Raw genomic sequence first — 72,089 nt, 5'->3', positions numbered from 1 at the left:
TTAGTATAAAATTTTCAACTACTACATGTTTGGCCCTTATGTTTCCATGCAGGATTTACTCCTTGTGAGGTACAGGACAATGCAAAGAACAATGCAAGAGACCGGACCTTGGGAGATCTGAGCTGGATCCACATTTTCTTACTACATCCCTAGGCCTACTGTGGGACAAAGGGTATATTGTTGGTGCTTTCTGTGCCTTGGAACTCTAAATTGAGAACGGTTAAGGATTTAGCTGAGGTGCTTAACATTTATTCTAAGTTACTGCCACCTGTCCAACCCAAACATAAAACAGTCAGCAGCAGTAGTCAGATGGAGATGATGTGCTGTAGCTCAAGGTCTTTATCTTAGCACAGACCATGGTGTGTACGAGAGGGGGCAAGGAGAGAGAGAAGCTAAACACACTAAGTAGTTCCCTGCAGCAAAAACTGGCCCCATGTCATGTTTTGCTGCTAAGCTCACTACAGAAACAATAACCTCTGGCAAGAGCAGAGAGCCAGGAACTGCTTTCCACAGCCCCAAGCACATTTGCTTGAACCTGCGAGTCAGGCAGAAATGGCTGAAGAAAAAAGGATGCTACTGGCTAGAGCTGACCCTAATAGCTAATTTAGGGGTGCATAGCCCTCCCAAAAGATCTCCTTTGGTGAAGGCCTTTACTCTTCACTGCAAGATTTTTTTTCTCTTTCAGCTTTATCCATGAATAAGATGTCCAGTTGCTATTCAATTCACTTCCTCAAGCAAACCCGCATAGTACGGGTTATAGTACGTAAGGGGAGAACCTCAAAGATGATAATGTGTGAGGCAAATTTTGCTGCCCTTCAAAAAGGGCTGTCGGACTGCATTTTAATATACTCTCTTTAGAATTTAAAGCAATGGATGTATTTTCTGGGGACTTGACGATTGCTCTTTTATTGTTAACACGTGTTGATCTCAGTGTATTTGCAAAAAGAATAGGACAGATTCACGGATAGTCTTAAATTCTGGAGTACATTTTTCCAAAGAAGAAACTGTGGGCAGTTGCTTCTTTATTTTTCTGGACTGTTAAGCAGAGCACACAAACTACCAAGCAGCTAGGTGTTCATAGGTGCAAATGCTTAATGCATGCAATTTCTTGTCCTATAAAAGGTCCTCTGCAAGCAGCTAAAATGACAGCTTTCAGGAGAAACCTTTCTTCCTGAAACATCTTTGCATTACAGGAAAAATAGCATACAGAGACCAATCCTTGATCATAAACCACAATAAACTTCTTAAGACAGACCTGTTTACTGAAATACAGTTTCAGGACTTCAACATTTAATAGAAGAAGGCTAGTGAGAGCACATAACACTAATGAATGATTGTTTCAAGTATTAGCAATGTGCACCTTGTGTCAAAAACCTCATCTAAGGCTGGGGAAAGAATTTTGAGGCAGAGTTGCCCAGCTATTTAGTAAGCCACTTTCTCTCCCACCATCATCATCTCACCTCCAGATATCTTATTTAAACAAATATGTTAAAAATAAAATCAAACATATGTATTTTTAAACAGATTCTAGGGAGCCAAAAAGTTCCAATAGGACAGTGTGCATGACAAGGTTAATGAAAGGCTCTGGGTCAGCCAAGAGAAACACTACATGGCTGAAGATGTCGATGCTGCATTTTCATTAAAGGACTAATTACGTGCACATCACGACTTATTTGCCATTTAGTGGTACACAGTGGGAATTCATTATGTAATACAGGCAGCACATCTGCTCAGTTTTATCTCATCTTCCTGGATATACAAGTGACTTGACAGTCTAAAAGGCAAATGTTACTTACCCTGTTTGTAAGCAAAATACTATAATACTAGGGGATGCAGTAATTAGCTAAAAGCTATCAATACCTTACACGTATATCGAGTGGCATGCTGCAAAACCAGGATCTTTCAAAAAGAGAGAAAATTAACTGCAACAGCTGAAGTCCATTGAAAACAGATCTTAAGTCTATTAAAAGCTTCTTTCTAACCCAACAGAAGAAGATGGAGGGAGAGAAAGGGAGATATCAGACCAGGACACGAATTCCAGAACCTTTGCCACCAGCATGAAGCCAAGAGGATACACTGCCACATATAACTCTCCACACAGAGCACCTTTCGCCCTCTGTCCCAAATAGCATCACCAGTAAGGCCCCCAAAGGCTCTCTGGAGTCACTATCCAGCTGAGTTTTTACCATAGCACATCAGTGATTCCCTCCTGTAAATACAATTCAAGCCACCTGCATTTATGTAACGGTTTTAAGCAAAACAGTTCCGCAGTCCTTCCTGGTAATAATCCCGTTGCGGGACATTGCCACCTTGTGGGTCCTGCGGGTATGAAACAAGAAGCAGAAGAATCAAGACAGTCTAGCAATGGTTCAGGTAAAATGGCAAACCTCGGCTCAGAAATATTGTTGTTCCTACATTTATCAAATCAAAGAGCATTTCTCTGAAAGCTAAGCCACAGGCAAGATTAAAGTAAAATCAGACAAAATGAACCCTTTTAGCTGGAACACCCACAAGTTCTGACAAAAATTGATCCTAGACCGGCTTTCTACACAAAACACAGCAATGTGTACCATGCTGGCCAAGTGAAAAGCTATTCTAATGCTCTGCAAGGTTTTTTTCCCCCCCTCCGTGACTGTGTTTGTGACCAAGTACCTGCAAATGTGCGGTTAACTGGGAGCAAAGGAATCTCGAATGCTTGAGATTCCTGCCCTGCTGTGAGAAAGATCAAAGCACAGTGGAAAACTGCTGCCTGCAAGAAACCCATAATATACAGGCGAAAGCAGCACGTTCAAAATCTGTTGCTCTAGCAAGGACCGAGATCTGTGGTGCCTGCATCCTTGCTTGCTGCCTTTGCCCGGCATGCTGCTTTGGAGATCCCCCAGTTTGCAAGGTAATGGGAATAAATTTGCTCTTTGCAATTTATCCGTCGTTTTATGGTTATTCCTGTGTCCTGCCTTTCTTGGCTCACACAGTTGCCTTGCAACTGACTTTACCACAGTCAGAGAAATTCTGCTGCTGTTTACCAAAGCTTGCACCAGTGGTTCCTGTATCACAAAACTAGTGGCAGTACAAGCTGCTCTTGATACTGAGCAGCATTCATATGCTGAGAAAAACTGCCAATAACATTTTGCACAACAGCATGATCTGAATATTCCTATCAGAAGCATGTTTGCTGCTTACCATGTTATCTGTCTTTTCAGTATGGATGATTTGTGTGCTCATCTTCATGCTTAACCTTCAGCATAAATTGAGTTCAGAACTAAGGTACATAGGGCCAAATCATGAGGCAGATCATGATTTATACTGATTGAGCATCTGCCTAATAAAACAAGGATGCCTTGGATTTTTTTTTCCTCCCATCCAAGGTGCAGTGCCTCCTCCACTTTTCATTTCTGCCACCCAATCATTCAAAGGGTTCAATGGAAGAAGGAGGAAACCTACTAATATGTGCATGGAAATCTGTAAACCTAGTCAGCTGTAAACCTGTTTCAGCTAAGTACTCAAATGTACCAACTTGGCTGCATTGCTAAGTAGAAACCTATTCCTAGGCCTGGACTCCTGTCTGTTCTTTGGCATAAGCTAGCCTGCACCACCCACTGTGGGGTTAATGCAAACTGAGGCATCACACATCAATTCCCCAAACTGCCTGCACAATTGCAGCAAGCAGAATTAAATTTCCCTGTGGTGTCTGGGCAATGTTGCTCTGCTTCAAGCCCCTGGGGAAAGTTGATGGATAAACTGGAAGGAAGAAAGGACGAAGAAGGTCTGCAATGATAGTTGCCATCAAATAGTTTTAGCTTGGAGAGGTCCCCAGCAATAAGGGACATAACTCCTTTTCCTTTTTTTTACTTGCTATTTGATCTGGGTGTGAGCTGTCCTGGGGGTTGAGAAATTCTTTAATTCTTTATCTTACCAGCCTGATGTGTAAATTAACTGCCTAAGCATATCTCAATAGAACAAGTTGCAGAACATTAAGGTTATATAAAACCCATCGAGAACTGGTCTTGCGGTTTGACTGAGAGTCAAGATGTTACCGCGCCCGTGCAAGAAGGAAACGTGAGAAGTGCACAGTGAGGAAGACATACGGCCTTCATCCCTGAGACCCCGGCCCACGACCACCAGGAGAAGCTTCGCGTGTGCAACCAGGAGGAGTTAAAGGCGGAGACTACGGAAATAGTCTCCCGGAGCTTATTATAATAAAGACCACCTTCTCGGGGAAAGTCACGAATATGTATAGGCGTGCTTGAAATTATGATGACTATGTAACACTTTGCCATATAAATACAAGATGAATTACCGCACACGGTGCGCACTACTTTGGTGGGACTACCCCCCGTGGTGCCCAGCGCTGAATAAACATACCTACTTTACAGCCCTGCCGGTTGTGGAGTCTGTTTTCCGCACGTCATTTTGGCGAGCCAGGCAGGAGAACTCTGCTCGGCTGCGGGATCGACTGAGGAAGCGGACGCCCCTGCACGCGCCCCGAGCTCTTTTCTCGGAAGGGGCCGCCGGTTCCAGCCGCCCACCGCGGGAGCAGACAAGAATCTCCTGAAGCCGCGGATAAATGGTATGTTTAACAGGGGACCGGTCGGGAAGCCAGTAAGTCGTTCGGGACTCCCACGCGTGGCCGGGGCTGCTGGTAAACCGCGCAGAGACGTCTGGCGTACAGCGTAGTCCCCGTATGGGAGTAGGGTACCCGATGGGGGGATTCGCTGACAGATAGAGCAGCCGCTAGCGATCTTGAGGGTAGATCGAGTGAATCCGGGGTTATCGCTGCATCCCGATATCGGGAGCCAGGACGGACCTGCTAATGACTGTATAAGAAGCAGGAGAAGGGTAAGCGAGCCTCTCACAATTGTGATATGGGGGGATTCGCTGACCGATAGAGCGGCCGCTAGCGATCTTGAGAGTAGATCGAGTGAATCCGAGGTTACCGCTGCATCTCTAACCGAGAGCCAGGACGGACCTGCTAATGACTGTATAAGAAGCAGAAGGGTAAGCGAGCCTCTCACAATTGTGATATGAATATTTGCAGCTGCTGGCGGGATAACTGGAGGGATTGCTGTATACCTTATTTACAAGTGCCTGGGTATTTTACATCAAGTGTCTTTTATGCAAAGAATCTTTTATGTTAAGAGTGTTTTATGTTAAGAGTATTTGGCTGTGTATGTGTGTTTCTGAGACACAGCGCCGCTGTGAACCGAGAGTCCTGATTCGTAGAGCCAGAAATTTTTGCAGAAATTTGTATATGTGAGTTAGGTTGCTGTGGTGCTTAGTCAATTTCTTTAATATCAGAGTTCTGACTAATCTCTTGAAGAAGCCTATTTTACTCCCACAGGACGGTTAACAACTTCGGGGTGGGAACAACATCCACAAGAATTCCTGCCCGAATCCAGATACCCAGGGGCAATACCTTGTTTTGTGTGTGGGACTGTGGTACTTAATAGACAAGGTGGATGACATTCGGTGTGGATCCTTTTAAGTTGTAATACCTGTAAAAAGGTGGCAATAAAACTAGGAAAGATTCAAAACCTTCCCCAACAGAACCCCTGATTGTGGTGGGGTTGGAAAATGAGAAAATAAAATTTTAGTAAATACAGGAGCTACCTATTCAGTGTTAAATACATGTAGGAGTAATTTCAATGATCGTAGTGTGTCAGTTGTTGGTGCCACAGGGCAGGAAGAAACTCAACCATTTTTCCAGCTTTTAAAATTTGGAAATGGGAAAAGGGTGTTAACCCATCAATTTCTCTACATACCAGATTGCCCCATGCTGCTGTTAGGATGAGATATGCTAAGTAAATTGAATGCACAAATTACTTTTACAAAAGGAAAAATCCAAAACCATATTCCTGAAAATAAAGCTTTGGATGCCCAAGTTTTTATATTACAGAAGGAAGCCAAGTTACAGGAGATACCAGAAGATGCTGTGACACCTCTCGTATGAACTTCAGGAACACTGGGACGATCCCGAATGGCAGGACCAGTAACCATCCAGTCAAAACCAGACACTGGACTGGTAAGATGAAAGCAATTGAAACAAGAGTCTTAGAGCATTTCTCGGGATGGCCGGATGGTATTGCCTGTGGATAATGAATTTTGGACTCATTGCCAAACCCTTATATGAAGCTGTACAAGGGAAAGGAAACCTCCTTGTTTGCCCTCAGAGGTGCATTTACAAAACTAAAACAGACTTTAATGAGTGCTCCAGCTCTAGGCCTTCCGAACTTAGAAAAAAACATTTGAACTATTTATACATGAAAGACTACATATTACCCTAAGAGTGTTGACTCAGAAACTAGGATCATAGAGAAGACCTGTGGGATAACTTTTAAAACAACTAGACAATGTCAATAAGAGATGGCCAACATACCTCCGAGCAGTGGCAGCTACAATACTGCTGATCCAAGAGGCCCGAAAATTGTCGCTCGGGCAAAGCTAACTGTGTTTGTACCCCATGCAGTTACAACTATCCTAGAACAAAAAGGAGGACACTGGCTGTCACCGAGCCGGATGCTGAAATATCAAACCATCCTTCTGGAACAAGATGATGTGGAGCTGAAAGTAACCAGCATCCTGAATCCAGTGACCTTTCTGACTGCGGATCCTGGTAGGACAGATTTAACACATAATTGCTTACAGACGGTGGAACAGACATACTCCAACAAAGCTGACTTGAAAAACATGCCAATGGATAATGCAGACTGGGACTTGTTTATGGATGGTAGTAGCTTTATGCGGGATGGAACACGGAAAGCAGGATACACAGTGGTAACCACTGAGGAAATAATTGAAGCTAAGGCTCTACCATCTAACACATCAGCTCAGAAGGCAGAACTCATAACCCTTCTGAGAGCATTAGAATTATTGAAAGACAAAACTGTTAATATATGGACAGATTCAAAATTTACCTTTGGAGTAATCTATGCTCATGGAACCATTTGGAACCGTGGCAAATGGGTATCGGTATCTTTTAATAATGATAAATACTTTTTCAGGCTGGCTGGAAGCTTTCCCCTGTCACACCAACAAGACAAGAGAAGTAACAAAATATTGCTTAAGAAAATAATACTGAGATTTGGGGTACCTATGGAACTATCTTCAAATAGGAACCCACACTTTGTAGCGGAAGCTGTTCAAAATTTGGCTGAAGTATTAGAGGTAAAATGGAATCTCCATACCCCATGGAGACCTCAATCAAATGGAAAAATAGAAAGAATGAATCAAAACGTAAAAAGACAAATGAAAAAAATCAGATTAAATAACCAGGTGAAGGAAAAGGTTAATCCTTTTAAAATCATTTATGGTAAACCCTATCAAATGACAGAAACAGGAGTTGATCCTGAGATCATGGGAAACAATATCTAAAAGAATGTTATCTCTCTAGGAAAGATTTTATCCTCTCCCCACAGGTACACCACTGTGAGCGCATCAATACCAACCTGGAGAAAACACCAGCTGAGACAACAATTAGAATCTACTAAGTATTTTGAAAAGGTCTCAATGATATAGTAAAAGAATTTACTAACCGTATAGAAAAGGGGGGATTGATAAGGGACATAACTCCTTTTCCTTTTTTTACTTGCTATGTGATCTGGGTGTGAGCTGTCCTGGGGGTTGAGATATTCTTTGCCTGTGAGCTGTCCTAGGGGTTGAGAAATTCTTTAATTCTTTATCTTACCAGCCTGATGCGTAAATTAACTGCCTAAGCATATCTCAATAGAACAAGTTGCAGAACATTAAGGTTATACAAGACCCGGCGAGTGTTACATATTCATCATATTTTCAAGGATGCCTATACATATTCGTGACTTTCCCCGAGAAGGCGGTCTTTATTATAATGAGTTCCGGGAGATCATTTCCGTAGTCTCCGTGGTTTGACTGAGAGCCAAGATGTTACCACGCCTGTGCAAGAAGGAAAAGTGAGAAGTGCACAGTGAGGAAGACATACGGCCTTCATCCCTGAGACCCCGGCCCATGACCACCAGGAGAAACTGCGCGTGCGCAACCAGGAGGAGTTAAAGGCGGAGACTACGGAAATGATCTCCTGGAACTCATTATAATAAAGACCACCTTCTCGGGGAAAGTCACGAATATGTATAGGCGTGCTTGAAATTATGATGACTATGTAACACTTTGCCATATAAATACAAGATGAATTACCGCACACGGTGCGCACTACTTTGGTGGGACTACCCCCCGTGGTGCCCAGCACTGAATAAGCGTACCTACTTTACAACCCTGCCGGTTATGGAGTCTGTTTTCCGCACGTCACCAGGATGTTTAATGTATTAATCAGAGATGCTTTTTAAAGCTTGTGTATATACTAGAAACTAAGCTGTAACTGGGAAGGTTAGATCTATGCAGACACACAGATAGGATGCCTCCAAAGCCTGCTAGTTTAAAAGCAGTCTAAACCCTTGCCCTTTCAGGCCACTAACACTGTATCAGATATCACCCATTGTGAAATCCATGTAATCTCTACAAATTTAAGTTTACAATGAGACTTTCTCCACAGCAATAGAAGTGCTGTTGTGGGTATATTGGGAGACCACAGACACCAGGCAAAGCATCACAGAGCACATCCCTTCTAGATCACTGGTCCAAATTCACAGCAGATTAGAAGGTCACAGAAAGCATTACCATCTGCCGTCTCTCTGGCATGCTGTACAGAGTGAGCTTTGTAATCCTAGGCCAGATCCCAGAAGACAAGTATTCACAAAGACATTAGCATTAATTGGATACAATTCAGTACATGTCAAAAGTCTTCCACATCACTCCCAAGACCCACTTAAGCAGCTGCAGCAGGTGGCACCTGCCTCTCTCCAGCCAGACTCAGAGCTGAGCATCAACCTGGCAGGAGTAGACAGGTGTCTTCATTTAGCCTGCACCAGGGGCTAAACAATAACAGTTTTTCCCTCACCCAATATCCCTTTCCCAACTGAGGAAGGAAACTGGGAAAAAAAGAGGGAGACTCATGGGTTAAAATTAAACAGATTTAATAAAATAAAGAAACCAATATAAATGCTAATACAAAACACACAAAAGTATACGTAGCTACAGGTTGCAGCAGGTTGTCCAGGAATAGCAATCATCAGCAACGAGGAGGGGGGGGGAAAAAAAGGAAGCCAGAAGAGAGGAGAACAAAACCAGTCCCCCCTCTCACCAGCAAGCCCTCCCTTTTATAGTGAACTTGATTGTTAATGATATAGAATACACCTGTGGGCCAGCCTGGGTCAGCTGCCCTGCATTTAACTGCTAATGGCCCTGATTACCAGGGCTGGCCACAAACTGAAACAAAATCCCAATGAAACCAGGACAACAGGTCACTCCACCAGGCATACAGATCTACCTCTCATCTCAAGTGTCCAGCACACTACAACGCTGGATGAAATCTCCAGTGCAGAGTAGTCAAAAAGGCCATGTTGGTACCAGATGGTTTAGCAACGGTTTAGCAAGAGTAGGCCTCAAAGTAGGCTCTAAAAGGCCTACTCTGTGTTACCTTTACACAGAATCAACTTTCCTGTCAGTAATTTTCCTTTCAGCTAGAATAACAGAGAATAACAGTATGTACTGAAGCAAACTGTATGTTTTGTAGATAGAGTCTGCTTATGGGACTGATAACAGTGTTATAGTCGTCAACGATTCTTGCTTGCGCTTAGTCTTAGAAAATACAAGGTCTCTGTTAAATTCCTCACTAATTACAAAGAAGGGACAGAGATAAGCAAGACAGTGAACAACATCTTTGTAGTGTCTTAACTGACTGGATTCACAGCTCTGGCTCCAAGAGTAGAGATAAATCCTCTAAGAACTAGAACAATATCTTCTCCTTGGAGCCACCTGCATGTGTCAATAGAAAGGCTTTGACCATGCTTGTGCAGAAGCGGGGTTATACAGTGGACAGCAAAACTATGGGGGATTACAACCACTAGAGACCCCCAGAGACCACCCAAGACCCCTTCCCCAATTTAGTACGCATGCACAAAGACAATTACATAATGTATTAGCATAAGTTTCTTGGAATAGGTGGGCTTTACTCGGAATTGTATGAATATTCATTTTTCTGTAATGTATATAATGAGCGTGCTTTTGTTGCTGGGTGTGCATGCTAGGAGGAGAGATCCCCCATGCACCCAGCGCTGCAATAAACCAGTGTCGGCTTTCTAAACTATCATTTGGTTTAGAGAGTTTTCTTGGTTACTATTTTCCAGTAACAGTCTGAACAGGAGGTGTGCCCCAAACCATTAAGCCCAGACCTGCTGATTGGAAGAGACAGCAAGGGGCAGAGCCTGCACCCAGCAGCATGGGAGATTTAAGCAGGCTAAAAAAATCAGCCCAGCTGACTGCAACAGCTGAGAATATGTATTTCCTAGCGGGTAGGTGCCTGGAAGTAGGCTGTTATTGCCAGCCATATGGTGACCATCCAGCAAAAGGCAGTGTCTTCTGCTTCTCCTGAACTTCTAGCACCTGGTAGAACCAATGCAGTCACACAGACAAAGCTCCTGTTCAAACATGCAACCACACAGGTTTCCAGCTGCAGAATGTGTGAAGGATATTCCTAGATGCGGAAAGTGATTGCAAGCAAGACTGTGGGAGATATAATCAGACTGATGAGCTGATCTGCTTTGAGAACTACAGGCATGTCAGTCTGACATCAGTGATGGGGAAGATTATGGCACAGATCATCTTGAGTGACATCGTGCGGTACGTATAGGACAACCAGGCAATCAGGCCCAGTCAAAATGGCTTTATGAAAGGCAGGTCCTGCTTGAATAACCTGATCTCCTTCTGAGACAAGATGACCCGCTGACTGGATGAGGGAAAGGCTGTGGATGTTGTCTACCTGGATTTTAGTAAAGGCTTTGACACTGTTTCCCATAGTGTTGTCCTAGAGAAAATGACCACTCATGGCTTGGACGGGTGTGCTCTTTACTGGGTAAAAAAAACTGGCTGGATGGTCTTCTTGTTATCTGATATGACACTGACTCGTTTAAACTCTAATTGAACTTTGGCCTTTCACGTCTTCTCCTTGCATATACAAAGCATCAGCTCTGTAATTTTCCTGTGAAGCCTCACCTCACTTCCATATATCATAAAATTTATTTTTCCTCTTGAGTTCCATGAGGCAATCCCTGTTCAGCCAAGCTGGTCTTCTGCCCCACTTGCTTGATTTATAGCACAGTAGAAATGCCTGCCTCTGTGCTTTTAAGAGGTAGTTCTTAAGAACTGACCAGCACTCGTGGACTTGTAAACCCTCAAAAGCAGATCCCCAAGGTACTTTGCTAAATAGCTCCCTGAATACCTTAAAGTTTCCTCCCGTGAAGCCCAGGAGAGCTGGGCTTTTTCATTACACTGAAAATTCTAAACTCAGCCATTTCATGATCACTGTGGCCTCTGCAGCCCTCCTCAAGACCAGGTGGCTGGCAGGAGTTGGTGGGGGACAACACAAAAAAGACAATGCCACTGTTTTGGCCACACGTTATGAGACAGGCCAAGTGAAGTCTGTTAATTTATTGATAGCACAGAGAAAGAAAGTTAGCAATGGGTCCTGGGACCTAAGTAAATCTGGTGTGAATTGGCATAGTCTGCCACAAATGCTTCCTCTTGTTTTGGGTCATGACACAAGTCAGTGGAGCCTGGCTTCACCAAAAGACTTTATGGCCCTCCAGAATTTATTAATCTCTTTTAATCTTGTTTTTATGTTGGGTGAGGGCATTTTTGTTCCCTTTGTCTCAGCATTTAAAGTGTGTTATAACCACCTAGGAACATAATAGTCACACTTTAAGCAAACATGCAAGAGATGTACCGGGATTTTGCTTCTGTATCTTCACATTATTTATAATCAAGCAGTACATTCGAAAAATGCTTATGAGAGAGCTTCTGTCCTGCTCTGTTGGGGAATGGCAAGCCTTTGGTTAATGCAGAAAGCTGTTTTTCTGTCTCTCGCTGAGTAATGTCACTGATGTTACCCTACAGGAAGCAGGAAGGTGCTTTTTTCCTTAAACTTTTGGACTGCAGATTTTGGGGGGTGGGCAGGAAGAGGAAGGTGTTTAAAATGGATAGCTTCACTCCCTCACCCCAGCCATGTGTTACGTATGTTACTGAGCTCCCAAGCAGGGAAGTCAGTTTGTGAGATTGGATCCATCTAGTTCACTTTTTTTATGAATCAGGTAAAGGGGCTGCAGAGGGAGGTACAAAACTTTTTGTTCCTTGACACACTGTATCTGAGGCTGTCTGTGTTAACAGGGAATCTGTGTCACTGAAGCCATGTACTCCCCAGTGTTGCCTTGCTGCTGTAGCAATGTCTCTAGTCCTGCTGCAGTTTCTCATTTAAAATCCCATTTTGAAAAGATATAAAGTCAGAACTGTTAGTGACATACCCTTGGGAGTTTGTAATTTAATTCTGTTTTATTTTTCTTTTGCTTTTCCTATATGCAGGGTAGAGGAGTCATTAGAACCTGAATTATGATACACTGACAGCAGACTATTACCCTGCATTTTTAATATGACATAACTATACTAAATTTAGTGGTGCTGTTATGGTTAAACTGGTTCATTCAATGCCTAAAGTCAACAACGTCTACTCATTGCCATTTAAAGAAAAAGAAGAATAATTCAAAAACTGCTTCGTGGCACCACCAGTAAATAAAGCCATTTGCCACAAGTTATTTTTCATCTCAGAAGAAAGAGTAGTCTGACAGCAGAAGATTTTTAGGGGCAGAGGGCATTTGAAAACTATGGAGATGAAAACATCTTTCATCAGGCTTAAAGCATTATTTGCTGAAAATAATATGCTTTCTTTTCCTGGTACTTTCAACCTCTCTCGCTCCAGCTCACTGCGTTAAAAATGTGTTCAAATGCAAGAAGTGTTACTTTAGATAGCTTAAACCAGGGTGATGGTTGTAGCATGTATTTGTTGCTCTTTTTGATCAGCATTTTGGGAGGTATGGAAATGTGTGTGCTACAGTTAAACCTGAAGAGGCACACAATTCTGTGATTTATATCAACTGATGTAAAGTTGCATGCATCAGTTAAGCAAACATCAATAACATTTCAAAAGCACCAAAGTACCTCAGAAATGAACTTTACTTTGCAGATAGAATGCAAGGTCCTAAGTCATGTTGGCACTTTAAAACATTTTATCCATTGTAGCACCCTTTCAAGCTGACCCAGTGGTGTGACTGGTGGATGAAATCTATGGAGGCTATATTCATTAATTTCAATAATTAGGAACTAAAGGCAATCTCTACATCTTTTTTACAGGTATCGAGCAGATCTGGAGATTATAAGGTATGGTATAGGAGTGGTGGCATTAAAGAGAGACTGTTAGATATTTAGTGGAAAACAGGCAAAGGAAAGAAAAATAAAGGCAATCTTCAAAAATTGTGCAAAGAAAAAACAAAACTGGAGCATTGTTCATATATTAGCTTGGCATCTAAGACTATAATTTGACCTTTAAACTGAGATTTCCAGAGAGCTTGATGTCCTCTTAATTATGTCCCTAATGAATCTCAATATGGTTGAGAAAGTAACCCATGTAGGTATTTAGGCACAGATGGTCCTACCTTGTGTTCCTTCTGTGATCCCATCCAGGCCTAATAGGATAGGATCTTCTGATGTCTATGAAGTTTGTCTGGTAGCTTGATTTTCCAGGATAACTGAAAAGAAAGTTGTCTAAAAGAAATTAGCTGTGCCGGATAAATATATTTTTTATTTTAGTACTATGGAGAGTGTTATTTCTTTTCATTAATCATGTAAATTTATTTGAGGAAACCACGAATGTTTTACGAAAAACACATAAGCATAAATAGCATGATTAAATCATAGAATCATTTTGGTTGGAAAGGACCTTTTAAGATCATCAAGTGCAATCATCAATCTAGCACTACAAAGGCCACCACTAAACCATGTCCCTAAGCACCACATCTACATGCCTTTTAAAGACCTCCAGGCATGGTGACTTCTACCACTTCCCTGGGCAGCCTGTTCCAATGTTTAATAACGCTTTTGGTGAAGAAATTTTTTTTAATAGCCAGTCTAAGCCTCCATGGCATGACTTGATGTCATTTCCTCTCGTCCTATCATTTGTAACTTGGGAGAACAGGCTAACACCCGCCTTGCTAAAACCTCCTTTCAGGTAATTGTAGAGAGTGATAAGGTCTCCCCTCAGCCTCCTTTACTCCAGACTAAACAACCCCAGTTCCCTCAGCTGCTCCTCATAAGATTTGTTCTCCAGACCCTTCACCAGCCTTGTTCCCCTCCTTTTGACTCACTCCAGCACCTCATTTTGGTTTTTTTTTTGTATGGAGGGACCCAAAACTGAACACAGTATTCGAGGTATGGCCTCTCCAGTGCCCAGTATAAGGAAGGGGCGATCACTTCCCTAGTCCTGCTGGCCACACGATTTCTGATACAAGCCAGAATGCTGTTGTCCTTCTTGGCCATCTGGGCACACTGTTGGCTCATATTCAGCTGGCTATCAATCAACATCTCCAGGTCCTTTTCTGACAGGCAGCTTTCCAACCACTCTTCCCCAAGACTCTGCCGTTTGTGGTTGTTGTGACCCAAGTGCAGGACCCGGCCCTTAGCTATGTTGAACTTCATACAATTGGCGTCGGCCCATTGATCCAGCCTGTCCAGATCCCCCTGCAGAGCCTTCCTAACCTCAAGCAGAACAACACTCCTGCCCAACTTGGTGTCATCTGCAAATGTAGTGAGGGTACACTCGATTCCCTCATCCAGATTAGTGATAAAGTTATTAAAGAGAACTGGCCCAAATACTGAGCCCTGAGGAACACCACTTGTGACCAACTGCCAGCTGGATTTAACTCCATTTACCACAAGCCTTTGGGCTCGATGATCCAGCCAGTTTTTTTTTTTAATCCAGCAAAGTGTACACCTGTCCAAGCCATGAACAGACAGTTTCTCCAGGAGAATGCTCTGGGAGACGGTGCCAGAGGCTTTGCCAAAGTGTAGCTAGACAACATCCACAGCCTTTCCCTCATCCAGTAAGCAGGTCACTTTTTCATAGAAGGAGATCATGTTAGTAAAGGAGGACCCATGCTGACTGGGCCTGATAGCCTGCTTGTCCTGTACATATTGTGTGATGGCACTCAAGATCTGCTCCATAATCTTCCCCAGTATTGACGTCAGACTGACATGCCTGTAGTACCCTGGATCCTCTTTCTGACCCTTCTTGTGGCTGGGTGTCACATTTGCTAACTTCCAGTCTACAGGGACCTCACTGGTGTCAGGTTCCAAATTAAGCTCATCGGCAGTTGCCGGGCCCTTGGAGTAACCCCAAGTAAATTAAATGCAGTCAGTCCCACGTGGGACCTGCCTAATCCAATGCAGTCAGTCCCACGTGGGACCCGCCTATACCAATTCAGTCGATCCACATGGGACCCACCTAATTCAATGCAGTCAGTCCCACAAGGGACCCGCCTATACCAATGCGGTCAGTCCACGTGAGACCCGCCTAATCCAATGTAGTCCGTCCATGTGGGACCCGCCTAATAGATCACCCAGTATGATCACCTGCCTGCAGGTAAAGCACTCCCAAAATCCTGACCAAAAATAAAATAGATTTGTGATCCTTGAGTTCGGACAAAGAACAACTGAGGCACGGTATCAATAAACTTAACCTTGACTTTATTAAGTCCAACAATGAGGCAATTTAGTGAGCAAGGAAGGGAGAGAGAGAGACAGAGAGGTAAGTAAAAGGAAGAGAGGAATCACAGAATCACAGAATGTTAGGGATTGGAAAGGACCTCGAAAGATCATCTAGTCCAATCCCCCTGCCGGAGCAGGATTGCCTAGACCATATCACACAGGAACACGTCCAGGCGGGTTTTGAATGTCTCCAGAGAAGGAGACTCCGCAACCTCTCTGGGCAGCCTGTTCCAGTGTTCAGTCACCCTCACCGTAAAGAAGTTTTTCCTCATATTTAAGTGGAACCTCCTGTGTTCCAACTTGCACCCATTGCCCCTTGTCCTGTCAAGGGATGTCACTGAGAAGAGCCTGGCTCCATCCTCATGACACTTGCCCTTTACATATTTATAAACATTAATGAGGTCACCCCTCAGTCTCCTCTTCTCTAAGCTAAAGAGACCCAGCTCCCTCAGCCTCTCCTCATAAGGGAGATGTTCCACTCCCTTAATCATCTTCGTGGCTCTGCGCTGGACTCTCTCTAGCAGTTCCCTGTCCTTCTTGAACTGAGGGGCCCAGAACTGGACACAATATTCCAGATGCGGCCTCACCAGGGCAGAGTAGAGGGGGAGGAGAACCTCTCTTGACCTGCTAACCACACCCCTTCTAATACACCCCAGGATGCCATTGGCCTTCTTGGCCACAAGGGCACACTGCTGGCTCATGGTCATCCTGTTGTCCACTAGGACCCCCAGGTCCCTTTCCCCTATGCTGGTCTCCAACAGGTAAAAGAGATCAGTTGAGAGGGAAAGGATAGTCACCATCCTGGATCCCGCGGCATCCCGTGGGTCCTCTGTTGACTCTCGGCAGTTGGGGGTGGGCGCATGCATGGTGGGGCAAAACGGCCTCTTTTATAGAGAATTTTTGGAGAGCCATGCTGACGTCGAGCCGCCAGTCACAGTTTGCACCACTCAGTCCCGAGGGCGTGACAGGTCCGGTTCCCACGCCGTAGGATTGGCCCATTGCCAGGCTGTTGCCCGATATCCCGGATGGTTCTCTCTGGAGGCGGTGGAGGGCTGCAGGGTGGGGACGTCACTCACCCTTAGTCGGCGGCTAACTTCTTGCCTCAGAAAATGTTGTCAAGGTGTCCTGGTTTGGCTCAAACCAGGCCAAATAGTCTTAGAGAACCCAAGGTCACTGCTTACGAGTAAAGAGCCGAAGGGGGTTGTACCTGCAGGGAGTAGTGGACAGGGCAGGTGACCCAGGATTGACCAGCAAGGTATTCCATCCCATACATGTCATTCTCACTTTCCTGTTTATCACTAACCCACTGCCTCCTGGAGGTGGGGCCCAGGAGGGAGGGGCCCTCCTGTCTCCCACTGATTGGTACCAGCTTTGCCAAATCTCCAGTTAAAAGCCTGCAGGTGTGATGGCAGTGGAGCTATTGCATTTTGCCCTCTGCCCGTGCTGGGTGGAGCTGCTGCATTTTCCCCTCTGCCCATGCATGGGGAGCAATTCTGCCTGAGGAGGATTTCCAAGCTCTTGATCTTGGTTTTGTACATATTTGTATATATTTGGTTATTTCTATTATTATTGTTATTATATTCTTTTTCATTATTATAGTTTATTAAAACTGTTTTAACTTTCCAACCCATAAGTCTCTCTCCCTTTTCCCTTTCCCTTTCCCTTAGGTGGGGGGGAGAGGGTTAACAGAGAGCATCTGCCACCTGGTTAATAGCTGGCCCAGCTTTAAACCGTGACAGATTTATTGGCGCCCAACGTGGGGCTCGAAAGAAGCTCCAACAGGTTGCTCTGATAAGTTGAATCCTGGCTCTGGTGGGAGGAGACCCGGAGAGCTCAGCTGAGAGAATATCAGATTTCTTCCCTTGAGATTTACGAGGGGTTGGAAAGTTAAAACAGATAGTGAAGATGGTGATGTCATTTTTGAATGCTGTGTTATCTCATCTTTTTATGGAGTTTCTTTCACAATTGAGTATTGCAATGATGCCTTACCTGCCGTGGGCACTGTGTTATTGCTTGCTTCTTATGAATGTTTACATGCAGTTTAGCAGTGGGCGCTGGTCGAAATGTATTGTTTTGGTATGGGGTTTGATACTGATTTATGCTGTGATAAACTGGGCAGTTAATATTCCGATCTCTTATCTCTATGACACAATGATGGGCAGCTTTAATCGCGAATCAGTAGCAGCAACTTCATCTGCACGCTCCAGGTGTCCTTTAGCTGATTCTGTTAATGATCAAACTTCCAGTTTTACTTCGGGAAATAGCACCTTCTCCTTTTCTGCCAAGCTGATACCACCAGATTTTGCGAAATTAGGATGGTGCTGTCTAGGTGGCATGTTTTTATTTTTGTTTGTCCTGAATGTGTTTCTGATGTGGGATAAGATTAAATATCGGTGCAGGGACAGTTGTAGGTGTTATGCAGCCACCTCAGATCCTACAGTGTGTACTGCCACTACAGCCACTAAACCCACTAACACCTTGGCAGCCTGTACCACAGCTGCTACACCCCCCAAGATGGCCACCGCAGCTACTCAGACTCTCAGCACTCCCAAGACAGCCACTGCATCTACTCAGACTCCAGCATCTATCGAATCTGTACCAATTGCTCCTGTAACCAGGAAGAAATACCAAAAGAAATCAGCTCGTGAAGTGAAGGATGATGACTCAGAGCCTTCTAAGGCAGAGCCATCATATGACCCAGGTGAGGGCCCTTCTCAGGCAGAGTTAGGGCCTGACACAGATGGGGGTTCCCTTGATCGTCCTTTTAAAGCAGACCCATCACAGAAGAAAGGTCCTTCTAAAGCAGAACTATCACAAGAGGAGGACTCGGACGTAGAGATAACCTACCACTCCTTATCCCTGAAGGACCTGAGAAATATAAGGAAAGACTTCAGCCGTTATGACAGTGAACCTATTATTACCTGGCTGCTCCGATGCTGGGATAATGGGGCAGACAGCATGCAATTAGATGGCAGAGAAGCCAGACAGTTGGGATCCCTGTCCAGAGATGGTGGTATTGATAAGGCGCTCGCAAGAAAGTCAAACACTGTCAGTCTCTGGAGGCGACTCTTGTCAGCTGTAAAGAGCAGGTATCCCTATAAAGATGATGTTATGAGTCACCTAAGCAAATGGACCACTATAGAAAAAGGTATTAACTACCTTAGAGAACTGGCTGTGCAAGAGATCATTTATAGACACCCACGGGACATTGTAGATCCTGTAGATCCTGATGAAGTGGAATGCAACCGATCCATGTTCCGGAAGGTTGTGAAGAATGCTCCACCGACATATACCCATACATTGTCAATATTAGTATGGGGAGAAGATGATATGGCACATTCTACTGTGGGCGAAATGGCTAACTGTATGCGACAGTATGAAGATAGTATTTCTTCCCCACTGCAGGCACGCATCTCGGCTGTGGAAAAACTGACTAAGGAGAACAAGGACTCATTTAAACAACTGTCAGACAAACTGTCCATGATCGAGAATAAACTTGACTCTCTACCTACACAGGCGCGCGTTGCAGCTGTTAGGAGAAAACGCTCTCCTACAGGACCAGCTCAAAGGAAACAGAACACATCACGAGGTATCCTGTGGTTTGCCCTGCGTGGTTACGGGGAGGACATGAGCAGATGGCATGGACAACCTACCAGTACCCTACAGGCACGAATACGTGAGTTGCAAGCTAAAAGAAATACCAGAGAGAATTTTTCTAGGAGGATGGCTGCTCCAGTTACCAGTGAGCAGGACCCCAGTCAGGGGAGATGGGCCTCAAATCACTTTTTCCCAAGTGTGAATAGGAGAAATGAAGGTCCAGTCCCTGTGAGCAGCACGAATCCATTTCTTGATTAGGGGGGCCCTGCCTCCAGCCAGGTGGAGGAGAGGGACAACCGGATTTATTGGACTGTGTGGATTCGATGGCCTGGCACATTAAAACCACAAAGGTATCGAGCCTTGGTAGACACTGGTGCACAGTGCACCCTAATGCCATCGGATCATAAAGGGGCAGAATCTATCAGCATTTCAGGAGTAACAGGAGGATCTCAAGTGTTGTCTGTATTGGAGGCCGAAGTGAGCCTAACTAAAAATGAATGGAAAAAGCACCCCATTGTGACTGGCCCAGATGCTCCGTGCATCCTTGGCATAGACTACCTCAAGAGCGGGTATTTCAAGGACCCAAAAGGGTATAGATGGGCCTTTGGTATAGCAGCTGTAGAGACTGAGCACATTAAACAGCTGTCTACCTTGCCTGGCCTCTCAGAAGATCCTTCTGTTGTGGGGTTGCTGAAGGTTGAAGAACAACAGGTGCCAATTGCTACTACCACGGTGCACCGACGACAATATCGCACCAATCGAGACTCCCTGATCCCCATTCATAAACTGATTAGACAATTAGAAAATCAAGGAGTGATTGGCAAGACCCGCTCACCCTTTAATAGTCCTATATGGCCAGTGCGAAAGTCTGATGGAGAATGGAGATTAACTGTGGACTATCGTGGCCTAAATGAAGTTACGCCACCGCTGAGTGCTGCTGTGCCAGACATGCTAGAACTTCAATACGAACTGGAGTCAAAGGCAGCCAAGTGGTACGCCACCATAGACATTGCTAATGCATTTTTCTCTATTCCTTTGGCACCAAAGTGCAGGCCACAGTTTGCTTTTACCTGGAGAGGTATCCAGTACACCTGGAATCGACTGCCCCAGGGGTGGAAACACAGTCCTACTATTTGCCATGGACTGATCCAGACTGCACTAGAAAAGGGTGGAGCTCCAGAACATTTGCAATACATTGATGACATCATTGTGTGGGGTGATACAGCAGCAGAAGTTTTTGACAAAGGGGAGAAAATCATCCAAATTCTTCTGCAAGCTGGTTTTGCCATAAAAAGAGGCAAGGTCAAGGGACCTGCCCGGGAGATCCAGTTTTTAGGGATTAAATGGCAAGATGGGCGTCGCCAGATCCCGATAGAGGTGATCAACAAAATAACAGCTATGTCCCCACCAACTAACAAAAAGGAAACACAAGCCTTCTTAGGCGTTGTGGGTTTCTGGAGAATGCATATTCCAGATTACAGCCAGATTGTACGCCCTCTTTATCAAGTGACCAGAAAGAAGAATGATTTTCAGTGGGGCCCTGAACAACGACAGGCTTTTGAACAGATTAAACAAGAGATTGTGCATGCAGTAGCCCTTGGACCAGTCCGTACGGGACAAGATGTTAAAAATGTGCTCTACACCTCAGCTGGGGACAATGGTCCTACCTGGAGCCTCTGGCAGAAAGTGCCAGGGGAGACTCGAGGTCGACCCCTAGGATTTTGGAGTCGAGGATACAAGGGCTCCGAGGCCAATTACACTCCAACTGAAAAAGAGATACTGGCAGCGTATGAAGGAGTTAGAGCTGCTTCAGAGGTAATTGGTACTGAAGCACAACTTCTCCTAGCACCTCGATTACCAGTACTAGGCTGGATGTTCAAGGGTAAGGTTCCCACTACCCATCATGCAACTGATGCGACGTGGAGTAAATGGATTGCATTAATTACGCAGAGGGCTCGAATAGGAAACCCTAATCGCCCAGGAATCTTAGAAGTGATCATGGACTGGCCAGAAGGCAAAGACTTCGGAATGCCACCAGAAAAGGAGGTGACACGTGCTGAAGAAGCCCCACCATATAATGAACTACCAGAGGATGAGAAGCAGTATGCCCTGTTCACCGATGGATCCTGCCGTCTTGTAGGAAAGCATTGGAAGTGGAAAGCTGCTGTATGGAGTCCCATACGACGAGTCACAGAAGCCACAGAAGGACAAGGTGAATCAAGTCAATTCGCAGAGGTAAAAGCCATCCAGCTGGCTTTAGGCATTGCTGAACAAGAAAAGTGGCCAAGGCTGTATCTTTATACTGACTCATGGATGGTAGCAAATGCCTTGTGGGGGTGGTTAAAGCAGTGGAAGCGAAGCAACTGGCAGCGTAAAGGTAAACCTATTTGGGCTGCTAAATTGTGGCAAGATATTGCTGCTCGGCTAGAGAAACTAGTCGTGAAGGCACGTCATGTAGATGCTCACGTACCTAAAAGTCGGGCAACTGAGGAACATCGAAACAACCAACAAGCGGATCAAGCTGCTAAAGTGTTCCAAATAGATTTGGACTGGGAACACAAAGGTGAACTATTTTTAGCTCGGTGGGCTCATGACACTTCAGGTCATCAAGGAAGAGATGCAACATACAGATGGGCTCGTGACCGAGGGGTGGACTTAACCATGGACTCTATTGCACAGGTTATCCATGATTGTGAAACATGCGCCGCAATTAAGCAAGCCAAACGGTTAAAACCTTTGTGGTATGGGGGGCGGTGGTTGAAATATAAATATGGGGAGGCCTGGCAAATTGACTATATCACACTCCCTCAAACCCGCCAGGGTAAACGTTATGTGCTTACCATGGTGGAGGCGACCACCGGATGGCTGGAAACATACACTGTGCCCCATGCCACTGCCCGGAACACTATTCTGGGCCTCGAAAAGCAAATATTGTGGCGACACGGCACGCCAGAGAGAATTGAGTCGGACAACGGGACTCATTTCAAAAACAGTCTCATAGACAACTGGGCCAAAGAGCATGGCATTGAATGGGTATATCACATCCCCTATCATGCACCAGCCTCTGGGAAAATTGAACGGTATAATGGGCTGTTAAAAACTACCCTGAAAGCAATGGGGGGTGGAACCTTTAAAAACTGGGATAAACATCTGGCACAAGCTACCTGGTTAGTTAACACCAGGGGATCTATCAATCGAGCTGGCCCTGCTCAGTCAGACCTTCTACATACAGTAGAAGGAGATAAAGTCCCTGTGGTGCATGAAAGGAATCTATTGGGAAAAACTGTCTGGATTCTTCCTGTAATGGGCAAAGGTAAACCCATTTGTGGGATTGCTTTTGCTCAGGGACCTGGATGTACTTGGTGGGTGATGTTGCAAGATGGTGAAGTCCGATGTGTCCCTGAAGGTGATCTGATTATGGGTGAGACTACTTAAGCCTGAACTGTATGTTGTTGCTGCATAAGTGTCTTTCAGGTTAAGACAGTGTTGATGAGACCGGAACTAGCTTCATCAAGTGGCGTCCAGTAACCTCCTCGAGTCTGACATCTTTAACCTGCAACCCGTGGGCACGAACCATGACGAAAGAGAGACTGCTAGCCAGAGAGACTGCTGAGAGACTGCTAGCCAGATGGAAACCCACAATCCTGAACCAAATGAACTTGATGGACTTTTCGCATAAAGATGAATCATAGACTAGTGATATGTATATATATATTTGAAAATGAAAAGGTAGTGGTGATCTGAGTATGACATGAATGGTATGGAATAAGGGGTGGAATGTCCTGGTTTGGCTCAAACCAGGCCAAATAGTCTTAGAGAACCCAAGGTCACTGCTTACGAGTAAAGAGCCGAAGGGGGTTGTACCTGCAGGGAGTAGTGGACAGGGCAGGTGACCCAGGATTGACCAGCAAGGTATTCCATCCCATACATGTCATTCTCACTTTCCTGTTTATCACTAACCCACTGCCTCCTGGAGGTGGGGCCCAGGAGGGAGGGGCCCTCCTGTCTCCCACTGATTGGTACCAGCTTTGCCAAATCTCCAGTTAAAAGCCTGCAGGTGTGATGGCAGTGGAGCTTTTGCATTTTGCCCTCTGCCCGTGCTGGGGGGAGTTACTGCCTTTTCCCCTCTGCCTGTACTGGGGGGAGCAATTCTGCCTGAGGAGGATTTCCAAGCTCTTGATCTTGGTTTTGTACATATTTGTATATATTTGGTTATTTCTATTATTATTGTTATTATATTCTTTTTCATTATTATAGTTTATTAAAACTGTTTTAACTTTCCAACCCATAAGTCTCTCTCCCTTTTCCCTTTCCCTTTCCCTTAGGTGGGGGGGAGAGGGTTAACAGAGAGCATCTGCCACCTGGTTAATAGCTGGCCCAGCTTTAAACCGTGACACAAGGTCAGGTAGTTCTGTACCCCAGAAGATGGCGTCTGAGCACATGGGATAGGACGGTTTCTGAGACAATGACGAAAAAAAAAGGGGGGGGGGGGAGTGGCAAGGCGTATCGAGGAACAGATCCCCACACCCGGTTAGCCAGGACTGCAGATGAATAATAGTAAGTGTCTTGGTGAGCACTTCTGCCAGCTCCCTCAGTACTCTTGAGTGGATCCCATCGTGCTCCATAGACTTGTGTGTCTAAGTGTTGTAGCAGGTCGCTAACCATTTCCCCTTGGATTATGGGGACTTCATTCTGGTCCCTGTCCCTGTTTTCCAGGTCACAAGACTGGGTACCCAGAGAACAACTGGTCTTACTACTAAAGACTGAGGCAAAGAATACATTAAGTACCTCAGTGTTTCCTCATCCTTTGTCACTATGTTTCCCCTCACATCCAATAAAGGACAGAGATTCTCCTTGGCCCTCCTTTTGTTGCTAATGTATTTATAAAAACCTTTTTATGGCCTTTTACCGCAGTGGCCAGATTAAGTTCTAGTTGGGCTTTGGCCCTTCTAATTTTCTCCCTGCATAGCCTCATGACATCTTTGTAGCCCTCTTGAGTAGCTGCCTCTTCTTCCAATGGTCATAAACTCTCCTTTTTTCCTGAGTTCCAGCCAAAGCTCTCTGTTCAGCCAGGCTGCTCTTCTTCCCTGCCAGCTCATCTTTCAGCACACGGGGACGACCTGCACTTTTATTTCTTTTTTGAAGAATCTCTAGCCTTCCTGGACTCTTTTGCCCTTCAGGACTGCCTCCCAATGGACTCTGTCAACCAGACCTCTAAACAGACTGAAGTCTGCCCTCTGGAAGTAGAAGGTAGCAGTTCTGCTGACCCCCTTCCTTTCTTCTCCAAGAATCAAAAACTCTATCATTTCATGATCACTATGCCCAAGAAGGCCTCCAAACACCACATCACCAAGAAGTCCTTCTCTGTTCTCAAACAAGAGATCCAGTGTGGCGCCTTCCCTAGTTGGCTTACTCACTACCTATATCATGAAGTTATCTTCTGCACACTCCAGGAACCTCTTAGACTCCTTCCTCTCTGCTGTATTGTATATCCAGCAGACATCTGTTAAGTTGTAGTCCTCCACGAGAACAAGGGCTACTGATCATGAGACTTCTCCCAGCTGCTTATAGAATATTTCATCAAATTAAAAGTTTCTGTGTGCTCTATCTGTAAGTTTGTAACCGTAATTGTATAGAATTTAGGAAAAAATACTTTTACTTATATTGCAGTGATGAACAAAAGATGTTTTGCAATATGGAATAGTGCTTTATGAGTAATTCCTTTTAATTTGTCTGGTTCTTTATCATTGTAAGAAACACGTATATATTCTTTAATGTTTCTGGTTTAAGTTGAAGAAGAAAGACGCCCAAGCCAAATTGCCAAAAGTTATTGTCTGATAAGGCTCGGTGCCTTTAACCTTTAGGACAGAGAGCCTTTATCCAAAATGATAACTAGGTGACGCAGTGAAACTGTTGACAAACAAAAGAAAAAAAATCAGTCTGACTAAAAAAAGCCTCTTTGTCCTCAGTTATTCTTTCCCTTACACAGTTTTTCAGAAATTGTCATTTCATGCGCAGATCAGTCAGCATACATCACTGTGTACTTTTAGTCCAAATTTGTGGAAAAAGCTACAAAAAGGAAAAGAAAAACAGCTTTCAATACTACTTTATGTGTCATGAGAAAACAAAAACAAAAGTGAAAATGCAGAAGTCCAGGGTTTTTTCCCCTTTTGGAAGTACCTTGAAGAGATAATAATTGCAAACAGCAGCAAACATACATCATTTTTACAGAGAGAAGAAGGTGCTGAGCTGCTCCATAACAGTAACCAAAACTAGCTTTGCAATGGCATGTAAATAACTATCCATAAAGACAAGACAGCCTAGTGACAGCCACCACTATATGTCTGGACATTTGACAGGAAAAAAGAAATCATATCTAAACCTTTATCTACAAGCAAGTATGAAAGGAAAGAGTGTGTTCCTCAGCACAGCACAGTCAGGCTCTAATCAGAGAATATTAATAGAAGTTATGATAGTTGAGTTAACCTCATTTCAAACCTAGGTCTTTGGTTTCAGAAACAGACAAAGCACTCTGTGTGATGATGTTTAAAAAAAACCACACACACACACAAACACCAAACACCTCTTGCTGGTAGATGGACTAACTTAAGTTGGAAACACAGGATTTTCCTCTTGCTTCAGAATTCATAAAAATTCAAAGGCCTAAACATATCCAGACTCCTGTCCAGCAGGGTATCTGCTCCATGTTGGAGCCCTTTAGAACAGGCCTTGTTTTCTCTCCTTACCATTTCAGACTGATGGGGAATTACACACATATTTGCAAAAGGCACTTGAATAATTGTGTCTGCTTGCTCTTCCCTTCCTGACTTATTTCAGGTTTTTTCACTTTTTCCAGTATTCTGAGCCTTGTGTTGTGGTAAGTTGACCTTGGGTGGTTGCCACATGCCCACGAAGCTGCTCTATCAGTCCTCCTTCATCAACAGGACAGGTGGAGAAAATATGACGAGCTTTTCAGTTGAGAAAAGGACAGGGAGGTCACGTACCAATTATCATCATGGGAAAAACTGACTCGATCTGGGGAAATTAATTTAATTTAATGTCAAATAAACAGAGTAGGATAATGAGAAACAAGAATAAATCTTTCTCCCACCCTTCCCTTCTTCCCAGGCTCAACTTCACTCCTGACTCAACCTCCTCGCCCAAAGCGGTGCAGGCGGATGGGGAATGGGGGGGTTACTTCATAACACTGTCTCTGCTGTACCTTCTTCCTCACTCTCTTCTCCTGCCCTAGTGTGGGGTCCTTCCCACAGGGTACAGTCATAGAATCATAGAATCATAGAATGTTAGGGGTTGGAAGGGACCTCTGGAGATCATCGAGTCCAACCCCCCTGCCAGAGCAGGACCAATCTAGGGCAAATTACACAGGAACGCATCCAGACGGGTCTTGAAAGTCTCCAGAGAAGGAGACTCCACAACCTCTCTGGGAAGCTTGTTCCAGTGCTCTGTAACCCTTACGGTAAAGAAGTACTTCCTCATGTTGAGGTTGAACTTCCTGTCCTCTAGCTTGCATCCGTTGCCCCTTGTCCTATTGCAGAGCACAAGTGAAAAGAGGTTACACCTTTCCTCTTGACACCCAGCCCTCATATAATTTATACACATTAATCAGATCCCCTCTCAGTCTTCTCTTCTCCAGACTAAAAAGCCCCAGGTGTCTCAACCTTTCCTCATAAGGCAGGTGTTCCAGTCCCTAATCATCCTCATAGCCCTCCATTGGACTTTCTCCAGTAGATCTCTGTCCCTCTTGAACTGCGGAGCCCAGAACTGAACACAATACTCCAGGTGAGGTATCACCAGGGTAGAGGGGGAGGAGGACCTCCATTGATCTGCTGGATACACTCTTCTTAATGCACCCCAGGATCCCATTGGCCTTCTTGGCCCCAAGGACGCATTGCTGTCCCATGGATAACTTGTTGTCCACCAGGACTCCAAGGTCCTTCTCCACGGAGCTGCTCTCTAGCAGATCGCCTCCTAACCTGTACTGGTGCATTTTATTACTCCTTCCCAGGTGCAGGACTCTGCACTTATTCTTGTTGAACCTCATTAGGTTCCTCTTTGCCCAGCTCTCCAGTCCAAATCACGCTGAATGGCCGCACAGCCTTCAGGTGTATCAGCCAAACCTCCCAGCTTCGTATCATCAGCAAACTTGCTGAGAAGACACTCCGTCCCTTCACCAAGGTCACTGATGAAGATGTTGAACAGGACTGGACCCAGCACTGATCCTTGGGGGACTCCACTAGTCACAGGTCTCCAGCTAGACTTGGCACCATTGATTACCACTCTTTGGGCTCTGTTGTGTAGCCAGTTCTTAATCCATCTCACTGTCTGTTCTTCTACCTCGCACTTCTGAGTTTGCTCATGAGGATGTCATGGGAAACTGTGTCAAACGCCTTGCTAAGGTCAAGGTAGACTACATCCACTGGTCTCCCTGCATCTACCCATTCAGTCACGACATCGTAGAATGCTATTAGGTTAGTCAAGCATGATTTCCCCTTGGTAAATCCATGCTGACTACTCCTGATAACCTTTTTCTCTTCCATGTGCTTAGAGATGACCTCCAGAATGAGCCACTCCATCATTTTTCCAGGGATAGAGGTGAGGCTGACTGGTCTGTAGTTTGCTGGATCTTCCTTCTTGCCTTTTTAGAAGGCTGGAGTGACATTGGCTTTCCTCCAGTCCTCAGGCACCTCTCCTGTTTGCCACAATCTTGCGAAAATGATGGAGGGCGGTAGAGCAACAACATCAGCCACTTCTCTCAACACTCTTGGGTGCATCTCATCGGGGCCCATAAACTTGCGTATATTCAATTTCCGTAACTGATCACTAACCCCGTCTTCACTGACTAGTGGAGAGTCTTCCCTCCTCCAGGCTTCCTCTCCTAAATCCAGGGTCTGGAGATCACAAGGGCTGGTCTTAGGATTAAAGACCGAAGCAAAGAAGGTATTCAGCAACTCTGCCTTCTCTGCATCCTCAGTTATCAGGGCTGCTGCCTCATTCAGCAGAGGGCCCACACTTTCCCTGTTCTTCCTGTTGCTACTGATAAATTTGAAGAAACCCTTTTTGTTCTCTTTTACTTCCTTTGCCAGTTCTAGTTCTAAGAGGGCTTTGGCCTTTCTTGTTGCCTTCCTACACGTCTTGAGAACTTCCCTATAGTTCTCCCAAGTGACAAGACCCTTCTTCCATGAACTGTAAATTTCTTTCTTTCGCGAGATTTCCTTCAGAAGCTCCTTGCTCATCCATGTAGGTCTCATAGCACGTCTACCCGATTTTTTCACTCAAGGGAACGCACCTATCTTGGTCTTGGAGGAAGTGGTATTTAAAAATTGATCAATTTTCTTGGGCTCCTTTGCCTTCCAGAGTCTTAGCCCATGGGATTCCTGCAAGCAGATCTTTGAAGAGTACAAAGTTGGCCCTGCAGAAGTCCAGGGTTGTAATCCTACTTATTGCCCTACTTCTACCTTGTAAAATACTAAACTCCACCATGTCGTGATCACTGTCGCCAAGGCTGTTCCCAGCCTTAATGTCCCCAACTAGTCCTTCTTTATTCGTTAATACAAGGTCCAGCAGTGCACCTCTTCTGGTTGGTTCCTCCACTACCTGCATTAAGAAGTTATCATCGATGCACTGCAAGAGCCTTTTTGACTGAACATGTCTAGCTGTGTGGGCTTCCCAACAAATATGAGGGTGATTAAAGTCACCCATGAGTACCAAGGAGTGTTCTTCCAGTTGTCTGTAGAAGGCCTCATCAACATCTTCTTGGTTTGGTGGTCTATAGTAGACCCCCACAACAGTTTCACTCCCCTTTGCATGTCCCCTAATTCTTACCCACAAGCTTTCAACCTGTTCTACCTCCCCCCCGGATAGAACTCAATACATTTTGGTTGCTCTCGCACATAAAGAGCAACACCACCGCCTTGCCTTGTTGGTCTGTCTTTCCTAAATAGCACATAGCCATCCATGACAACATTCCAGTCATGGGAGCGGTCCCACCATGTTTCAGTGATCGCAACTATATAATAGTCATGCAATCTAAGGCAGATCTCCAGCTCCTCCTGTTTATTTCCCATACTCTGTGCATTGGTATATAAGCACTTCAGAGAGGGAGTTAAGCCACCAGTTTTCACTCTTGCTATCTGACCATTCCTGGCCACTTCCTTGGTTACTAACTTATTAGTGAGCCCTGTGTTATTATTGTCCCATGTACCACCATTATCCACCTCAAGTAGGACAGCAGTCTGAAGATTGTCCTTAGGCTCATCTCCAGTGAGCCTGGTTTTATCCCTTTCCCCCTTCGAGCCTAGTTTAAAGCCCTTTCTACAAGCCCCGCCAACTCCTATGCGAGGATCCTTTTTCCCCTTTGAGACAGATGTACTCCATCTGTCGCCAGCAGACCAGGTGCCATATAAACTTCCCCATGATCAAAGAACCCAAAATTCTGACAGTGGCACTAGTCTCTGAGCCATGTGTTAATCAGGTGTGTTTTCCACCCTCTTTCAGTGTTTTTCCCTACCGCTTGAGGTATTGATGAAAACACCACCTGCGCACCCAAACCTTCAACTAGTTACCCCAGTGCCTTGAAGCCCTTTTTGATTGCCTTTAGATTTCTCTCTACAACCTCATCATTACCAACCTGGATAACTAACAAAGGGTAATAATCAGAAGGCTGCACCAGAGCAGCGAGCTTCGTTTTAACATCTCTAACCCGAGCCCCAGGGAGGCAGCAAACTTCCCTGTGGGATGGGTCTGGTTGACAAATGGGCCCCTCTGTTCCCCTCAGAAGAGGGTCGCCTACTACAATTACCCTCCTTTTCTTCTTAGTTGAAGAAGTCATATGATATGGGGATGAGTGACAAGCCGTGGGCGACTTACTGGGTGGATCCTTATCTCCATCTTCATTCACCTGGCCGTCAAGTCCCAAAGCCCCATACCTATTGTACAACGGTAACTAAGAAGGTGAGGGGGGCCGAGAAGGTTTTCTCTTGCCTCTCCGAGGAGCGACCTCTCTCCATTCCCCCTTGTCCCTTATGTCCCCACCTTTGGCATGGTGACAGGAGGGAAGGGGGTTCTCCACTCCTTGTAGAGTCTCTTCCTGCTGGCTTTGTCTCAGAGTGTGGCTCCACCAATCTATCTTGCTTTCACACTCTCTGATCCTTCTCAATCTTTCTACCTCCTCTCTCAGTTCAACCACCTGCCTGAGCAGGTCACTTACTTGATCTCACCGCACACAAGCAGTGTCTCTGACTCCCTCTAGTTCAAGTGCCAGGCTCAGGCACTCGCCACAGCCAGAGACCTGCACAACTGCGTGTTTGTGCAGGAGTTCGGTCTGAATTCCCACATGCTTCCTCATTGTGGCTCTTGGCTGTGTTGTGACCATGTTCTTCTCTCTGGCCAGGAGGGAACCAACCATTGTCTGCTGCTTCCCACACGCCCTGCTCACATGTCCCTGCAGGCTGCTGTTCCTCCTCTCCCCTGACCCACGCTGGCCGATCTCTTAGAGCGATCCAACTCACCTTGTGCATTGGCAGAGACTCAGCACCCTGCCCAACGAGCTGCTGTAACTGCCCAACGAGCTGCAAACGGCTGTGGCCCCACCCTCCCCGGGGCACATACAATCACTGTTTGCTCGCCCTGTACCATAGGGGCAGCAACTAGAAGCTCCTGGAAGCTTCTTATCACCTGATCAACGGTGGGTGGGGCTGGCTCTGCCCGGGCTATCTCACCAGCCCGCCCACCAACAGACAGCCCCCAGCAAAGGCAAAGGGCTTTTCCCGGCTTCGAAAAAGCCCCGAAAAGAGCTTTTCGTCAGCCCTTTTTGCTGCCGATCCCTTCCCCAGTGCAGTCTTACCTGCCCTGAAGCTGGTCTCCATGGCGATGACCACTTGGCACGGTCATTCAGTCCTTCATGAACTTCTCCAATGTGGGTCCTTCCCATGGGCTGCAGTTCTTCAAGAACTGCTCTAGCGGGGGTCCTTTCCATAGGGTGCAGTACTTCAGGAACTAATGTCTCTAGTGTGGGCCTCCCACAGGGTCACAAGTCCTGCCAGAAAACCTGCTCCAGCATGGGCTCCTCTCCACGGGGTGCAGTTCCTGCCAGGAGCCTGCTCCAGTGAGAGGTCACCACAGGGCAACAGCTTCCTTCAAGGCACATCCAGCTGCTCTGGGATGGGGTCCTCCATGGGATGCAGTGTGAATATCTGCTCCACTGTGGACCTCCATGAGCTGTAGGGCGGATAACCTGCTTATCCATGGTCTTCACCAGGGGCTGTAGGGGAATTGCTGTGCTGGCACCTGAATCACCTCCTCCCCCTCCTTCTTCACTGATCTTGATGACTGCAGAGTTGTTTCTCTCACATATTCTGACTTCCCTCTCCTAGCTGATGTTGCACAGCAGTTTTTACCATTTCTTAAATATGTTATCACACAGGTACTACCAATGTCTCTGATGGGCTCAGCTTTGGCCAGCAGTGGGTCCATCTTGGAGCTGGCTGGAACTGGCTCTATCTGACATGGGGGGGTGGGGGTGGGGGAGCACAGCTTCTAGAGTCTTCACACAGAAGTCACCCTTGCAGCCCCCTCCTGCTACCAAAACCTTGCCACATAAATCCAATAAATGTATAGGCTGCAAAGTCCATGGAGGATTCTCGGTGTCTCCTCTTCTGTGCAGACATGAGGTCTATAATTCCCCAAAGTCAAAATTGCCATGAGGCACAGCGCAAAATCCTGATCCTGAATGCATAACCCTTTGCTCCTTATCAGGCTAGAGAAGTGCAGCTAGCCCCCGAACATACAGAATGTATTGTATGCTGTGTAGCATCAATGTCTACATGTAGAGTCATACATCTGGGATCCAGGCATTCCCATGAGGTGTTAAACATTCTGAGTTGTTTCATATTTCTCTTATACGTAACCTATCTTTCTTCAACATCTCCTGCTCCATGTCCATGTTATTTTTTTGGTGGGTATTTTTTTTCATGGATTGTTCTTGCTAATTATTCTCTTCTTAACATTTCCTTTCCTGTATTCTACCTACCCAGGCATGAGCTCAAACACAGGATCAGTTTTATATTAAAACCTTAGAATTTATTGCTCATTAAATATATCTATATTTTGCAATATATGAGCATTAGCTATACACTTCTGCTGGAATTTAGGCATCTTACAGGATCTGTACCGAAATACTGAACTTGCTCTAGGAGACCTCAAAACTTTGGTTTATTCTCTCCTAAGTCAGCATTATAATTTTGAACTTTGCATCATTCAAAATGAACTGATATTTCAAAACAATCTGTTTTGTCAGTTAAAAAAGCAAGCAACAAACTGCAATTTGAAAATGTCAGAATTCTGAATTTCTCAAGACTTAGGCTTTGAGCTTATTTTGACTCAAAATTGATATTATGCAAACTAACCTTTCATTGGGGAGAAAATTAGTGTTTTCATGTGCCTGTGTTTTGCAATGGAAAACCATATTTTTGAGATATACTCTTCCAGCTGATTCATCTGACTAAAATGCAAGTATTTCTACAAACTTCAGATGAACACAGTTGCTTTTCTGAGAGGACACTAGGATAAATGGCTGCAGGGAGACCGTCATATATTGATATGCGGATTTTAACGAAGTCATGGAAGACATTTCTACATAATTCACATCTCAAAAATCAATTCCTGTAATAATACTCCCAGGTGGACTGGAAAATAGCTGATTGATTGTAACACTGAGGTAAGATAAAGAAATTCCTATGCATCCTTTGGTCAGGCACTCTCTGGTGAGATTTTTGCAGGTGTCCATTCAGACATCCAGTCTTGTTTAAGTTCTGTTATTTATTCACTGCTTTCTTTTATAATATATGTAGAATTCATGGGACTGACCATGCTGGATGAAGCATGGTTGCAAAAAAAAAAAAAGAGAGAACAGAAAACCAATGCAAAGGTAATTAAGCAATCAAAGGAAACATCAGCAAAAACTGAAGGGAAGGTATATACTTGTATTTGTGAAAATAAACAAGCTGTGGCAGGTACATTCTGGCTGACACAATTTCTGGATGAAATGGCCAGTTTCTGGAAAGAAATGGGGCTGTGGAATATTCTTCATATTGTGCATGAACCCTTCAGGGTTTACAGAGCTGAGATTTGGCTTCAGCTTACCAAATCAAAAGGTAAGTTAAATTTCTTGTCATAAATATGTAACATATTCCTCTGGGGGACAGTTTAGCTCCTCAGTGGACTAAACTGTCCTCAAGAGACAGTTGTCTCTCTCCAGCACCTATATAAAGAGGTTAGTGTGACTGAGCTCCCATTCGAGAACCTTTGGGATGTATCTAAAATTCACTGGGCCAAGTATGGCCCTTCAGTTTTTGTACTACTATGACTGATTTATTGTATTACAGAACCAAAGATGGTTGCAGAGGCCACACTACAGCTCTTTGCTAAAAAATATATATTGCAAAGTTATAGCAAACATAGGAAGCTTTTAGTAGTATGATACCATACATTGATGTTTAACACAGTCACACACTAAATCAACTCACTAGCCAGAAGTTGCTTTCTGCGTAGATGATGTCTGGTGCCTTGATGGTCAAGTGTCTCTTTTCTAGCAGAGATTTTTATGGGCCAGAGAGCTTGACATACTTGACTTGTTTCCCTCAATGGTCCTGGGTGCTTCAGTTTCCATGCCAATCACCAGGCATAAGCTTGATGTTTTTATGGAGAGATGAGCGTTAATCGCTGGTATAGGCATTATTTTGAATGTACGTGACAAGGACCTGCAGTAGTTACAGTAATGTTGTTATTGACAGTATTGACCGACATGGCAGTGTTCTAAAATCAAATTCAAAGCAATTCATCTCCAAACCTGCCTCTTCCCAGGCACCTTGACTGCCAGCATTAGACAAAAACCTCAATTTCTGTTCTTTTCTGCACAATGCAGGCACAGTCATCATGGGCCCTGTGGCTACTGGTTGTGTTTAGGTCAACATTCACAAGCTGTGGCATCACACAGCATACAGAGACTAATAAATTCAGAGCACCAAAGTACATGGGTGATGTATACACTATATACTATATATGTATACACTATATACAATATACAGAGAAAGCCTCAGTCTTGCCCCAAAGTGCTTCCACTTGGAAAGGCAAAACATATCAGCAAGGTGGAGAATAATCAGCACTTTGAAGTGGTTCAATACGTAAGTGGCAAAAATCTGTAGGATTTAAGGAATCAATCATCAACAAGAAGAAACACTCATGCATTTCCTCTTAGGTAGCCATTGTCACTAGTAGTGTATGGTACATAGTAGGTGCAGAAGTGGCTGCTGTGTAATTTGCCCTTGGTTTGGACAAGTTTCTGTAACAGTTGTAACATGAGCTATGAGTCTGTTCTCAACTGGAAACTACAGGATCATTGGATGTGTATTTGGCAACTTGCACAGTGGATTAATTTTTCTAACCCAGCTTTCTTAGTTGTAAGTAGTGCTGCAGATAGCTTTTGAGAAAGACATAGTTATGATGTGAGATACTTGAAAAAGGTGGCTGAGAACACAGACCTTGAAATTAAAAAAAACCAAACAAAACAACCAATAAACTCCAGGCCATCCCAGATGTAAGGTATACTTCATAGACCTTGTTATGAACAATGAAACACACAGTCCAGCTAACAAAAAGCATAAGAAAACATTCCTCGTATCATTTTGTCCCACAGGAAAAGAGAGAGCGTGAGAGAGAACAAACAGCATAAATATGTAGGGTAGAAAGAACCTCTGAAGGCTTAGTACTTTCCTGCTCTGTGCCTGGGTCAACACATATCACTCTTTTTCTGTTGTGGGTCTTATCCAATATCCTGTTTCCTTTCCATAGCCCAAGACACTGCAAAGGTGAGCAATACGTTTAAATTACTTGTAGATTTGCATTTATTGCTGCTACTCTCCTACAGTACCTTGAATCTGGAAAGAGTGTGACTATTCTGACCACATTTTTGCTGTGGTAGGAAACTTTGGTCCGAGCCAGCCCTGCTGAAATCCCATCTAAAAATGGACCCAAGTTGGTAATCTACATGGTTTAGGTCACAGTGTAAATGTTCATGAGATGAACGTCACCCTCATGCTTAAGTATCTGATCAGAGCTATCTGTTTTCTTAAAACTACTTCACCTTCTCTGTGCCTGCTTCATTGATGCTCTCTCACAATCAAGTAACAGGTCTCTGCCCTCTAGTCATGTTAGTTGCCTTCGCACAACCAAATTCCTGCCGGTTTTTGAGGAGAAGGAACACGCCTCCACACAATCCAATGTGAATCAAAGTGAAGACGTTTATTAAGCATAAGCTGTCCCTTTTATACATTTTGTACTTTCCCTGGCTGTAAGCATGTGCATTGCTACTGGTTAATATTACTAAACATACTCTTCTTTGATGTGTTGGTTGGTCACTGCTCTGCCACTGGTCTTTTCTTAATTGGCTCCATCAGTTCTTGTTTCTTCTCCTCCGTGTTCGGCTCCCACCGGCTACTCCCTCAATTCTTGTTTGCTCAGCCACTGTTTTTCCTCATCTCTCCAAGGTCGGCTTGTTGACACTAGCTACATGAATCTTGTCACGCAGCTAGGCCCTCACTCCATACTCTCATACTTCTGGCTCATTACATGACCATTCTCCTCCAAAAACCCCTCTACAGGTTTTTATGCTCACTGATGCTGGGAACTCATTTTGCATGGTACGGGTTTTATCCTTGCATTTGTTGCTGTATCCATCCTCAGAAGTGTACGATCTCTGCTTTCTGTATGCTTCCTATTTGATGTTCAAGTCATTGAAGTTTTCCATTGCCGCTCTAAAGTTTATTAACATTTCTCTCTTTCTTATGTGTTGAGGAACTTGCCTTTGTGTCTTTTACTACAGTGCCCGCTCACCTATGCTCTTTTTTTCCCTGTGAGACCTTAGTTACCAGTTCCTTGTGTATGAAATCTGATTTTTGCCAAGTTTGTTGTCTTATCTTTCTCTGCTCAGATTTCTGAACTTCATCACTTTGCAATCACTGTTGTCAAATTGCCTCTTCCTTTCAGGTTCTCACCTGTCCCTCAGGTCACTACACAAAGAAACTGTATTAGGAACGCACCAATTGAAAAACATTGCTCTGTAACCTGCTGTATTCTTTTCCTAGCAATTGTCTCTGGACTTCACGATATATGTAGTCTTAATGCACTTATAAAAAACTCATGTATACCAGGGTGAAAGGGATTGCATATGAATTTACACAGAGAAAAAAAAAAGCAGCAAAGCACTCAGTGCCCAGCAATTCTCTTACCAATGGGAAGATACCTTCATCTGTGCTTGTAAGGATACCAGACTTTCTCACGCCAGCACCACGTAAAGGAGTCCCCAGCCTCAGGACTAATGGCCAAAGGCATAACAGCTGTACATGAGAAATGGGACTTGGTTTTTACATAGCCTGTTAGGAGGTGGGCTACCAGTTTATTTCACCTGGACATTTTATATTCTAAAATAATTACAAGGGATGGCTAATATGACAGGTACACAAACAGAAGGCAAGCCTCCTGAAGGAAAAAAAAAAGACAGCTATGGGGCTTATGATGCTTTTGACCTATTACCTGTAATTTTCCAGCTCATCAATTAGGATACCCCCTTACTTCTTCCATGTGTGGAAAAAAAAAAAAACAAACCACCACCTCAAACTGAGAGGGAGTTGAGACCCCAGGGAGATGCTAATGGGCCCTGAGAAACATGACAAAATGACAAAATCCTATGAAAGGAGAATCAAACAAGGACAGGAAATGGCTATAAAGAAAAGAAGGAAAAAGAAAAAGGAACTTGAATGACATTAGCAGCTAATTTAAAAGAAAGGCACTAAAAAAGCAAAATTTAAGTCAGTTTAAGCTGACACTCTTCCACCATGAAGATGCCTTTCTATCAAGTCACTTTAGGAAGTTCTTTGCCTCCCTTCCCCTGCCACCTCTACCACAACAGCTCGATATATTCCCTTAAGGACTTTGCCACCCTCCAGCTGCTGTAACACAGCTCCATGTGGGACTGTTCTGGATACAGGGTTGCTGAGGTGCTCAGGTGTGGGGTTTGTTTTTTTTTTTTGTGTGTCATTTTTTTTTTTTTGAGGACATGGAAAGAATTAATGTAAAACATTTGTTTTAAAATACAGCTTCTGAAAAAAACACGCAGTTTGGTCTATACAGCTATTGGATGATTGATCACAAAAACATAGTTATAATTACTTTGAAAAAAAATTGAAGTTCCAATTATGTGCTAGCTGGCAGCACCCTCAACTAGCAAACAAATCCCCAGCATTGCGTTTGGGTGACTGAAAACAGAAAAAAAAAAACAAAACACAAACCACATGCCTTCACAAGTGCATTGTAAAGGTGGATAATGAATATTCATTGTGTGCACATGTCCAATTCAGCAGCAATACATTGAAGAATTAGTAATTTTGTCCTGAGGGGAGGATTTGGAAGCATTGCAGTAAACAAGAACTGGTATGCATTAAATCAGACCACACCAGGAATGAAAAGAAACAATGAAGAACTAACCATTCAGTCAGTGAAACAGAGATCCACGGGGAGCCAAATATTATAGCTCCGTATTATTAGGTAGTGTCATAAAACTTATGCAATCAGAAGGCAAACTAAGGTATGACAGATAACTGTTAATTCTGGAATTTCCAAACTTTCAAGTGCTGAACTGTAAAATGGGATATCCTTTTAATGGAAAATTATCACTAAAATGCAATATTGCAAGATATTCAATACCCCTTTGTATAAAAATGAGCAGGTTGAGCCTTGGTGTTACCATCTGTTTGGGGAAATTTATGGGATTACAAAAAGAAAGTGCACTATCTGCTAATCACAAACAGGCAGGGAATGAACCTTTCCCCAGGAAACGTGCTGAAGTACCATCGCTGAGACCCGGAAGAAAAAAACAGTGACAATTTTTGACACTTTCAAGAACCGTTAGGAGACAGAAGCCACTAAAAGAGTCAGCTGAAGGATATGCTGTGCAACTGAAAGGGGCTTTTTTGCTAGAAGACTTGTTACCTGGAGGCTACTTTCAGGGTCTTTTTCATCTCCTTCCTGGTCTAAAGTAAAAGACCAGAGAGAGCTCCTTTTCTCATTCATACCTCAGACATTTGCAGAGCAAGGCCTCAAGTGTTTTATTAAGGATGGAGCTGTGCAAGGGCTGAAGGGACCTGGATCTTCAGGCAGTCCTCTACCCCCAGAGAGGCTGCATACCGAATACCTGCAAAACACTGCCAGTCATATGCCCTCCTTGCAGACAAGTACACCTATACAGCAGCAGAATAACTGTGTTATTCTTCTCTTTTGGGAGGGCACTCTCAGGGCTCTGTTAGTTTTCAGTGTCATTTCCCTCCATTTGGCACATGAAAAACAAATGTTTTCCAGAATTAAGGTTGTTTTCTTTTTTCTTCTTAAACAGAAGTAAGTTTAGTTGAATAGTTTTGGTTGGTGGTGCAGGCTTTGTGCTTTGTTCTGTTTCTCAGTAGCTTTGCATTTGAACAAAAATATTTCAGCTGGCAAGCATTTTAAATGTAAGCCTTTGAGGCCCGAGTGATGCTCTGCTTCAAAACTGTAACAGCTTCTGCCCCGTCTTAGCAGTTTATGACACTTGCTGGTTGAAAGACTGTGACCACCTGCTAGCTGCTTGGCTTTCTGAGAGAAAGTCACTTTGCCTTTGAATAACCCTTTGAGCGTTTCACGTGGAGGTTGTTTCTTTTCAAAGTGAAAATAACAGTGTTAACGCTTGAAAAGGAACACACAGCTTCCATTTTTTTTCCCACTGGTAGAAATGAAAAGGAACATTTCTTTGCACCCTAAATGCTGGAGTGTCTTTCCTCCTGTGAAGTATGGAGTCATCTCTACTGCTATTGTGCAGTGAGATACTCTGAAGAGAAGAAAGGAGGATGGTACAGTGTGAGTGAAAATTAAAAAAAAGCCGTGTGTATAAGATTCAAAATAGCATTGTGCATGAAACATTTCATCAAAAACTTTGCCTCCTACTGAGAGGATTTGTGCTTTGTCCTGTCCCCTCACTTTTGTTAAAAAAAAATATCCAGTTAAGGGGAGGGACACATTTTGTGTTTTTTAGCATACTGAACAGGTGTATTTATTTAGGGTCAATAGGAGCAGCCCTCTTTCTTAACCACCTCAAATAGCCGGAGGAAAGCTCCATCTGTGGACTGATGCCACACTTTCTCATATGAAGATTGACCTGATTTGACATTTGGAATTAAATGTTTACTTTCCCTGTCATCCCACCTTATAACCAGTCAATTCTCTTAAACCATGGGAATTACAAAGGAAAAACTAGATTACTATTAGAGGTAAGGAGACCATAGGTCAAAAAAATGGGTAACTTTTCGTAGCCGCTTATGTGTTCTCCAGTTTTCTTTTCCAGCATGTCTGAATAATCAAAAGTCTTCAACTGGAAAATAGCAGTATATATGTTTGGGGAGAGGGTGGGCAGATAAGGGGACTGAGAAGAAGTTTTTCTGCAGGAAAAGCAGAAAGAAGCAGAGCAAAGGAGAGAGGGCAGCAATTGGAAGGCTCTGAAGCAAAACAAAAATTTTTATTGGGAATCAGTTGTGCCTCTTCTTGACTTGCTGCTGTTTGAAACTGCACACAATATTCAAATGTTTCATTTTATTCTACTTAGAAGAGAACAGGAGTGAGAAGGAAGGAAAAGGAAATTTGGTTTGAATCCACCTTAGCAAATGCAAAGCAATATCTAGGTGTAGGTCCTGGCCTCTAAAACGGTGAGCAAGTCCTTTCAGAGCTGCTTGTGCAATCATTTTATTTGATAGCAGACATACACAGTTCTCTTTTATAGTTTATTTTAAACTCCACACTGTTTCAGTAGCGTTTTAGACTGTTTTGTCCCCATTTGACTTCAAACTCACTTGTAAAGAATCAGCATAAATGTGTCGTTATATATAAAAAGTCCAGGCCAAAGGTGTGTCATCACATATCAAGGAAGTCTACCACCAACAATTTCTTTCCAATAACCAGAGGAGGACTTGGAGAGCCTCGCCTGTCACAGCTGCCATTTACCCACTTCTGAATCTGTGAAGATGAAGAAATATTTTGCAGTTCCCAGGAGGGATGCTGAAAAGTAGAAGAAGGTGTGGGAGAAGAGTTCTTCATTGCCTGTGAGAAATGTTTATTTTTTGGTATTTTTGCAAATTGGCCTCTCCATCCTTTCTTCAGGAGACTGGGTAACTTCAGCAGTTGACAGAGCAGCCACAATAAGAAATAAACATTTAAAACCCAACAAGGCAGTTTCTTCAGGAAACTATGGAGTTGTAAGACTTTGTCTCTTCTTCCTGGGGTGGGAGCAACAGCCAGTGGCTCTTGCTAATAAAAAAAAGCTGTAAAGTAGGCAATTCTTTCAGTTACAGTGAAAGAACGGAAGAATGGAAAGAATGGAAAGAAGCTCTCTGGCAGAGATTAGTTAAAATATTCAGATAACGTGCATTTACCAAGATGGAATAATGTTTAAATAAAATCTCTGTTTGCAAAATTTTCTAAACAGGAAGAGGGATCTGAAGCAATCAAAGCTGATGATCTTTAATGCTTTCACAGCCCTTTCTGTATTGATCAAGGGCTGCTATGGAACTTCTGTTTACAGTTTTATGTGCAGTCTAGTGAGAAGATAAAACAGGGAAAACATTGGCATAGTAAAAGCAAAATCAGCCTCATAATATAGGCTAGTGTCCTTTTATGAGACAGTGGAGCAGAGTATTAGGTGAGGCTGGAATTTTAGAGATACTCAGGTGCCTAAAAATTTGTATAAAAATCTAATGACATTTTTCAGAAATGCAGTTTTTCAATAGCATTTCTGGCTCACATCATCTGAAATTCGTGCTAGGAGCAAATCTGCATGCTTAAGCACCCAGCTACTTTAAATATCTAGCTCTTGGTGCCTAAATACAGCGTAGCTACTTTCTCCCTCCTTCAAGGCACTTGCTAAAGATGAATGCATCCAGAAGCCATGTGTAATCTACATGGCCTCCTCAATCAAGCAAGATTTAGAATCATAGAATCATTTTGGTTGGAAAGAACCCTTAAGATCTTTGAGTCCAACTGTTAACCTAAGACTACCAAGTCCACCACTAAACCATGTCCCTAAACACCAATCTACGTGTCTTTTAAATACCTCCAGGGATGGTGACTGCACCACTTCCCTGGGCAGACTGTTCCAATGCTTGACAACCCTTTTGGTGAAGATATTTTTTCCTAATATCCAATATAACCTCTCCCGGCACAACTTGAGACTATTTCCTCTTGTCCTATCACTTTTTACTTGGGAGAAGACACTAACACCCGCCTCGCTACAAACTCCTTTCAGGTAGTTGTAGAGAACGATAAGGTATCCCCTCAGGCTCCTTTACTCCAGACTAAACAACCCAAGTTCCCTCAGCCACTCCTCATAAAACTTGTGCTCTAGACCATTCACCATATTCATTGCCCTTTTTTGGACTTGCTCCAGCACCTCAATGTCTTTCTTGTAGTGAGGGGCCCAATGCTCAACACAGCATTCAAGGTGTGGCCTCACCAGTGTCGAGGACAGGGGGACGATCACTTCCCTAGTCCTGCTAGCCACATGATTTCTGATACAAGCCAGGATGCTGTGGGCCTTCTTGGCCACCTGGCTGCACTGCTGGCTCATATTCAGCTGGTTGTTGACCAACAGCCCCAGGTCCTTTTCCACCAGACAGCTTTCCAGCCACTCTTCCTCAAGGCTGTGGCGTTGCATGGAGTTGTTGTGACCCAAGTGCAGGACTCAACACTTGGCCTTTTTGACCCTCATACAGTCGGTCTCTGCCGATCAAACTTTTTGAGATCCCAGGTAGATTAACACTCCCTTGTGTTAGAAGCCCACCTAGGTGTCATCTGTGAACTTACTGAGGGTGCACTCGGTCCCCTCATCCAGATCACTGATAAAAAAGATATCAAAGAGAACTGGTCCCAATACTGAGCCCTGGGGAACACCACTTGTGACCGACCACCAACTAGGTTTAACTCCATTCACCACAACTCTTTGGGACTGGCCATCCAGTCAGTTTTTTACCCAGCGAAGTGTACACCTGTCCAAGCCATGAACAGACAGTTTCTCCAGGAGAATGCTCTGGGATACAGTGTCAAAGGCTTTACTGAAGTCTAGGTAGACAACATCCACAGCCTTTCCCTCATCCAATAAGTGGGTCATCTTGTCATAGAAGGAAATCAGGTTAGTCAAACAGGACCTCCTTTCATAAACCCATGCTGACTGGGCCTGATTGCCTGGTTGTCCTGTATGTGCTGCGTGAAGGCAGTCAAGGTGACCTGCTCCATAAACTTCCTTGGCATCGAGGTCAGACTGACAGGCCTGTAGTTCCCTGGATCTTCATTCTGGCCCTTCTTGTAGATGGGCATCATATTTGCTAACCTCCAGTCTACTGGGACCTCCCTGGTTAGCCAAGACTGCTGATAAATGATGGAATGTGGCTTGCTGAGCACTTCCGCCAGCTCCCTCAGTACGCTTGGGTGGATCCCATCCAGCCCCATAGACTTGTCTGTGTCTATGTGGCATAGCAGGTCACTAACCATCCAGGTCACCCCTTGGATTATGGGGGCTTCATTGTGCTCCCTGTCCCTGTTTTCCAGGTCACAAGGCTGGGTACCCAGAGAAAAACTGGCCTTACTACTAAAGACTGAGGCAAAGAAGGCATTAAGCACCTCAGCCTTTTCCTCATCCTTTGTTACTATGTTTCCTCCCACATCCAATAAAGGATGGAGATTCTTCTTGACCCTCCTCTTGTTGCTAATGTGTTTATACATTTTTAATTGCCTTTTACAGCAGTGACCACAACTCTGATAAATTTTGGGGGGGCAAGAGGGGATTTAAAATTGCTGGGGAAAGGGAATTATGTAAATATCTAATGTCTTAAACCCGGGACAATGCACTTTGCTTTGGCATTAGGTTAACACTGGTTTTGAGAATATGGTCTGCTGTCACCTTCAAGTGGCAAGAAGACATCAGTATGCACCTGTGTGCCAGGTGTGACCTTCTAAGTGAAAAACCTGGATTTTGATGAAGTAATGGGGGATGTCTACCTTTAAGATCAGAAATAGCTTTTGCCTCTGAAGAAATAGACTGAATCAGTTGCATCCTCAAGTCTGAAAACTCCAAATTTCCATGCAAGAATGTATATACATATTTGTGGTGTGTTAACCCTGGCTGGATGCCAGGTGCCTACCAAAGCCAGTCTATCACTCCTCCTCCTCACCTGGACAGGGGAGAGAAAAATATCATGAAAGGCTCATGTGTCGAGTTAAGGACAGGGAGATATTATTCAGGAATTACCATCATGGGCAAACCAGACTCAACGTGGGAAAAATTAATTTAATTTATTGCCAATCATTTCAGAGTAGGAGAATGAGAAATAAAAACTAAATCTTAAAACACCTTGCCCCCACTCTCCCTTCTTTCTGGACTTAACTTCACCCCCAATTTCCCTTCTTCCTCCCATCAGTGCAGGGGGATGGGGAATGGGCGTTGCAGTTAGTTCATCCCATGTTGTTCCTGCTGCTCCCTCGTCCTCAGGGGGAGGACTCCTCCCACTCTTCCCCTGTTCCAGTGGGGAGGGGGGGGTCGAGGGGTCGGTCCCTCCCACGGGAGACAGTCCTCCTCAAACTTCTCCAATGTGATTTCTTCCCACAGGTTACAGTTCTTCATGAACTACTGCAGGGTGTGTCCCTTCCATGGGATGCCATTTTTCAGGAACAGACTACTCCAGCGTGGCTCCCCCATGGGGTCACATGTCCTGCCAGCAATGCTGCTCCAGCATGGGCTCTTCTCTCCACTAGTCCACAGGTCCTGCCAGGAGTCTGGTCCAGCACAGACTTCCCACTGGCCCACAGCCTCCTTCAGGCACATCCACCTGCTCTGGTATCATGTTCTCCATGGGCTGTAGGTGGATATCTGCTCCACCGTTAACCTCCATGCACTGCAGGGGGTCAGCCTGCCTCACCATGATCTTCATGAAGGGCTGCAGAGGAATCTCTGCTCTCGTGCCTGGAGCATCTCCCCCCCCTCCTTCTTCACTGACCTTGGTGTCTGAATTGCTGTTGCGCAGCAACTCCCCCCCCGCCCCGCCCCCCAGCACCATGTTGTCACAGAGGCACTAGAACCGTCAATGATTGACTCAGCCTTGGCCAGCAGTGGGTCCAACTTGGAGCCAGCTGGAATTGGCTCTATCAGATATATGGGAAGCTTCCAGCAGCTTCGCACAGAAACCACCCCTGTAGCCCCACTGCTACCAAAACCTTGCCACACAAAACCAATACAATATTCAAATATTAAAAATGTTTAAAAAATAGTTAAACTTTGGATACAGATGAACTTTGTATAAGTAACAGAAGAGAGGCAATAGGTAGTACTAGTGTCTGGAAATGGCATCTAACATCCGCTGCTTTCATAAAATTCTGATGTGTTCAAATATTTGTGTACTCATATGTACCTTCTCAGATTTGTGTGTGAGAGATACATTATCACAGAAAATTAATTCAGTGTGGTAGTGACATTGATGATGACAGCTGCCAGGAGATTAAAATAAGTTCTTTGGGAAAATCAAGAATCTCTTAATTTCTTGTGTTTTTCATGTTATAACAGTAGTTAAAAGCAAAAAAATAACAACCCTGAAATAGAAATTCAGCCTAGTAAAATGGGCTATACATATTTTAATCCAAGATTAGCAAAATTATGTTATAGTCCAGTGTCAGGTAAGAACCACTAATGGAAGGATCAGTATTAGCTGGAAATGAGAGACAAGCAAACAGAAAAAAGAATACCTGTATAGATTTTATGTCTTTACCATAATGTCATAAGCATTACATTTTTTATTTGATAATCTATTGCATAGTTTATTATGGTTCTGATTGATTGCAGCCACTCTGCAAGCATTTGCATGACCATTAATGCAGTATGCTTCTCTAAAACAGGGTCTCTTCATGTTTTCATGGAAAACCCTCTCCCTTTGTTCAAGCTCTTTGCTTTCAAGGATTTTGGGTACCTAGAGATCCCATTGCCTTAGCTCACTGTGTAGCTGAGCACTTCTGAAAGACAGCTATAAAATGCAGTGATTGAATTGGGATTGCATACTGGTTTACACTAGTGTTTCTCCATTGAAGTCAATGGAACTACTAATTTTCATCAGCATGTTACTAGAATGCGGTCAGTGAAGACATCAGCTAAGGATTTAATTATACAATTGATGCAGATAGAACATATCCAAAACTCCAGTACTTCAGACTATACCATAAAAGCAAGATGTAAGTGTGACTCTTTAGCAAAGGCAATACATTTTAATTTTGCACATTGAATGGATTTAGCCAGGAAGTGTATAAGCACATGTCATTAAGGGATATATTCCGTTCAATTAATGGTGCCAGCTTAAAATTTATGGCATACAGAGCACACTGCCTATGTGTCTACTTGCAGGAAATGGTGAGACACATTTGTGGAGTATGTCGTCAGCTATCTGAAAATGTCACTGAGTCAGCTGATGTTCCTGACATGGTGAGCCTGTCCACGAATGGATGAGGAAGAGACAGTGTAACATTCCTTATCTGGAGGTCTTGAACATCTTCTGAGTTCTGTCATTGAGGAAGAAGGCAGAATGGAGCAGAAAGAGGATGACAAGGTGGTTTTTATGCAGTCTGCCAAAGTGTGCCTTTACCTTTGAGTGGCCCTGTAAGCCAGCACCTCTGGAAGCCTCTTCTAAGGGTCCGCAGTGCTCTGGGGAAGTTCAAGGACAAATGGTGGGAGCAGAGGTGAAGTGGAGAGTGAAATTCCAGGAAGAAATGTGGCCTTGTGATTATTTGCTTGCTTAATTGTTTTTTCAAGGTTGGGGTTTTTTAATCAGTTCTTACTTTTTTATTGTGTGTCTTCAACTCTAGACACAGCTGTCTTTGCTAAGAAGTCCACTTCTTCCTTCAGAGAGGATCATTCTTTCAATTACTGCTGAGAAAATTTTTAGGAGGGTTTTTATTTTTTTAATTTCTTCTTGCTCCTCTGGCTTAAGAAAAATGCATTCCAAGTCTCACCCACATTCAAGTAATTTTACAATGGCCTTATTATATACAAAAACAAAAAAAATTCTAAACTATCTTCAGCTCTTGTTGCTTTGGAGAAAGTGCAGTGACAAAATCAGTCAGCTGTTGTCTTCATGCGTATCTGGGTCTTACCTCATTAATAGCATTTTTGCTTCAGTTTATAGCTGATAATCTATACTCTCCTGATGTCCCTGATAATTTTTCTCAATAACACTGAAAACATATCCCAGTCCAAACGCTACAGTACACTGTATAGACCCATAACAGGAGATCTTCTACTGCCTTTCTCTAGTTTTATTCCCATTGTTTTCTTTCCCACCTCCCTTTGCCATTTCTTTATTCATTGCTGTCCTTTAGCTGCTCACTTTTTCTCTAGCTGTATTTTAAGACCAGATATGGAGATTAAATGAGTCTCTACTGACAATCATCTCCTGCATATCTGTTTAAAGCTTTTCTTGCTTGTCTCAACCTTGTTACCAAGAGGCTGGAATCTGAGGTGAAGACAGTCTGTTGAGAAGAGCACATGCAAGATGACCTCTATACATAGAAGAAGGAATATTGTTACATGCTAGTTCTTCTCATTGGCTTGCGAGATACACTTTAGAAGAAAGATGGTCAAAAAGCTATTTCCTACATATCCACATGTCCCATGAATATCTACAAATAAAACATTTAAGTGGAAGTGCTTTGTTGTAGCTTAGGAATATAATTGTGCTTTAATACCTCTTTGTTGAATTAGTACTCATAGGCCATTTGGGAATCTAGACTCCTCACAGTGTAAGGTGGGAGGACGGTTCATCCCTTGGAGATGTTATATTCTGTCAAAGATGCCATCCAGAATGACAGTCTTTTTTTTTTTTTTTGTAAAAAGAAATCGTCGCAATCTGCAGATATCTTTGTTTTCCATAGAACAGCATTTGTCACTTAACTGGCTGGCAGAAATGAGGTCATAAATCCATTTGTAGCAAACTTATTCCTTCCTAAAACTCTCAGAGAAAAACCTGAATCTAAGTGGCATGTAAGGATTGAAAAGGCTAGCTAACATTGTGGTGCTTGGTATTGCCCATGCATTGCCAGTTTGTGTCAGAACAGAACAGTGCACACACAAAGCACATGTCTCTGCTGAAGCTGCCCTGTCTGTCAAGATCAGCAGCTGAAATTTCCACCTAAGCTGTATGAACCCAGCAGAATCCATCTGCTGAACCATCTGCGGGATGAGTCACTAAAATTATAGCCCATCTGTTGTTTCACTGTCACAAAATTTGCCAGCCTCACGCTCAGTCTATTATCTGAATATTTTCCTTTCCCTGTGGGCCTCCCCTGTGCTCTTCTCTCTCCTGTTCTGTATCTTTTGTTTTGTTAACACGTTGCCTTTACAATCTCTGAAATGTAAAAAAAGAAGGAGGGTATATTCCTACTGCCCTCCAGTTAGGCAGGAACAGCTTTGCCCAGGGCAGAATATAGGTCTGTTATATCTAGATAATCATTACCTATCTTCAGCTGCTCTGCACCAGCACAGCTCATTGCAGGCAAGAGATCTGGGCTATTTTACACTAGCTAAGTCTACCCCACACATCTAGGCTTCACATGCAATTACTAAAAGTTTAGATTGTGGCTTGACTTTTCTTCACTCTTGAGGAAAGTATTTTTCAGATATTATTTACCTCTCAGCTTGAAAATTCAACCTTGCCTTAGTGTCATACTCTAAAAAAAGAGAACTAAATGCAGTTACCTCTTTCTTCTCATCTATCCTTTTATACTTGCAGAAGGCTTAGCTGAAGGTTTTTCATCAGAGAACTAGCTTTGACTCAGCATCAGCCATGGCATAGTGCTGAGACAGTGGGGATGGGCAGGAAAGACATCTGTATGCAGAAAAGCAGGCTGATTTCTGTGCAGCAGAAAGAAGGAAGACATACTCTCTTTTATAGCCCTAACAGTCCATCCAAGCAGATTTTTACTATTTGCTTTCAGCTTAGATGTTTAACAAGGAACAAAAGTAGAATTTGGTCCTGTGTGGAAGCACAGCGAAAAGAGGAGAAGGAGCTCTCCATTATGTGTCATAGATTTGGAAAGGGGACTGATGTGCTAGCAGGCATGGAGACCACAAAATTTAAGAGCTTGGCTGTTGTCAGCAGCAACAAATTGGAGACTTCTGTGGTGTCAGCATTGACATTGAATCAGCCTGAGGTGGGAAGGCTGTGTTGGACACCCTGGGTACTACTCATGGAAAACATGGTTTGTGGCAGGCCCACATTTGACCCCTCTTTCTGCAATACCTACTCCAGTTGTCTCCCTGAAATCTAGACATGACAACCCTGTGCTTCTCTGTCTGTATAGGAACCTTACAGAGCCATTCTGGGGTGGGGGGGAGGGGGTGTGTGCATGCATAACCCCACCTCCTCTACAGTGCTTGTAGGATGACTGAGAGGTGGGGGGAGCATATTTTTGTGAAGGCCTGATCAAACTGGGATGCCTCATTGCAGCATCTGTCTGATCCATATGTAGACTAGCTGCCCAGTGCTAAGACATAATACTGCAAGGCTGCCTTTAGAGGTGGTTGATGCCATGCCTGCCAGTGTTTAAGAGGTATTTGGACAATGCCCTTGATCACATGCTTTAACTTTTGGTCTGCCCTGCAGTGGTCAGGCAGTTCGACTAGATGGTCATTGTAGGTCCCTTCCAACTGAACTGAACTGAAATGTTCTCTTCTCTTCTCTTCTCTTCTCTTCTCTTCTCTTCTCTTCTCTTCTCTTCTCTTCTCTTCTTTATAGCCTACATTTGCTGAGTAGAGATGTTAGATCAGCTCTTAGGCTTCTGCTTTGAATCCGCCTTGTCTTGAACTTCCCTTTCCAGTGCCTTTAGAGGGATCTAGAAAGCCTGATCTCTTAGTTACATTGCTAAAAAAAGCTGTCTGTGTCACTCCCTCATATATATCCTTGCTTGCCTTGGTCTGAGTTTCAAATGATGGCAAATTCACTATCCCCCCCCCACCAGGAAATGTTAAAATGATTAACTATCCTCTTAAAAGAAAGAAAAAAGGCAACAAGTTATGTCTTCAATTTCAGTTTGGCTACTGTTGAGCTTCAACCTCCAGCCACTAGGTCTTGTTAGACTTTCGTGTGCTAGATTAAGAGACTTTCTCCTGTCAGATATTCTCTGGTATAGGAATTTATGTTCCTGCACTTGGGAACATCAGAGATTAAAATCAGAGCATAAGAAACACTGAATACTGTTGTACTCTGTTTAGGAGAGCATGCACTTATGAAATTCCCTGGCGGAAGTGACCACTTTTCAGAAAGAGCAAATAACAACGATGTCCTCTCTTTGCAAACAAATTGGAGAAATAGCAGCAGTGCAAGCCTGGGGAACAGTGATTTCTTGGCATTTTTGCAAGGATTAGATCTCTGCCCTTCTGTGCCGCATTCACTTCAAGGCACTGCTTGTTCAGTAGCACATATCCCAGGCAAGAACCAGTGCATTCAAGAGAGTAGTTAATGGAAATATTAAGTAGAAAAGGGATGTTAAATTTAAAGAATTAATAGAGGAGCCCAGAAATAGGATTAACTCACTGCATGGATGAAGAAAGTGAATTTAAAAAGCAGAATGACTGTGATATGTTTGGCCTCGTACATCTAGTACAATTTTCAGAGGTGTTATTCTGGAAGGGTTAAAAGTATTCTTGTTGGGCATATGTAGAGGGGACTGTTCAAGGGATATCTATTTTCATTAGAAGGCATATATTTGCTTAAAAATATCAGCCAGGATAAGCAAATTCTCTGTAGTTGATGTTTTTTCATTGTCCATCTGACATGCATCCAGCCATTCAGTTGGCTTGCAGATTATTGAGCTCCAATGGGCTTGAACGTCTGTGTCTAGAAAGACAAAGCTAGTTGTTTTTCTCATTTAATCCTCAATCTCATCAAGGATTCCTAAGCATAGAATATAATAGACTAGCCTAGACTAGACTAGTGTAGAATACAATAGAATATTTCAGTTGGAAGGGACCTACAAGGATCATACAGTCCAACTGTCTCACCAATTGAGGGCTGACCAAAAGTTGAAGCATTTTATTATGGCCATTGTCCAAATGCCTCTTAAAACCTGACAGGCTTGGGGCATCAAATACCTCTCTAGGAAGCCTGTTACAGTGTTTGACCTCTTTCTTTACCCTCTCATTAAAGAAATGCTCTCTAATGTCCACTCTAAACCTTCCCTGGTGCAGCGTCAAACCATTCCCAAATGTCCTATTACTACATACCAGGAAGAAGAGATCAGCACCTGCCTCTCCACTTCCATTTGTCAGGAAGCTGTAGAGAGCAATGAGATTGCCCCTCAGCCTCCTTTTCTCCAAACCCAAAGTTCTTAGCCCCTCCTCATAGCACACGTCTTTCAGCCCTTCCACCAGCTTTGTTGCCCTCCTCCGGACGCATTCAAGTACCTTAACATCCTTCTTAAATTGTGGGGCCCAGAACTACGCACACTACTCAAGATGAGGCTGCACCAACGCTGAATACAGTGGGATAATCACCATTTTTGATGGGCTGGTTATACTGTGTTTGATGCACCCCAGGATGTGATTTGTGCTTTTGGTTGCCAGGGCACACCGCTGACTGATATCGAGCCTGCTGACAACCAGCACTCTCCAATCCCTTTCTGCAGGGCTGCTCTCCAGCCACTCCTCTCCCAGTTTATAAATGTGCCTGGTGTTACTCTGTCCTAGGTGCACAATACAGCATTTGAACTTGTTAAATTTCATCCCATTAACCATTGCGCAATGCTCCAATCTATCTAGACCCCTCTGCAAGACATCTTGTCCCTCAAGAGAGTCGACAGCACCTCCCAGTTTGGCATCATCAGCAAACTTGCTAAGAGTGCATAGTATAATATATAGGAACTGAGGTTAAACTAACAGGTGTGTAGTTCCCTGGATCTTCCTTCACGCACTTTTTGTAAGTTGGAACATTGGCTAGTGTCCAGTCAGCAGGGATCTACCCAGACTTCCAAGACCTTTGGTAGATGATTGAGAGGGGTCCTGCAATAACATCTGCTAGCTCCTTCCGTGCTCTGGGATGAATCCCATCAGGCCCCATGGACTTGTGAATATTCAACTGAAAATATTCTGTTGTATTCTATTCATAAATACCTGCTGACTCAGCTCTAAAGTTGTGGAGAAAAATCTGTTTTTACAGTTGGTTATAGGAGTCTGATTTATGAACAATATAAGCCAGAACAAAGCTTATTTTAGCTGCAAAATTTGCAGTATAATTCTCTTTTCTTCTAATTAATTTGTCATAAAGATTTGTTTTATGACCAATAAGAAATGCCTTATAGTGATAGCAATTGCAGAAGTGTACACTACAATGGGTCAGAAATGCCATCAAAACAGCCCTTCAGGTGTTTGGCATTTCTGCTGATTTTTCTCATCCTAAACCAGAAAATGCATAATTAGGCATAAGCATAAACATTTTCCAGTCTTTTCTGATTAGCACAGAAGATTCAGGGCTTAGCTCTGATTCATGCAGGCATTGAGCACATGCTTGCAGTTCCCAGGTCAGGCTGCTTTCTTGAGAGGTGCTTTTGGTGGTGAGAAGTGTTCAGCTTACCGCCTTAGCTTTTATTGCATAGTGTGTTTTCAGTTTAAGTCAACTGCTTTTTCACACTGCCAAACCTTGACTGGGATGGCACTTTTCACAGATGACAATCTTTAAGGCATTTAGCGTTATATATTGAAAAACACCTGTCAGAGTCCAATACGCCTCACTAGGTTCTTTTAGATGTTCCACGTGTGGAATATGTAATGTTTAATATCAAATTTACTTATTTGAAAACAGTTGATGTTACACAGGATTCCTGATTTCTTATTTTCTGATGCAAAATATACTGAAAGCACAATGCAGATGTTACACTTAGCAAAATCTAGCAATTGCAATATACAGTTCAATCACAATACCAGTTACTGGTCTGTGTAATATGCTTACTGTCATGACACTGGGCATACCCAGTCACCAGGAAGGAATAGTTGGATTGAAGCCAGCTCAAAGCTGTTGCTCTCTTTGAAATTATTTTGCTAGTTGTATGGTTTTTGTATGTTATGTTGGCCTGAGCCAACACAACGAATACATATTCACTCGTCTCATGCTGGTCTGGCTAACTCAGGGAGACATTTACACCACCAGTTGATATACTCAACTGTTGATACGTCTTTATCTAAAACAAAGGCCACTCTTTGGTCCCCTTTTGTGTTGAGATCAAGTCAGGTTCTTTGCATTATTCTCTGAGCTGCATGGGCACAATCACCCTTGCCCATCTCCACACCATTTTAGTTTTTTTTTTTTTTTAGTGACTCACATTTCACTCCTTAGGGTGTAGTCGGTCACAACACTTGAGAAATCTAACAGCCTAAATCTTATGGATTCTCTCTAAAATTTGAAACTCTGTGAAATTACACAACAATGTAATTCGTATGTTGGCAACTGAATGCATGGCTTTTTATTCAGAGTATCATGCATCAACTCTCCAAACAAGACTTTGTTGCCACTATACTTCTTGACCTAACAAAATCAGTCTTCACTGGGATACACTTGACCTTCAAACTTGAGGTCTCCTTGATGGTATTTACTTCAACTTTACAAAGCCCTGAACCTACCCACACATACGTCAGTACACTTACATATAGTAATCTAACAGTTGGATCTAACTTTGAAAATTTACTCTCTTTTGAGATGGGGTTTAGACCAGAGACTTTCAGAGTTCCCTTTTTCTATAAAAAAATCCAAGCATCCACTGCAACTGCAAAATATTTTCTGGTCTCAGCCAAGCTACAAACATGAAACATTCATTAGAGCTCAGTGCTATCTCTGCCACATGACTGGACTAGGGTGCTCTCTCTAGAGCTTGGAGTTCAAGGATAGTCCAAGAAGGTGCTGCAAATGCAAACAAGCGGGACAAGACATAGCACATCCAAGAAGCCCACCATAGCTTCTGGGAAATTGTTCTTTAGCTTCACAGTGGTAAGGCTGAAGTTATTCCACATGTTTGGTGGGAACCAAACATTCTTCCTGTGTGTTTACTACCAGTGAGTGATGTTTTCAAATGCTCCAAGAGCGAGCTCCAAAGAGGTCTCATTTTTAAAGAGATCTAAAACTTCCTAAACATTTGAGAAGAAACATTTCAAATAGCATGGAACTCCCACACCCAAAATGCACTGTGAAAGAGGATAACTTGTCATAGTTCACTAAATTTAACCAGTACATGAAAGAGTGATTTGAAAACTACTTCAGGTTAAATCTTCAGTCCACCCTTCAATACAGGATTGTGGGTGACCCACCACAAAAAAGGTGTAGCTCCTTCATCTATAGATGAAGGCATTTTCATCTATAATAGACTGAAACCATATCTAAACAGTTTTCTTTCTCAGAAAATTTTCATATAACCTTACAGTGGGCAGAAGATATAGAAAACCTAGCCAGGCAATGATAAACAAAGTTCTTCACAAGAAAAAGTAAAATATTTCTCTTGCTTCCAGACTTTCCTTGAAATCTAATTTCAAAGATCACCACATTTGCAACTGAAGTGGCATTTTGGAGGAAAAAAAATATCAGTTTTGTAAATAAGCAGATTTTAAGGCAAAAAGGGATATGTTTACTGATACTTTTCTATTGTTTCTTGCTTTCAGCAACTTGCGTTGGTTGGAAAAAAAATCCAGCCCTCACCATTATCGCTGGAAATTAAGAGGGCTGCCTTTAGAACTGTTTTTACATTCTTTCATTAAAATAAATCTATTCTCTCTCTCTTCAGATTTGGTAATTATCTCCTCTGTTTCTTGATCAATTGACAAGGAAAAATTGACCTTTCCATCAAAAACCCCATTTGCACAGTAGTAGAAGCTACTACTACATCTCCTGTTCTAATGCAACTTTGATTTAAACATATATATATTCATTCCCTCTGAAGAGCTGTTAATGTCTCTATCCTCAATCACTAATTGCAATGATTTAGGTGCTAGGATAAAATTAATAGAGGTTATGAAGAGCTACACATATGTACATTCACCAGGAAAAACATATCCAGCCATAAACAAATTCAACTTTGGGGACAGAAGATCTCAGGCTACTTAAAAGGCTTGTTTTGAAAAGCAGACTGGAGCTTTGGATCCCATCTTGTAGTTCAATGCCCGCAGGAATAAAAAGATGACAATACATCTGCACTTCTGAAAATCAAACTGCTTCTCTAAGTGCCTATATAGAAACCAAGGTGCCAGATTATGCTGTAACCTCTGTGAGACAATTTGTCAACTAGTGTAAATTGTTACAACTCCATTAACTTCAGTGCAGCTATGGCAATTTCTGCCACCTAAGGATCAACTCCACAGTGTTTGAGGTGATCCATGAGTAATCTAAAACACTACATAGAGTGTTTCCTCCCATATGTCAGTGAGATGTGAGAAAAAGCCCAGTATACTGAGGGTATTTTGCCATCTAACTCCCAGTGAGTTCAGCAGGAATTAAGTACATAAATATCTAATTTGGGCCTAATATTCTTAATATAATTAGATGTCATTAGTCAAAAAGCACTAGCCTGGAGCAAAGCACAAATTAATGCATCTACTCTGGCTATAAACTATGCTGAAATTTATTATCTCAATTGTACTTTAGACCTTGATTTCTTGTCTTGCTTTAATGTTTAAAAAATGATCTAGCTTTTGTTGTGCTTTGTTTTAAATGAAGTTGTTGCAAAGTGAAGAGGCATAGAAGAACACACACACTGGAAGTACAAGTGTAATCATGCCTTTGCTCATACCACAATTGCACAGATTATTCACTGGGATATATAATAAAGCTGGTATTTTTCTTTACTCTGGTATGCTAAATATTAGGGGTTTAGGATGGTTTTTAAGGAAAGAAGCCAACATAATACAGAGTCAAAGACAGAAGCAGTAACTAATCACTTCTCTTCTGGGTTGGGGAGGAACTATTCATGGCTTTCCATGCAATAATATTATTTCCATGGCCCACTGACCTCTGCAATTCATTAGGGATGCATCAATTCCACATTAGCTATTTTCACATGTGTTAGCAGAGATTGCCAGAGTGACACTATATAGCAAAACTTACTCTGATTAGTTCTGCTCTCTCCTCATAGCTGAAAACCCACTCACCAGAAGGGGTTTAAGATACGAGAGATTTAATGTGGGGCTGCAGGGGAAGAGTGTTCCAAACATGTACAGGAAACCGTGACTGGTGCTGCAGTTCCCCGAGATTCCCCTGAACACCAAAACTCTTGAGTCTTCACCCAGTGCTTAAACACACATATAAGTACAATCCTGAACTACATTATCAAGTATAGAAGCAGCTTATGATATCCATATAACTCCACTTTCCTCTTTAACTCTTTTGTGGAGTGCTTTTATGATTTCTCAGATTATGCCCCTATGCATATGTCTTTATTTAGCCCGCACCCAGCGCTAAACAATAGCAGTTTTTCTCTCACCCAATTGTCCCTTCCCCGAGTGAGGAAGGGAATTGGGAAAAAGAAAGGGAGACTCGTGGGATGAAGTTAACCAGATTTAATGAAATGAAGAAAATCAATATAAATGACAACACAAACCAGACAAAAATATACTCATCCCCAAATCACTGTCAAGGACCCTCTGGATGACATCCCTTCCCTCCAGCGTGTCAACCACGCCACACAGCTTGGTGTTGTTGGCAAACTTGCTGAGGGCACACTCAATTCCACTGTCCGTGTCTTCACCAAGATGTTGAACAGCACCAGTACCAATACTGACCCCTAAGGAACGCCACTCATCACTGGTCTCCACTTGGCCATTGAGCCGTTGACTACAACCCTTTGAGTGCAACAATCCAGCCAATTCCTTATCCTCCAAGTGGTCCATCCATCAAGTACATGTCTCTCCAATTTAGAGACAAGGATGTCATGCAGGACAGTGTCAAATGTTTTGCACAAGCCCAGGCAGATGACATAAGTTGCCCTTCTCTTATCCACCAATGCTGTAACCCTGTTGCAAAAGGCCACCAAACTTGTTCAGGCACAATTTGCCCATGAAGTCATGTTGGCTGTCACCAATCACCTCCTTGATTTCCATGTGCCTTAGCATAGTTTCCAGAAGGATTTGCTCTGGCACAGAGGTGAGACTGACTGGTCTGTAGTTCCCTGGGTCTTCCTTTTTTCCTTCTTGAAAATGGGGGTTATGTTTCCCTTTTTCCAGTCAGTGGGAACTTCACCAGGCTGCCACGACTTCTCAAAAATTGTGGATACCAGCTTAGCAACTTCATCTGCTGGTTCCCTCAGGACCCGTGGATGCACTTCATCAAGTCCTGTGGACTTCTGCACCTTCAGATTCCTCAGATGATCTCGAACCTCGTCTTCTCCTACAGTGGGCTGTTCTTCATTCTCCCAGTCCCTGCCTTTGCCTTCTGTGACTTGGGTGGTGTGGCCAGAGCACTTGTCGGTGAAGACTGATGTAAAAAGGTTGTTGAGTACTTCAGCCTTCTGTATATCCCATGTAACCAGGTCTCCCGTTTCCTTATGGAGAGGGCCCACATTCTCCCTAGTCTTCCTTTTATCACTGACATACCTATGGAAGCTTTTCTTGTTGCCCTTGACATCCCTAGCCAGATTTAATTCATTCAGGGCTTTAGCCTTCCGAATGTGCTCCCTGTCTGCTTGGACAATTTCCCTGTATTCCTCCCAGGCTACCTGTCCTTGCTTCCACCCTCTGTAGGCTACCTTCTTGTGGCTGAGTTTATCCATGCAGGCCTCCTGGAATTTTTTGCTTGCCTTTCTCTTTGTTGGGATGCATCGCTCCTGAACTTGGAGGAGGTGATCCTTGAATACTAACCAGCTTTTTGGGCCCCTCTTCCCTCCAGGGCTTTATGCCAAGGGACTTTCCCAAGCTGGTCCCTGAAGAGGCCAAAGTCTGCTCTCCTGAAGTCCAGGGTGGTGAGCTTGCTGCGCGCCCTCCTTGCTGCCCTGAGGATCTTGAACTCCACCATTTCGTGGTCACTGCAACCAAGGCTGCCCTTGAGCTTCACATCCCCCACTGTCCCTTCCTTGTTGGTGAGAACAAGGTCCAGCATGGCTTCTCTCCTCATTGGCTCCTCTATCACTTGGAGAAGGAAGTTGTCATCCACACTTGTGTCCTCTTCTTTCACCTCTCTGCACAACAGAAGTCGTCTCATCAATGTGATGAAGAAGATCAGTAAGACCACACCTACTCCATCCAGAACTTAGAGGAGGGGTGAGGCAGCCCACGTAGGGGCTTGGCCAGCAGATTTCAAGGAGCTGGACAAAGCAACAGCAGTTTCATTCATTTCATGGTAAAAATACATACCTATTTTTATTATGAGTTTTGATATAATGAAGGGAAAATGTAGACTGCATATTTATCTGAGTTCTAATTTATCCACTTAAAATTAATTTTTTATCTCTGAAAATTAAAAAAAAAGACACCACTTCCCCATCCCTTCTCCAAACCCCAATATATGAATTTCTGCACCCTTACAGATTTTCCTGTGGAAAATGTCTTCTGTGTTACAGAAAAGATACTGAAACTTAAAATATACATAAGCCCAAGAGCTGACATCAGATCAGACACTGAGAGCTCTCCCAGTCCTGACTGTATTTCATTTAGTATTTGAATTGCATCCAGTAATGATAACAAATTTACAGATGAGAGCATATGATAATATAACTTCCAGTTTGTCATCTTGACAATGCATGGCAGTGAGAACAGCTGTTATTGCACTATAATGCATTGCTTGCTATGTCTTATTTAATTACAAATGATGCACATATGTCTATATTTTTACAGATACAAGCATTCCTATTTATGAGACTTGTACGACAGCCCATGGCAGTGAGCCAAGCCCAAGAAGTAGGTGGTACTATACCTGTTGCAACCTTAACTCCAAAACATGGAGTTAATGATGGAGGCTTCTCTCACTACTGTTATCCATTCACACATCTCTGTTATGGCTAAATAGCAGGTGTAAGATTTATTTTATGGGAAGGGAAAGAAAAAAAGGGGGAAATACAAGCTCAAGGACACAGCTACAAAAGAAATCAGATCAAGTATGTATCACCTAGTGAAGTAAAGCTGTCAGCCACACAGCTTGAATTCGAGAGAGCTGCCACTCACCCTGCTAAATCACGGGTATAAAAAAAGGCATGCTATAGACACTCCACACACTGAGCCATGCCTATGCTAAGCAAGGCTGACTGAGCAGAAGGGAGGAGTGATGTATGGTACTCCACTACTGCATGACCAAGTGGAGCCGTTGTTTCACATTATGAAGAACTGCTGTGAAAGCATAAAATCGATAACTTGAATACATCATACTAAATCCATATTGAGATCAATGAATTTTATTAAAAAAATGCTTGCTACTTCCTCAATTAATTTCGATGCACTTTAAACTTTGCATTTCTATTTCTTTTGTCTTATGGAGTAGCATTCCATGCAACCAGATCACAAGTTCTTAGACAGATTTGTGATATTTACTTATTTTATAAACTCCTTTGGACCTCAAGTATTGATTGTCGTGCCTCATTCAAAGTATTGACTATATATATTCAGCATCATCTGTACTACAAAATAATCAAATATTTAAATAAAGGGTCACGTTATTGCTAGAACTGAGGTGTGCTCCTCTGAGCTTAAACATAAGTATTTGTCTGTGGTCAGAGCCTATTTCTACATAAAAGCAGCCAGAGCATTGAAGAGATGCTTAGTGAGATTGTTCTGTAAAAGCAGAAGTTTTGCATCTCCTCACTGTGTGGGTCAGAAGAAAAAGGCACGTATGGAAAGAAATAAGAACAGATTTTAAATGAATGTGCAATTATAACTCCACAATATTCAACAGTTTCATTTGAAACTGAGACAGGTTTCCACCCAAGTCTGAGTCACATCATGAGAGATTTTATATCTAGTAGAACACAAATTTTTTAATATATTCTCACTATCTAGAAAAACTGCTTCCAAATCCTCCTACTGAAAAAGATCACCACTGCAAGACTAAGGTGATTCTGATCCAATAAGAGTTATGACACATTTTTCTTTTAAGAACAATTTTGCTTCATGGAACAGATAATGAAGAGGAGAGATGATTATTAAAACTGCTGAAACCTTCAGTTCAGGACTGGCCTCCCTTTTGGGAAGATGTTCCAGTAGGTCACAGGACTCAATACAAAAGCAGTTTGGTCAAGTCCTCAGGCTCTAGCCCAGTCCTTCCCATGTCATCCTCTCCTGCCAAAGAAAAATACCATTCTGCCTTTACACATCATTTGCAGCAAGTACAGAGCTTCAAGTGATTTTAAACACTAAACCAAGCTTACATACACCGTACGAAGCTTATTAGAGCCACATTCCATCCATGCTATGATGATCCATGGAAAGGGCAAAGAAGAAGAACAGACCAAAACAAGTCAGTGTCCAGGCTTTTAATTTTCTCTCTATGATGAATTGATATGGTCTCCCATGGAGAAACAGCTACTGATAAAAGCTGTTGTAGCCTTGTGGGGTCAACAATGCCAGCAGAGATGACACCATTATTCCTTTCCTGGAGGAAAAACATGTCCTCCTTCAAGGCTCCAGTTGGGACAGGTAGGAAGAGAAGTTCTCTAAGAGGACAGTGTTTAAACTCTCTGAAATGCCTGTGCTAATATAAAACTGGAAAATAAGAGTGCTGGACTTGTCAGCAAAAGTATAGCTCAAGGCCTTCGTGTTACAGGAACATCAGTAGAAGGTTATCTTTTTCTCTCCTCTTCCTAGAGAGTCAAAACTTGGAGACTGTGCTGGAAAGTCAAGCTGCTTTTTTCCTCCTCAGTCTTGCTAGTGACTGGGGGACTGCAGGCACAAGTTAGAGCCTCATTGCCATCTCTACAACTATGCCTACTGTGATGGCACTGCACTGCCCTGAATAGGATGGCTTTGTAGAAAGGTAGCAGGTTCCACACAAGGCTCGATGATACATAAGAGAGAACCATTTTTGAATAAACTCTTAACATGAGTGAAGACCCCTGAAAATGTATAACTGCACAGACAGAGAAAAGGCACAGCAGACCCACGAAGATGATTAAGGGAGTGGAACATCTCCCTTATGAGGAGAGGCTGAGGGAGCTGGGTGTCTTTAGCTTAGAGAAGAGGAGACTGAGGGGTGACCTCATTAATGTTTATAAATATGTAAAGGGCAAGTGTCAAGAGGATGGAGCCAGGCTCTTCTCAGTGACATCCATTGACAGGACAAGGGGCAATGGGTGCAAGCTGGAACACAGGAGGTTCCGCACAAATATGAGGAAAAACTTCTTTACAGTGAGGGTGACCGAACACTGGAACAGGCTGCCCAGAGAGGTTGTGGAGTCTCCTTCTCTGGAGACATTCAAAACCCGCCTGGACGCGTTCCTGTGTGATATGGTCTAGGCAATCCTGCCCCGGCAGGGGGATTGGACTAGATGATCTTTCGAGGTCCCTTCCAATCCCTAACATTCTGTGATTCTGTGATACTATCCTGAGTAACCAAGTGGCCTTCTCACACTTTAGTAACAGCTGGCAAATCTGTTGGGGCAGGAACTGCAACTTTCTTTGTGCCCGCATAAAATTTACTACCTGTTGGCTGCTATTGCAATATGGAGGAGTCTTTTGTTTCCTGGATGATTTTAGAAAAGATATCAAGAAGGTCCTACCTGACTTCTTATTTTAGGTATATAGCCCAAAGCATCATAACAGGACCCAGCTTCAAGAATAAAAACTCTAAGCATTTTCTCAAAATTAGGTGCTGTTAAGGTGGCTAAAACCAAACTCCCAGGAGGAAGAAAAAAAATGCAAGATCCTGCCTTTTGTGAATTCTAGATGTTATAACCAATAGATGCACTATCCAGAGTGGGCTTTATTTGGAGACAGCTGATTTTGGAAGAATTCCATGTGTGTAGTTGTAAAAACACCTTTCTTTTTTCCAGAAAGAGCAAGGTTAACTAGTGTCAACGTTTAGGAAAATCCATGTTCATGTTGCAGTGCTGCTGCATCCTAGCCCCAAGTTGGATATTTCAAGTCTGTTTGTCTTCCCCATTGCTGAGACATGCATCAACCCTCATCTCAGACTGTGATTCAAACTATTTGACAGAGGAGTGTCTACATCCTGCAGAAACCTGTCCGTTGAGAAACTAGACTGAGACACTACAGGGATGTGACCAAAGCCCTTGGGGTGAAATGTTAGTGCATTAAACCCCAGCAATGTTGGCTGCCACAGCCATTCCTGTGTCAGTTGGTACTTTGTAGAGATCTTTCCCAGCTGAATTTGTTGCCACGATTCATATGACCACAGAGAAGAGAGAGGTATGAACAAGTTCAAAGGAGATCTTACTCACAGAACTACCATGCTAGTACGGAATATCAAAAATTCAAGACAAGGGAGAAATATGTTATTGATGGCAATTGGTCTGTCTTTTTTTACTAGCTGTGTCATTTTCATAGAATCATAGAATGGTTTAGGTTGGAAGGGACCTTAAATATCATCTAGTTCCAACCCCCCTGCCACGGGCAGGAACACCTTTTGAGTCATTGAAAGAATTTAAATAATAATTGCAAATATGAATCACAATCCAAACTCAATTTCCTATAAAGAGAAACAGTTTTATGCAGTGTAATATTGTATGGGTAAGATAATCACCTAAGAACCAGTAAAACAATAAACTGTAAAGCTGTACAGCTAGCAAAGCATAAAGATTAAATACCATTTTATGTGCTTTAGCAAATGATGACTCAATGTCTGACATAGAGCACATGATTAAAACAAAACCCAGAGTGCTACAGAGAATTTGTGGGTGCCATTCAAAAAGTGCTGTATGTGTTACGGGGAAAGACATCACTGACATAGCCCTAGTAAATTTGTAGAACTCACACAGTTCTGCATCTCTAAGTCATGGCAAGTAGTCCTTCTAGAACCCATCTTCCACCTGTCACCATAATTTACTCTTTCATTGACTCCATATATACAGGAAATGAAGTAAGAGGCCAAGAGGATGCCCAAACCTGTGCTCTAAAACTATTATTGTTATTAATAACAACAAACACACTATGTATAAATATTACAGGGTGCTTTTCTCCTAATGTATGCAAAGCCCCACATTTTACATGAGTAATGATAATTCTACCCACATCACTTAAAGCTAGCACAGGGAAAAAAAAAAAAGAGACAGATGATTAGCCTAGAGAAGAGAAGGCTGCAGGGACACCTTATAGCAGCCGTCCAGTACTTACTTAAACGGGGCCTACAGGAAAAATAGGGAGAGACTTTTTATCAGGTAGTATAGCAATAGAATGAGGGATAATAGTTTTAAACTGAGAGAGGGTAGATTTAGATTGGCTATTAGGAACAAATTTTTACCATGTGGGTGGTGAGACCCTGGAACAGGTTGCCCAGAGAAGTTGTGGATGCCCCCTCCCTGGAAGTGTTCAAGGCCAGGCTGGATGAAGCTTTGAGCAACCTGGTCTACTGGACAGTGTCCCTGCCTATAGCAGGGGAGGGGGTGGTTGGAACTAGATGATCTTTAAGGTCCCTTCCTACCCAAACCATTCTATGATTCTATTGATATCAATTACCTAGTGTTTATTGCTGACTTACAAGTTAACCATGGATTGCAGATGAGCTAATTTGGAAAACAATAAACAATTGTAGAGTTAAGGCCAAGAAAATGTAAACTGATTTCTGTAATGTCAAGGTCCAGAACAATGACATAAGATTTCTTGTGCAGGTGGTCAACTTGGCAAAGAAAGCAGGGATTTAAGTATCCTTAGCTGAACTACCTTCATTATAATACTAAAAATCATACCCACAGGTGAAAAAGACCCTTGCTCAGGTGAAGACCCTTCCCCTGAGCATGCATAGATCATACAAGAATGACTAAGCATTTATGTTAATTGTTATCAGATATATTAACCAATGAAAAGTATGTTATGCAAATAAAGGGATGTTTTCATTTAGTTCTTGTGAATAAAAAAGGTATTGGAATTAGTGGTAGGTGTGCTTACTTCGTGGATGATTCCACCGAGAAGCCTGCACAGAATATCTTTCCTGAGCATGTGAGATTGGTTCATTGCACACCAGGCACGAATATGCTTTTCAGACAACACTATGATTCTATGATATGAGTTAAGCTGTGAAAGTTTGTCAAAGGGTGTTGCAGAAGTTAAAAATGTATGTGGCTTCAAGAAGCAATCAGAAAAATCCAGGGACGGAAAATCCATAAGAGCCATTAAACGCAAAGACACCATCTCCCCCAGCATGCACCTCAGATATTGACAAGGAGGCATCATATGGCAATGGTTTCTTCAGATTCCCTCAAGGCAGATGCAGTCCTGTTGACTATATGGTCAACAGGAGGACCATATAGTAATACCATCAAAGCACATATATTAGCCTCAAAAGCACATGGCCAAGGCACTGGGGATAAGAAAGTCAGTGAGAGGCCTTATAGCTACCTGGTAAATCTGTGTCTTTCTTTCTAAGACAGTATATCAGACTGATGGATAAAATGATCCAACTACCACCGTCAGTTCCTACCACAAACCTTTCAACTAAATAAAGCTAACTACTCTCCCATGCATTCACAAGGATTACAATCAATTTAGTTCCTCCAAATAAAATGTAAATGGAACTGATGATGTAATTGGGCCTCATGCTGGCAACTACATAGAAATGACTTGGCAGTACTTATTTAAAAGAAGTCTAAAAGCAAAAATGAAAGGAAGGGACTCTTCAGGAAGAAAGAGCCTGTCCCCCAGGTAGCAGCAGCAAGGTCATATCCAGGTTTACCAATACAGAAGTGTCCATTCCTGCAAAGCTGCTGCTTTTTTTTTTGTGCAATTACTGCCTGAAGTCACTTTGTCATTATGCAAAGGAGAATAGAGGTGTGCTGTCGCTGCTGTCAACTCTACCATGCTTCTTGTAGCATTCCCTATTGTTCGTATTTCTGCTGCAGCCAAGTGCAGAGACACACAACTGTAGGCAATGCTTCCCAGAAACTTCCTCCTAAAGCAATCATGGGTCACCACCAGCAGCAAATATAACAGTCCCCAATTCCTCAATAAATCCCAAAGGAAATTTGTGAGAAATGAAGGATCTGAATCTACTGGTCTTCTTTACATGTTAGTCCTTCCTTCTTTGCACATCCTCCTTTGTCCCACAGAAGCTAGAAAAGAGGATGGAAAATACATTGTTGGAATTTAGACAGTTTTTGAAAACAGTGCTTAAGTTATTATTAAAAAATACAGAAGTAGAACTCTCGAACTCATATGTCCAACTTCAGTGTTGAACAGATGGCAACAGTGTTAGAAACATATCACGCTGTTTTATTAGTAAATTGAAAGGCAAATTGATATGGTGATACCAATCACCATAATCAGCATTTTCACAAGCCCTAGAAATTGTAATAAGCTTTTAGGGAGCAGTTGGTTTTACATCCTAATCGAGAATGGATGTATTTCTTCACCCAAAACTTAGAATACTCTGTCACTGAATCCTTAACAGGGAGTTTGACTATAGATAACCAGGCCTTTCAAAACGGGCATGCATTCAGAGACAAATTCCCCTTTTATTCCTTCCATATATTCCTGAAGTTATAGTGCCTCTGGAAGAATTTCATTTAGCTTTGTCTCTGGAAAAGGGCACTTGTATTTTTATTTTAAATTATTTTATTTTTAAAGCCGTTTTGTGGCCAGAAAGCCTGCTATCTCACCCCAAAGAACAGACTTTTTATCTGTCCATATTTTTGTTTAAATTTAAGCCCAGAACTATAAAGCATCAAAAGCTTATTCAAACTACGTCATTCCTTCTGATAGATTACATTTTTCTTCCACAATCCTTGATTGGTGGGGCATAAATAATATCCCCATTTCGTTTAACTTTTCATGGTTTGATTTTAGGGAAGGCTTGTATGCATTTTTCTTTTTAGGTGTGTTTTTTTTTATGTTGTTGGTCAGGAATTTTTTTTAGGGGGGCAGAGGATGTTTGCAAAACAATCGCGTGTTTCAGAATTTTCCAGAGAAAAATGAAAACTGTCATTCCTGGCCTGAAACCAGCAGGTGGAGCCTATCAGCCTCCTATGCGGCAGAATTAGTTCTGAGAGTTGAAGGTACCTCCATCATGTACGTATTTTCCAGCTGGACAAAAACCACCTGGATTTTCCTGCAGAACCTTCAACAATATCTCACCATTATAATTCCAACTGTATTTAGCTGCGGCAGAAAGATATTGCTGCAGGAAACAGGCTACGCATTTCGCAGCAAATCTCTCAAATGCCTCTGCAAGAGCTCAGTTAAGAACTCAGCGCCAGGACTGAATACCCAGCCTGCTGATATGCATATGGCATCAAATCGTGCAGGCAGCGTAGCAGGATTTAAAAACCATGGAGAGACGAGGTTTTATGCACACTGCTGCTCTATACCAGCACCCTGCTCTATAGCAACACACATACAGAGGCAAGATCCCTGGGATCCACGCAGGAGTATTTTCTGAGGAGCAGGGCAAAAATTCCCACTTATGCCTCGTTTATTATGGCCTTCACATTTTACATGCTCAGATTCCACCTCCTCCCAGGACTTGCTAATGCCAGTCATCTCTGAGCAGGCTGAAGCATCTGCCCAGCTTTGACAAGCCGCCTGCGCGTGCAGGTGCTCCCATCTGTGCCCTAAGCAGGAGCAAACACATACAGGTCTGCTAGTCTGAAAGGCAGCATGGGTGATGTTCAGATGCAGACAAGCAAGAGGACCTGCCTGTGCTGTCTCTTGACACATTGAGGCCAGGAACAGAGATTTCAGACCTTTATGAAAGAAAGCAAGGGTGGATTCGCAGTGCCAGCAAAGCACTACCCCAGAGCTGCACCTAGTAAAATCCACGGCCCCTGGAGATTTGCACATGGAAGCAAGGAAAAGCTGAGCAACAGGGGAACCTGAGCACTGAGATGGTTGCACCTCTGACAGTGGTGACATCTCTCTCATACTCCCATAAGAGTTTCTATTTATTGGACCAAAGTGGGATGATGATTGCTTCAGCTCTTCTTCTAAAGGGAGAGAAGATCTGATGGGGAGCACATGGGGTTTTGGTCACCATTTCACCAGTTCAGCCCTTGAACAATATCCAGAGAGAAACAGCCAATGCAGAAAGACATGGGTAATGTGTAGGTAGATTAGGGTACGGCGACCAGAAAATCTCAGGCTGTAACGGAAGGTAGGTGTGGCGAAAGGAGCAGGATGTGTCATTATCGTGCGAGTTCGTACGGGACAAGACGACTATATAAGGCTGTTGCGCAGTTAAATAAACGCCATTTGTTGCATCCTCACATTGGTGTCAGTGCTCAATGGCCCTGGGGTGCGGATAGCCTCAGGCCAGCCAGCAACCGAACGGAACTTGCCGCGGACAAGCGGCAACAAGTGGTGACCCCAACGTGATTGCTGGGCTGGCGGACCGCAGGCGGTCGGAGTGGGTTCGCGAACCCTGGAAACCTTGATAAAGGTGATTTCGTTACTGGGCGGGGAATTTAAGATTTCTGTGAAATCGAAAGACGTAGCCCAGTGTCTGGACCGTCTCGTTAAAGGGGGGGGCGGTGGCAGGACCGGCTGATTGTTTACAGCCGAATACCTGGGAGCGGTGCTCGATGCAGCTCGCTGAGCGAGCTATGGCAGCGGGTTCTGCCAAAGAATTAAAAACATGGGGAGTTATCTTGTGGCTGCTACGGGCTGCGCGGGAGGACCGGGCGACATGGGATGCGGCTCGGACATGTTTACATGGGGTCTACCCTGACCAAGACAGAAGTGGCAGTGGTGAAACTCCTCCAACATATACTCTCTGAGAGAGGAATTAAATATGATGAAGCTGCGTTAAAGCAGTTACTGTTTTGGGCAAAAGATAAAGGACATTTTACAACCTTTAATGATGACTTTGAAGTGCCTTTACGGGAGAAGATTGGTGACTCTCTCTGGAATGCGGTATCAAGTGGTGATAAGGAAGCCTTTAAATTGTCTGCTACATGGAGGCTGGTTAGTGAAGCGTTAAAAGGAATAAAACAGAGAGAGAAGTCACACATACAGCTTTTATGGCTTTAGGACCACAGGCGTCTACTACCCCCTCACTGTTTGCGGGACCAACACCTCCCACGGCCCAGGTGGCTGTACCGGTGGCAGCTCCTTTATCGCCGTCGGTACGGACGGCTCCGAAAAAAGTTGAGGAGCGGGGAGCGAGAAAAATAGATACAGATCCATTAGAACCGGTAGTGCGCCCTAAAACACAAACTCGATTTGAACTAATTGATTCAGACGCTGAACAGGAGACTTGGCAGAAAACCCCTCTGAAACCCCCTCCCTCTCATTGATCCCTCTACGGATGAGGCTGAGCAGGAGGACAAGAAGGAGGGTAAACCTGCTTTGTACCCACCTTTACCGGATTCGCCATTTACGGAGTCAGCAGTACCAGAGTCACAAGGACTTAAAGGACTGTTACCATCACGAAATGGACACGAACTTGACATGACAGAGCTTGGTAGACGACTGGAAGAATTAAAGACGGAATTGCAGCAGCATCGCTAAGCCAATGCCTCGGGACACATGACTAAGTCTCCCCCAAAACCCCCCTCTGTGTTCGGGACAAGTATTAGGGCCACCTCAACCTCCTTTACAACTCCCTACTCCACCTTTAGATCAGGGCGGGGGGGGGAGGTTTGCATCCATCTGGTAATGTGGGAGGTGAGGGAGAGGGTCAGCGTCCGCCCGCGTATACAGGGGAAGAGGGGGGGAGGTGAAGGAGGAGTGAAATGGAAAGGGGTCATTCGAGATGCGTTATTAGAAGGAGTTATAATTCCACAAGCATATCCGGTGATTGTGGGTGCGGGTCCTGAGGGAAGAAATATTTGGCAACTGTTAGATTGGAAAATTGTAAAAGAAGCATTACCACTATAGTTAGCGAAAGACAGCACAGGTGAGGACTGCAGAAAAGCTGTTGCAGGGATGGCAAATCGTAATGCCACCTTAACTGAGCTAATGGATGCTTGTGAGAAAGTAGGAACCACCACATTTCAGATGGAGCATTTAGCAAAAACTTTTGCGGCGGCAATTAAGGTAGTTCATCGTTGTTATACATGCGAACAGGAAGGTCACTTTTAGAAAAACTGCCTTAAGAAGTTGAAGCTGAGTGGGAGAGATAACTCTGTTTTGATGTGTCGTTGCTGTGGGAAGCTAGGGCATTTTGTGAAGCTGTGCAGGTCTCAGTATAATGCTCAAGGTCAGCTGATAACAACCAGGTGCAGAATACAGGGAAACTGGAGAAAGAACGCGGGGGGGAGAACCGTGTGCTGACACAAATGAATCTTCCCAACCAGTTCCAGGCCTATGCAGTTAACTCGCAGCCCAAACCTCAGGGAGCGCAGGACTGGTGTTTCCACACGGGGTTAACCTGTGCGGCTGCCAAGCCTTGGACCTGTGGCAAACAGGGATAATGCTAATGCTGATTGTCAAAAGATCATTGAAGCTTTACCTGGAAAAACAGATTTGAATGCTATGATAAAGGCATGTGCAAAAGTGGGTACTGTGGAACATAAGGCTCAAGTTATGGCTGCGGCCGTACTTGGGGCTTACGTCGTCACAATTGCAGTCTCTATTCCAATTGTTAGCAGGGGACACAACTTTAACAGCACCACGACACACTACTTCAGAGGTACAGCAACTGATTACAGAAATAGAAAGCTGGCTACATTCCAAATTTGTACATCGTATTGATTTGAATCAGGAAATACAAATTATCACTTTGTTTGATAGGCAAATTCTGTATGCAATAATTGGTCAATGGAATTCAGAATGATCAGATTCGTTACAGAGCTATTGGCACAGATTATTCATCAAAGGATGGATGCGATGTCGGGAGCTTGTGGCCAGAGATCCCTGCATCATTAACCGTTCCTATTGCAGCTCAATATTTTGAGTGGTGTATGGCTAATAGCTTTGCTTTGCAAACAGCTATGGAGAATTTCTCGGGACAGGTTGTTTACCACTTGCCCTCCCATCCTGTTATAAAATTGAGTGCGGAACTTCCAATTGCCACAGGAGTGTGGTGCGCAGACACTCCTGTGGATGGAATTACCATTTTTACGGATGGATCTGGGAACACAGGCAAGACAGGCCTTGTCTGGTATTCTGATGGCAAGTGGGAATCTATGGTAGTACAACAAAAGGGTTCACCTCAGGTGGTAGAATTACAAGCTGTATTAAAAATATTTCAGAATTTTCCCATTCCCTTTAATTTGATTACTGATTCAGCATATGTAGCTGGCATTATAAAGCAATTGGATAGATCTGTTATAGAGCATATATGTAATCAGTGTGTTTTTGAATTGCTGCGAGCTCTGTGGCAAGAAATTCAAATCCGAACTGCATTGTTTTATGTTTTACATGTAAGAAATCATGCTAATTTGCCTGGGTTTATTGCAGAAGGCAATGCTCGAGTGGACTCTTTGGTTTTTCATCCTAAAACAACAATTTGTACCAGAGTGGAAGCAATAGCACAATTGCTTGTCAAAGTGCACAAAAGGATTACAGACATTACCGGACTAGACTCAGATGCTATCTATTTACCTATCAGAAAGGAATATCTACAGTGGTTAACAAATCAGTCAACTCTTTTTCAAATGGCCTTACAGGACTTTACTGGACAATTGTTAACACATTTGCCAAGAGATAAAAAGCTACAGTTTATCTGCAAACAGGATTGGGAAGAAAAACCTATCAGATCAGAGATACCTGTGACTGGACTAACTGTTTTTACTGATGCAGGAAAGCGATCACATTCAGCAGTTATTACCTGGCAAGAGGATGGACAATGGAAACATTGTAAATTCTCAGGAATTTACTGAGGACTCATTGCAGACACTTGAATTTTTTGCGATATATCAGGTTTTTGTAAAATGGAAGGATTTACCTGTCAATATTGTAACAGACTCTCTTTATGCAGCAGGCTTTGTAAATCGAATTGAAAAAGCTTTTATACGACCAGTGAAGAATATGCGACTTTACACCATTTTGCTACAGTTGCATCAGGCAATAAACCTCAGAGAGATACCTTATTTTGTCACCCACATTCGTAGTCATCAATTTGATCAAGGTTTGAGCATTGGAAATAATAAAGCAGACACACTTGTGTCCTATATGCAAATATTACCAAATTTATTTGAACAAGTGCACCTATCCCATCAATTCTTTCATCAATCAGCGAAAATGTTAGCGAAACAATTTCACCTCACCATGGCACAAGCACGTGAATTAGTTAGTGTTTGTCCTAATTGTCAGAAAATTGGCATGGGAATTGGAATAGGGGTAAATCCTCGAGGATTGAGTGCGCTGCAACTGTGGCAAATGGATGTTACTCACATTGCAGAATTTGGAAGGCTCAAATATGTTCATGTATCTGTTGATACATTTTCACATGTAATATGGGCAACAGCACAAACTGGGGAAACAGGTCGTCATGTCAAATGACATTTACTTGCTTGCTTTGCAAGTCTTGGGGTTCCACAACAACTTAAGACTGATAATGGACCAGCATACTGTTCACAGATTTTTCATCAATTTTGTCAACTATGGGGTATGACACATGTCACTGGGATTCCTCATTCGCCTACGGGTCAGGCGATTGTGGAACGTGTTCATAGTACATTGAAGCAGCTTCTGCAAAAACAAAAACGGGGAGAGGAAACTGAACCTTCTGAGCGACTTGCAAAAGCTGTTTATGTACTTAACCATTTAACTTTAGCAGGAGATAAGGAGCGACCCCCAATTGTAATACATTGGGAGGCAGTTTGACAGGGAGCAAGCTATGTGCAAAACAAAGGCAAAGTGTGGTATAGGGAACCAGGTACTAACAAATGGTTGGGACCAGGGGAACTATTACTAATGGGTCGAGGTTATGCTTCTGTCTCTACAGGCGCAGGAGTACGGTGGATTGTCTCTAAAAGGATGGTTAGCCACATTATTAGAGGGAATAGTTTATGTAGTTGTGATTATAGTTATCATAGGGATCTGCGTGGGTTGTGTTAAGACAATCATTGAGAATAGTATATGGAAATAGTGAGATAATAAATCTAATTACTTCCAAAGGGGGAAATTGATACCGGATGGTTTAGCAACGGTTTAGCAAGAGTAGGCCTCAGAGTAGGTTCTAAAAGGCCTGATCTGTGTTACCTTTAAACAGAATAAGCTTTCCTGTCAGTAATTTTCCTTTCAGCTAGAATAATAGAGAATAACAGTATGTTCTGAAGTAAACTGCATGTTTTGTAGATAGAGTCTGCTTATAGGAATGTTTATAATAGGCATTATCCTACTTGTGTTACCCTGTTTGTTTGCATGTTTGCAGAAAACTGTGCAACGAATGGTCAATACAGCCTTTTTGGCACAACAACAGAGAGCAGGATTTATGGGTAACCAAGGCAGGGATTCTCTGACCGGGCTCTGCGAGACACAGGGAACCAGGTTCAAGAGTACCTGTGGGGGAAGCCGAAACAGCACCAGCCTCAACCTTCAGACGTGAAGAGTCATGACAGTACAGAGAGTCTGGTGAAGCGGCGGGGCGCCAAGAAAGATGAGGAACAGCGACCGTTGCTGAGTGAAACAAAAGCTTTGAACAACG

The sequence above is a fragment of the Nyctibius grandis genome, chromosome 6 (assembly GCF_013368605.1).
Source record: "Nyctibius grandis isolate bNycGra1 chromosome 6, bNycGra1.pri, whole genome shotgun sequence".
NCBI classification, from domain to species: Eukaryota; Metazoa; Chordata; class Aves; order Nyctibiiformes; family Nyctibiidae; genus Nyctibius; species Nyctibius grandis.
Note: the sequence above shows the minus strand (reverse complement) of the source record.